Source organism: Notamacropus eugenii, chromosome 3, assembly GCF_028372415.1.
Source record: "Notamacropus eugenii isolate mMacEug1 chromosome 3, mMacEug1.pri_v2, whole genome shotgun sequence".
Lineage (NCBI taxonomy): Eukaryota > Metazoa > Chordata > Mammalia > Diprotodontia > Macropodidae > Notamacropus > Notamacropus eugenii.
Genome location: NC_092874.1, coordinates 209344807 through 209405754, shown reverse-complemented (window position 1 = coordinate 209405754; position 60948 = coordinate 209344807). Strand labels below are relative to the sequence as shown.

General features: G+C 38.3%; 1 protein-coding gene across 1 annotated transcript; it reads left to right on the top strand.

Annotated features, from left to right (window-relative positions):
• The first annotated feature begins 1178 nt into the window (after positions 1 to 1178).
• On the top strand, positions 1179 to 17981 carry LOC140533878 (ER membrane protein complex subunit 5). The gene is made up of 2 exons (XM_072654218.1): positions 1179 to 2798; positions 17561 to 17981. Exon 1 carries the CDS (start codon positions 1655 to 1657, stop codon positions 2048 to 2050), a length of 396 nt encoding a protein of 131 aa, XP_072510319.1. The 5' UTR covers positions 1179 to 1654; the 3' UTR covers positions 2051 to 2798; positions 17561 to 17981.
• Positions 17982 to 60948: the final 42967 nt, after the last annotated feature.

The following is a 60948-nucleotide window of genomic DNA, read 5'->3' as shown; positions in this document are numbered from 1 at the left end:
CCCAACCATATTTTAAAGGAAAAATATAATGGAAAGATGTGTATCTGTTTTTGGTAGAAAAGGGTGACTAGATGTCAATACCTACCTTGTCATGCATAGCCAAAGTATGTATTTTGCTCAGCTGTATTTCTTTGTTGTAGGGGGGGCAGTTCTAAATGTGTGGGTTGGTGGGTGGAACGTCCTTGGGACAGCTAGCAATGTAAAAAATAAAACATTTAACTAAAAAGTGAAATTGATCTACACTTCCCTCAAAAAAAAAAAAAAAAAAAAAGAGGAAGGCCTAGAGGGGGAGAGAAAGGAGGCAGAAAAAACTTCCAGGGGATTGCTGCAATAATCCAAGATGTTAAGGAGGGTTGTGGTGGGAATAGAATGACGCAGAAGATATTGTAGACAGTTAGCAGGGCTTGGTAACTGAATGACAAAAGGAAGTCAAAATTTTATGGGAGAATGTGAGTGAATGGTATTGCCACTGACAAATTCTGAAGTCTAAGAGGAACAGTAAATTTAGAGGGAAAGATACGAAGTAGGCAGTAAGATGTTGAATTTGAGGTTATCAGCAGGATGGCTGGATGGAGATTCGTCTCTATTTACCTCTACATTATCTATATGTATCTAATTTACATAGCTATCCGGTCTTCTCCCAGATTTCTCCCCATAGTTCTTTGCACTCTCCCTTGGCAATCTTTTATATCTATATAAAACACCGTATATCATATATACAATTATATAGAATATTAAAATACTGTATGTATATCTGGTCTCCTCCCAGATTTCTCCCATGGCCCTTTGTACAATCCCTTGACCATTTTATTCACTCCTAAGGTTTCAAAAATTATCTCCATACAGTATTGAGATTAGATTATAACTTTCATATACGCAATATTTTTAAATTTTAGACACAAATTTTAGGTAAAATTGGGAGTCATTTCGATGGAGATAATTTTTGAAACGTTGGGAGTGAATAAAATGGCCAAGCGAAAGTGAAAAGGGGCATGGAGAGAATCTCGGGAGTACTGGGAAAACAGGGCCACGGACGCTGGAGGAAACGAAGTGTGGCATTCCGGGCCAGGGCTAACGAGGCCCGGACAGCGCTGCACGAAGGCCAGATAACATTCTCCTGGCCGCCTCGCTATCTGACACAGAAGATGACGACATTAAAGCGGGGGGGGGGGGGGGGGGGGGGGAGGGGCGGGGGCGGGGCAGCCGCGGTAAGGTCGAGTCAGCACTCAGGCCCCGTGACGCACAAGCCAACGCCCTCTCCACAGGTCAGGAAGCCACGACGTCACTTTTCTTCAAACGTTACGTGCTGCAGAGGACTGCGAGGACGACGATTGGGGGAAAAAGGGAAAAAAACAGGCTACCGGGTTCTTTTTTTCCTCACGGGGTCCACAGGAACCCGCGAGAGCGCCTTCGAATCTCGTGTCCTCTCCCCCAGGCTTGCCCTTCCCCTTCCCTCTTCCTCTGCTCCCTCCTCCTTCCTGCCCTTTCCCCTCCCGCTCCTTTTATTCGCCGAGCGTCGTGACGCCATCACTGAGCGCCGTGAGCTCCACACGCCGTGGGCGCCGGAGGAGTCGCGTAGGCGCCGGGGGAGCCGCGTCGCCGTCGCAGTCACCTTCGTAGGTGCCGTAGCTGTTTCCTCCGTTCGTGGGGAATCATGGCGACTTCTCTGTGGAAGGGGCTGGTGGGACTAGGCCTCTTCGCGCTGGCCCACGCTGCCTTCTCTGCTGCGCAGCATCGTTCCTACATGCGCCTCACGGAAAAGGAGGATGAAGATCTGCCCATCGACATCGTCCTCCAAACGCTGATGGCCTTTGCGGTTACCTGCTATGGTATAGTCCATCTTGCGGGGGAATTTAAAGACATGGATGCTACTTCAGAACTGAAAAATAAGACACTTGACACATTAAGGAACCACCCGTCTTTTTATGTATTTAATCATCGCGGTAGAGTATTGTTCCGGTCTTCAGACATGGTGTATTCTTCCAACCAAGACGCTTTGTTGTCGAGATCTACAGTGAAATTACGAAAACTTGAACCTCTGCGTCGTTAAGATTATTCATGTTACCGTAACCCGGGAAACGGAGATATAACAGTGGAGTTTGGGGTATAAACCAGTTTTTAAAATATCTACAGCAGACTTTATACTATAAATATAACCAAGGACTTTGTTTGTACACTGTTAATGAAATGGCTGAATTGTGACTTGGCAATGCAGTATATAAGTTATTGCGACAATTATGCTGTGAAACGTGACTGACTTTTCATATTTTAAACACTGATTCAGTTCTTTCAGTTAAAAAAAGCTCATTTTAAAAAGTCAGACACTTGAAAAATTTCATCGAAGAACAATGGAGTGTTTTGTAGCAATTTATTTCCTTTGGTTTGCTTACACGACAATTTTAGGGATTTTTTTTTCGTATGTGTGGAAATACTGTGTGGACTACTGAATTTTGCTTCAGAAGAGTGGAAAAAGCTGTTGGTCGTCAGTTTTTTAGTGTTAAATGTGCTGTAACTGCTTAACTGCAATGGTCCTTTGAGACCAAAATGGTGGCTCTTCGGATTTTTTTCCCCTGACTCTTCAAAAGGGATTACACTTAAAGTTCCTTTCAGTTTTATCCGTGACTTTCTTCTCCCTACTCTCACTTCCAAGCTGCACCTCCATCCATCGAAGATAACTGTCATGTTATTCTCTAACCTCTCTGGAACTATATTCAAATATGCTATTTTACTGGGCACTTTTGTGGCAGAGATTATTCACCCTAACAGAAATTTATCTAACAAGTGCAAGTTGCTTAAAGGTACTTGTGTAACTTTCTTTCTCTGTAAAAAATTTTCACTAATTGTTTATGTAATATGTGTAATAACTGACCATACTTCCTTAAAGATACCATCATTTAATTAAACTTCCTTTTTCATAGTTCAGCTAGTCAATTTTCCCCTGTTCTGAATTAATTTTAAACATTAAAATATATTATTAGTTTGTAATTTCCTAAGCCAGTGGGTTAGAACCATAGTCAGACTCATTGTATGAAGAGTTCCTCTATTCATTTTAAAAAGAATTGGAACAAGTTAGTTCCAGGGATTTGGAACTAATATTTGTACTTAAATGATATTTAAAGTAAAATCTAATAATGGTATTGCACAACTTATGATAGGAGGCTGATGGATTTTTCATCTTCATTTTACATATTTGAAGATGAATTTAACTTGATTTCTATTTTATATTATAAAGTAATTGTTCTCTTTTCTTAAAACAGTTGTTAAGTGTTAAGTTGTTAAGAAACTTTGCACAAATCTCTTTACCAAAATATTTTTTCACTATGTCTTATAGGTCCAAATGAAGTTATAGATGGAAGGTTTGCTTTGTTTTAGGATAAGGTCATCATTTGATTCTTGACAGTGTTTCTTTAGATTTAAAAGTGACACCAGTTACAAAATTGCTTTTGTTTTGACACCAGCTTTTCAAATGGGACAATATCATTGAAAGTTTTCTGCTGGCACAATACTAACTCTGCTTTTCTGATATGAATCAAACCAGCTGGAACTCAATTATAATGCCAATGAAATGCATTTAAATGTGTACTATGAGGCTGAAATGTAATCAAAACAGTGTGGAAAACAGGTTTTTCAGACTGGGTACTTGAGTGCTACTTTTTGACTGAATAGAAGAGTTACTACTTCCCTTTGCCTTGGGTCTCAAAGATTCCAGTTTTTGTTTTAATTCTATGTGTAGTGAGAAATGAGTAAGAAATAACATCTTAGGGACCCATTATTGCAGTGAAAAATAAGTGATTGTCAGTAACTTTTAATAGTGGGTCTAGTTTAGATGAGATTGTTCAAATTATTTTGAATAGTTTCTTTTGCCACCCAAGTGATGCCCGGCCTCTTAATACATTTTGGGCATTCTGTGTAATGGGTGTTTTGTGTGCACTTAGATTTATTGAAGTTTTTAGGAAAGAGCTTGTCATAGGCAAACAGTTGTGCTTGAAGCTATGTAATATGCTCCACTGGGTGCTGGTTTAAACTTCTAAATAGTTTTGATTTCAATCAACAATCATTTATTAAATGCCTACTATGTATCCAACAGAGTTAGAAACTTGAGATACAAATACAAAGATTGAAGTAATCTTTTCTCAAGGGACTTATATTTTATCAGGGGAGACAGAACTTAGAAATAGAAGCATATGTAGAATAAATACAAGATAGGGAGGGCACTAACAGAGAGAATGAGGAAAATCTTTTTGTAGAAGGTAATGCTTGAGTTAAATCTTGAATGAAGTAAGGGATTCTCTGAGCTGGAAGTAAGGAAGGAGTACATTCTAGGTGTAGGAGACATCCTATGCCAAGTCACGGAGATTAGAGATGAAGTGTATGGGAGAAAGCAAGAAGGCCAGTTTGAGTAGACCATACACAGAGAATTTAAAGGGCAGTAATATATAATGATACTATATTTGAGGCCAAGTTATAAAAGATTTTAAAAGTCAAATGAGGTTTTTAAAAACAATTTTATTTTATTTTCTGTTCCACATTCTGTCCCTCTTACCTCCACCTCCCTTATCCATTGAGAAAGTAAGAAAAAACAAAACCAGTTACGATGTGATAATTTTAGCCATGTCCAAAAAAAAGAAAAAAAAAGCATCATTGTCTTCAAACTGTCTGTATCCACCACTTCTCTTTCTTTGGGTGATTGTTTTATCATGAGTCCACTGGAACTGTGATTGGTTTCATTGTATTTATCAGAGTCTAAATCTTTCAGTGTTGTTTTTCTTTGTAAACAATAGAATTTATATTTGATTCTAGTATCAGTAGGGAGCCATTGAAGTTTATTGGGCAAGGAAATTATACGGTCAGATATGCTTTAGGAAAATAGCTTTGACAGCTCTATAGAGGATGGATTGGCGTTTGGGTGAAGCTTGAGGCAAGGAGATCTAGCAGGCAAGAAGTGATGATAACTAAGGTTATGTGACTAGTGAAAAAGGGATAGATGTGAACGATGTCGATGGAGAAATGGAAAAATTTGGTGAATGATTGAATATATAGAATGAACACGTGAGGGCGATACTAAAGTGGTGAATCTTGATCACTAGAAGGATGTCAGGTACCCTCCATAGAAATAAGGAAGTTCAGAATGAAGTTTTCTGGGAAAACAATTCTGTTTTGGACATACTGAGTTTGAGATGCCTGTGGGACATCTAGTTTGAAAAAGCAATAGGTGTTGGTTATGCGTGGAATTGGCGATTGTGAAAGAGGCTAGATATATAGATCTTGGAGTCATCTGTCAATGGGAGTTCACTAAGAGATAGTGTATTTAAAAGAAGAGAGCCCAAGACAGGACCTTGATGTGTACCTACATACCTATAGAGCCCATATCATGACCTCTAACTGTAGGTATGGATGAATGATGATGAGCAAAGGAGACTAAGGAGAACCAAGAAGTAAACAGTGTCATGAAAGGAGAGAGGATAATCAACAGGGTTAAAACCTACACAAAGATGAGAATTAAGAAAAGGCCAATAGGTTTGGCAATAAAGAGATTATTCCTAGCTTTGAAATAATAAGATCAGAAGCCAGATTGAAAAGGTTTGAGAAGGGACTAAAAGAAGTAGAAGCAAGAGGTATTGATAGCTTTTTCTAGGACTTTGGCTGAGAAAGGGAAAAGAAGATCCTATAGAAAATTGGATTTAGAGCTGGAATGGGACTTTATATGCCATCTAGTCCAGCTCCCTCATTTTACAGATGAAGAAACTGAGGCACAGAGAAATTAAATGACTTGCTCAGGGTCACACAGCTATTAAGTGTCTGGGGCAGGATTTGAATAGGTCTTCTTGACCCAAAGTTCAGAGGTCTATTCATTATTCCATGCTTCCTCTATAGGAGCTTGAAGAGATGTCAGGGCCTAGTTAAGGTTTTTTTAAGGCAATAGGGAAGGAAATGATAGATAGGGACAGCCTCAAAATTAGATAAGAGGAGAAAGGGAAGGGAAGAACCATTTATTTAGTGCCTACCATAGACCAGACAGTTTTTATAAATAGTGTCTCATCTGATCCTCATAACAGACCTGGGAGGTAGGTGCTATTATCCCCATTTTACACTTGAGAAAACTGAGGCAAACAGTTTAAGTAACTTGTCCAACGACGCGTAGCTATTAAGTGTCTGAGCCAAGATTTCACTTAGGTCTTCTTGATTTCAGTCCCAGCACTCTGCACCCTACACACTACTGTTTGCTGAAGAAAATAGGAGGAAATTGATCAAGGGCACATATAGAAGAATTGGCTTTGTCAAAGAAAAAAGCCACCTCTCCATCAGAGACTGGACTAGGATAAAAGACTGTAGTAAAGAATAAAAGAAGGAGGGATAAGGGATTTTGAGATGAAGAGAAGATGAATAGGGAGCTTACAGAGAATGGTTTCTATTTTCTTAGTAAAGTATGAGATACAACTGAGATGACAGAAGGGTGGAATTAATGGAAGGGGAAGGTTTGGAAATTTTGAAAAGACAAAAGTTCTGAACCGTTATCCTTTGTAAAGGATAGGCTTTTTTAGATTAAGCGTTATTTAGATTAATTAAGAGTCATTGGTGACTTTTATAAGACTTGTTTCAGTTAGCCCTAGGGAGAGAAAAGGGGTGGTAAACATCAAATATAGAATACTTTTTTGTTGTAGATATTGGATATAGACCACTTTTTCAGGAAGCATGGGCATAAGAGGAGAAAAATGAGATGGTAACTGGATGAAGTAGAAAATTTAGAAGTATGACTGTGCTTTTTAGTCTTGGGGAGACGCCTTATTGTATTTGTAGGCATAAGGGAAGGAACCCAGTTGGTAAGAGAAATTGAGTAAGTATGATACAGTGTCGTGAGGTTCCAGAGGAAACATGAGGGGAATGATATCAAGAACAAAGGTAGAAAGATTATTTTTGTTGTACATTAAGGCTCTTTGAGATGAGTGAAGAAGAGAATAAATAACGATAAGGCATCAAACTTAGTGGATACAGAGGACTTGATGTGGAAGACCTATTTTTGAATTCTGTTGACATGTATTAGCTGTTTGACCCTTGACAAGCCAGTCAACCTCTGTTTCCTTCTCAGTGAAATGAGAATGACAGGCAGTGTGATAGTGGATAAAGACCTGGGATCAGATCCTGTTTTTTATACTTACTGGTTGTGTGACTTCAGGCAAATCCCATTTAAACTCTCAAGTGTCCTAAGCAACTTGGTAAGACTATAAGATTTAGAGCAGGTTCCAGTCTGCACTGGTAGAGGGAATTCTTCACCAGAAGCTACCTACACCTATGAAATCACAAGTCCAGTCCAAAAAAAAAAATTAATATAACAGAACTGGCAAAAAAATAATGGTGATAGTAATGAGTAAAACATACTTTGCTAACTTTGAACTGCTGCATTTATTAGTTATTATTATAAGAGTTGAGGCCATTCAGTAGCCTCCATCTTATTGGTGAAGTAATAGTCTATAACTGTCTACTATGTGCCAAGCACTGTTGTAAGTGAAGATGATGGAAAGAAAGCCAAAAAAAAACCCTCATACATTCTCTCTCTCTCCCTCCCTCTCCCTGTCTCCCTGTCTCTCTGTCTCTCCCTGCCCCCGCCTTAGTTCCTTCTCCCACGGAGCTCACAGTGTAGTGACAGAGATGACGTGGAAAAAAATATGCTCGAATAACATCTATATGGCCTTTCCTGAGATAATGAATACAGAAAAGTTACATTAAGGTGGATTGGGAAAGCCTTCATATAGAATGTGGAGTTTTAGGTGGAACTTGAAGGAACCTTGGGAATCCAGGAGGCAGAAATGAGGAATGAAAGAATTCTACACATTGGAGGCAGCCAGTAAAAATGCCCAAAATGGGGAGATGGATTGCTTTGTTCAAAAAACAGCAAAGAGACCAGTGCCACAGGGTTACCGTGAATATGGGGAAGAACAAGGTGTAAGAAGGCTGGAAAGGTAGAAGAGGAGGTTGTTAAGGGCCTTGAATGCCAGAGGATATTATATTTGATCCTGGAGGTGATAAGAAGCTACTGGAATTTATTGAATAGGCATTGTGTGTGTGTGTGTGTGTGTGTGTATGTATGTGTGTGAGAGAGAGACAGACAGACATGGTCAGATATGTGCTTTAGGAAAACCAATTTGACAGCTGAGTAGATTGTCTGGAGTGGGAGAAACCTGAGTCAGGGAGGCTGACGCAGCAGGCTGTTGTAATAGTCCAGGTATGAGGTGAGAAGAGCCTACACCAGGGTGGTCACAGTGTCAGAGGAGAGAAGGGACCATATAGGAAAGATGAAAGTAGACTTGGCAATTGATTGGCTATAGAAGAGGTAAAAAATGAATAGTTCAGGAGGATAACACCTAAGTTGTGAGCCTAGGTGACTTGAAGAATGGTGGTGCTCTTGACAGTAATAGGAAAATTTTAAGGACGGTAGGGCTTGAGGGGGGAAGATAATGAATTCAGTTTTGGACATGTTGAGTTGAAGATGTGCATGGGACAACCAATTTGAGATGTATGGCAGGCAGTTGAAATTTTGAGGCTGGAGGTCAGAAAGGAGGTTAGGACTAGGAGTCATCATCATAGGGATGATAATTTTGAATCCATGGGAGCTGATGAGTTTACTACATTAAATAGTATAGCGGGAGAAGAGAAAAGGGCCCAGCACAAAGCCTTGGTGAGCACCCATGGTTAATGGCCATGGCCTGGATGAAGATCCAGTTATGAAAACCTAGAGAGAAGAGAGTATTTGAGAAGAAGGTCATAGGGTCATTGACCATGCTAGAGACTTCAAAGAGATCAAGAAGTATCAAGAAAAAGCTATTAATAGACTGTAATCTGCTGCTGTAAATAGGTTTGTTTGGTAGTGGAGTAGTTGGCCAGAGTGGAATATAATTTGTGAGCTTGATGAGAAAGGAAAGTTTGGAACAGAAATTGTGGGGACATGAGTTAATAGAATGATTAACTATGGTTAAGGCTATGGTTATGCACTATAATTGTGGATAAAATGGGCTTTGTATTTTGATTTTCTTCTATAATGCTTAGCAACTTTAGAGCAGAAGTGGAGAGAAGAGATGGTGGAAATTGCTCAGAGTTGAAGATTCAAAATCTTAGGGAAAAGCAGAAAGTTTTTGTTTCTAAGGTAGTGGGTGACTAGTGAAACATTAAAGTGGCAGGTGATGGCTTATAGCTTTGTGAAGCCAAGTGAAGCCGTAGTGGTAGATAAAGACTGGAGAATGGGAAAGACTTAGGGCACTAGAGATCACTATAAATATGACTAGGTTTATTGAGAGTTAAGGAGTGAGAAGGTGAAGAATAGGGGGTTATGTTTGGAGAGTAAAATGACAGAGTTCAGAATTTTGAAAGTGGTGCAGTACTGTGATGAGTTATAGTACACTGCTGTATTGCTAAAGTGAAAGTGGAGAGAAAGTTGTTGGAATTGATAAAGTTGAGTAATTAAGAGGTGATAGACTATCATGCGGTAGTCAACATTGATATTGTAGTTCCTGAGGATGGGTGGAGGGGAAAAAAGCTATGAAGTAGGTGCTTAAGTTGTTGAGGAATCTGGGATAATTATAGGCCATTAGATGACAACAAAGTTGAGTAAAGGGTGTTTTCATTGAATTGCATGGACTTTGAAGAATAAAATATTATTGAGGTATTGTGATAGAAAAATAACCTGAGGACCCTGGTTGGGAAAACAAGTATCTCTGCATGCCCTGCAGGCCCTTTAATTCTGTGAAAGCTTGAGAAGGATTGGCCTTCCAAGGAGAGGGTTGCAAGGGCACACTTGTATGCATTCATGGGACAGCTACCTTTCAGTTTAAATAAGGAGGTAAAAGAGGGTTGGAGGTAGTTTTGGAATGTAATGTTTATATTAAATATAAAGATGCTCAGTTTCCCTTTTGAGCCTTTTCAAAAGATTCTTTAATATCTTTTTGTAGGCTCGTAGACTTAGAGCTAGAAGGGATCTAAAAAATCATCCCTTCCAACCCTTCCTTTATAGATGAGGAACTGAGGCCTGATGAGGCCTTGTAAGCTTAGAAGTGGTAAGTGGTAAGAGCAAGGCTTCTACTTCAATGTACCATGCTGGTCCTTATTGACACTACTTTGAGAGGTAGTGTGGTACAGTGGAAAGATCATTTACTTAGGAGTTAGAAGATCTTGGTTTCAATTTCAGGTCTGACATAACTGGATGATTTTGGGCAAGTCATTTAAGTTATCTGGACATCAGTTTCCGCATCTGTAAAATGTGAGGATTGGGTTTTATGGGCCTTTAAGGTCCCTGCCATCTCTAAATATATGAGTCTTGATGTGAGATCTTGAATCAATACCTTGTACCTCTCCTTCCCACCTCTGCTTTTCTTTCTTAAGGTCTGACTCCTAGATCAAAAGAAAGTTAGGAAACCTTGAGAACATTGTATGTTGTGTATGCAGCAGACTATGATTTTTTTTTGGAGGGGGGTCTTCAAACTGAGGTCTTAGCTCACTTGTGCCCCCTTCATATTTTAAGCTACCCTCAGTCTTAATAGCATCAGAAAATATGATGAGAACTGCTCTTTGTAGCTCTCCAGAATTTGTTCCCCTTGCTTTTAGTGTGGTAGCTAAGCAGGGACTCCTGTTCTGTGACCTTCTGGCTCCATCATTTTTGGTCACTTCACCTCCAGAAGACTGGCTAAGGCTTAGAAAAGCCTGATCTACTTTCCTGAAGCCTCAGTGAGAAATAACTCTTCCCTTTTTGTTTTGTTCAAGTGCATCCAATGCTTTGTGAGCCCATTTGAGGTTTTCTTGGCAAAGATATTGGAGTGTTTTGCCATTTCCTTCTCCAGCTTATTTTACAGATGATAAACTGAGGCAAACAGGGTTAAGTGATTTGCATAGGGTCACACAGCTAGTAAGTGTCTGAGGCTGGATTTGAACACTCTCAAAGATGAGGCTTCCTGACTTCAAGCCCAGCACTCTATCTACTGCACTACCTGGCAGCCCAAAGCTCTTCTCTACCTACGTCTGACAGCTGTCTCTTCTCTCTCTCCCTCCAGTTTAAGATTTTAATATTTTCTTTACTTTGTCTTGGAGGTCTGCATGTTCTTCATCTAAAAACTTCTTACTTTCTCTCTTTGCTTGTACATCTCTTCCCCTAAAGCAGATTCTATAGGTCAACTCTGCCAGCCACTCCATCCCTTAGTAATCTAGTTTCTGTTTATGTATACCATTGTAGACTTTGGCCAGTTTTCCTGATTATGCCAGATTCTTCCAAATTGGGGTCTCCTTACTTCATGGCTACTTTCCCCAGACTAACTTGCTTTCTGTCATCATGAAATTCTGCTCCTAGGTGTACCCATCCGTAATTCCCCATTGTTGGACCAAGCTAGACTGACATATTTAAAGGCCATTTGAAGTTGGGAAACTTTTGCTTAGTCATAGCTAGGGATAGAATTGCTTCTCTGAGTCACAATGCATTTGCCCAAATTGGGCCTTCTTGTTCAGGGAAGGGTATGTGTTTGTGAATCTCAGAAACTACATGTTATATTAGTTTCAAATAAAAATTAATGGATGTATCAACATGTTCCCATGTCCGCTTCTTCCCCCTCAAAAGCTGAGCAATGCTGTTTTACTGAGATACACATTTTACCACACCTCCAAATGTGTGTGTGTATGTGTGTAAATAATAATAATAGCAAATATTCATATGACACTTCTGGGTTTGCAAAGTGCTTCATGTAGCAACATAGGGAATATGGGTATTATTAGTATCCCTATTTTATAGATTAAAAAAGTTGAGGCAGAGAGAGAATGTGACTTTACTTTGGTAGGTAGTAAATACCTGAGGCAGAATTTGAAATGAGGTCTACTTCAGATCCACCACTCTAAGCAATATGATATGAATGTAAAGGTGTGTATGGGATTGGTGGTTTGGTATTAAGAAATGAAAGTGGCCAGAGGCATATACTAGTCAGAATTGTCACACTTATCAATATTTCATGAACAGTTTTTCAAGAAAAGAGTCTTAAGGTTCTTGCCATGGTGAACATTGATCAACATCATGAGAAATGAATCTATGTAATTTTAGTACATAGGAACCCTGAAATTGACAGCTGTTTCAGTCATTTTAGAATCAGATACCTGTGAGCAGTCAAACCATAGACTTGTTATCACAGTAAATGATTGCCAGGCCTAGATGCCTGAGGGCTACCTGAGTCTTACCTTACCTCTATCGGAGGTCTTCGGCTGGCCAAACTGGATGCTCGTATGAGAGAAAGGACGTTCCAGAGTTGAACAAGGGTTGAGCTTTATTTCAGGGTCTGGTTACAAGTGCAGGGGAATTCTTCCTTAGGAGGGAGCGAAGAATCTCCCAAGGAGGCAAAGATCTTACAATAAGAGATTGGAAGTAGAAGTATAAGTGGGGAGAGAGGGGGAGGGGAGAGAAGAAAGAGGAAAAGCGGAGCCTTGTGTCCTCACACGTGGCCCCTCCGCCCAAGAGAACTTTCAGGCTTTCCTGACCCTACTTAAGCCCTCCCGTCGCGTGGTTTGCACATCAATACCGAGCCTGTTAGGTAACTAGGTGTGCCCAGATCCGGGACAATCTCAAGGGCGGGGAGAGCTCTCTCCCATCACGTTTCTCACGGGAAGAGGCGGAAATACACGAGATAGCTCGGTTCACCTTGATTCCTAGTCGTTTCCTGGGGGGCCTCGTGAGAACTCTAAGATTTAGAAGTTCCCACCTGTACCCGCCCGAGACTGTCCACATGGAATTGAGCTTCCATCCCCAGCAAATGATAAATTAGAAGAGATTATAAAAATGAGAAGATGCTATTTGTGATTGCAATGGTTCCATTCTGAATATTTTAAAAATCTGTTGTTGCTGAAAATAGGAATTAGAAAAAAGTAAAGAAATTTACATTATTTCATAGATGCATTTAACTTATGCAGAATGCTTGTTACAAGTTGGTCAAGAGGACCCAGAAACTATATTACATGGCAAATATTTGTTGTGTTATTGTTGTTGTGTTTGTCCTTCGTTCTCAAAGAGGATCATGCATCAAGATGATAACATGACTTGCAGATGACTTTGATTTGAATGAGGGAGGGCTGGCTGTTCAAGGTCACCAACCTCGCTTTCTTCTCCTGAGCCATCCAGATCCAGTGGCCTGATATTCATCAAGATGGCCTGAGATGGCCCAGGATGCATTGTGAGGCCCTGGCCCTTTCAGGCTAAGGTCCTATAGCATTCTCACTTTGAGTGAGATACACCCATTCAATGAATAATAGACTTCTTTAAGTAGTTGATCAAGGGATGACCCCTTTAATAAAAAAAAAAAAATTCAAACTAAAGCTGAAAGAAAAGATAGAGGGAGTGGTTCAGAAAAAACCTGAGGATACCTATATGAACCTATGCAGAGTGAAATGAGCAGAACCAGGAGATCATCGTACACAATGGCAGCAATAGTGTAACAATGGCAGCAATAGTGTAACAATGGCAAATATTTAATCTCTTGTAAAGCACAAGTATGTAGCAACTAAGATTTAGAGTACAAAAGTATTATTACTGTATAGATTCTTCTGTAAAACATTGCAGAGAAAAGAAAAAGAAGCCTATAAAGAGCTTAGCATGAGATTTAGCTAATTAATTTATATTGAGAACATTTATAAATGAAACTAGGACAACAGCCACATAAAATGAAACGTATCAGTGTTTATATGGTGCTGTTTTCATCAGTGACCTTTGATCTGAACACTTCATTATCTGGTATACTATGCAAGAACATGGCAGTGGTGTTCAAGAAGATAAAGAATGGCTGGATCTGATGAAATAGAAGCAAGAAGAAATAAATGTGGGAGGTGCTACAATTTTAAAGACATTTAGGAATATATTTTCAAGATATCTCAGAGAGGAATATTTCAAAAGAGTAAAAATAGTATACGTTCACCCCTTTGTCCAAAACAACTTTCCAAAATAATAACGCTACCGGTCTATATTCTTACTTTCTCATCTCTATAAAATCTTTATGTGTGTGTGACCTGTGCAAATACTGAGTTTTTCTTTGATGAAAACAAACAAGGAACATATGGGCTTTTGAAAATTATTTTCTTTTAACACCCATTCCTATTAAAAACATTGGAGAACATAGGAATAAGGGAACTTCCCACAAAATAATAAGCAGTATCTACCTAAAACCTTCTGCAAGCATTATATGCACTGGTGATAAGCTAGGTGCATCTCCAGTAAGATCAGGGGTGAAACAAGGATGTCCATTATCACCACTATTATTCAATATGGTGCTAGAAATGTTAGCTATAGCAATTAGACAAGATAAAGAAATTGAAGGAATTAGAATAAGCAAAGAAGAAGGTAAGTTATCACTCTTTGCAGATGATATGATGATATACTTAGAAAATCCCAGAGGTTCAAGTAAAAAACTACTTGAAATAATAAACAACTTTGGCAAAGTTGCAGGTTACAAAATAAACCCACACAAGTCTTCTGCATTTCTACATATTAGTAACAAAGCCCAACAGCAAGAGATAGAAAGAAAAATCCCATTTAAAGCTAGGGTCGACACTAAAATATTTGGGAGTTTACCTGCCAAAATAAACCCAGGGACTATATGAACACAACTACAACACACTTTTCACACAAATAAAGTCAGATCTAAGTAAGTGGAAAAACATCAGTTTCTTGTGTTTAGGCCTAACCAATATAATAAAAATGACAATTCTACCTAAATTAAATTACTTGTTTAATGCTATACCAATTAAAGTATTAGATAATTATTTTCTAGAGCTGGAAAAAAATAGTATCAAAATTCATCTGGAAGAACAAAAGGTCCAGAATATCAAGGGGACTAATGAAAAGAAGTGCTAGGGAAGGTGGCCCTGCACTGCCAGATCTCAAATTGTATTATAAAACAGCAGTTATCAAAACCACTTGGTACTGGCTAAGAAACAGAGGAGTGGACAAGTGGAATAGGCTAGGTACTCAAGACACAGTAGACAGTATAGCAACCTCCTGTTTGATAAACCCAATGACCCTAGCTTCTGAGATAAGAACTCACTGTTCGACAAAAATTGCTGGGGAAACTGGATAAAAGTGTGGCGGAAACTGGATAAAAGTGTGGCGGAAACTAGGTGTAGACCAATGCCTGACACCGTACACAAGAATAAAATCCAAATGGATACATGAGCAAGGAATAGTGTATTTATCAGATTTATGGAGAAGGGAAGAATTTTTGACTAAAAAAGAGATAGTATTATGAAGTGCAAGATGGATAATTTTGATTATATTAAACTGAAAAGTTTTTGCACAGCCAGACCCAATGCAACCAAAATTCGGAGGGATGTGGAAAACTGGAAAAGAATTTTTACAGCTAATGTTGGTGAGAAAGGCCTCATTTCTAGAATATATAGAGAACTGAGTCAAATGTCCAAAAATACAAGTCATTCCCCAATTGATAAATGGTCAAAGGATATGAACAGGCAATTTTCAGAGGAAGAAATTAAAGATATCTGTAGTCATATGAAAAAATGCTCTAAATCACTTGATTAGAGAGATGCAAATCAAAACAACTTTGAGGTACCACATCACACTTATCAGATTGGCAAACATGACAGAACAGGAAGATGATAAATGTTGGCGAGGATGTGGCAGAGTTGGAACACTAATACACTGTTGGTGGAGCTATGAGCTGATCCAACCATTCTGGAGAGCAATTTGGAACTATGCCCAAAGGGCTACAAAAATGTGCATACCCTTTGACCCAGCAATACTGCTTCTAGGACTGTATCCCCAAGACATCATAAAAATGGGGAAGGGTCCCACATGTACAAAAATATTTATAGCCGCACTCTGTGGTGGCCAAAAACTGGAAATCAAGGGGATGCCCATCCATTGGGGAATGGCTGAATAAATTATGGTATATGAATGTAATGGAATACTATTGTGCTATAAGAAATGATGAACAGGATGACTTCAGAGAGGCCTGGAAAGACTTATATGATCTGATGCTGAGTGAAAGGAGCAGAACTAGGAGAACTTTATGCACAGCATCGACCACAGTTTGCGAGAGTTTTTTTCTGGTAGATTTGGAACGTCATTGCAATGCAAGGACTTAAAAAAAATTCCCAATGGTCTTCTAAGGCAAAATGCCTTCCACATCCAGAGAAAGAACTGTGGAATTCAATCATAGAATGTAGCAGATCATTTTTGTTTGTGTGTGTGTGTATTGCATTTTGGTTTGTTAGATGATTGCTCCCACTCATTTTAATTCTTCAACACAGCATGACTATAGTGAAAACATATTTAATAGGAATGTATGTGTAGAACCTATACAAAATTGTATGCCATCTCAGGGAGGGAGTGGGGAGGGAGGGGAAAATAATAATCCTAAGTTATATGATAGTTATTGTAGAACACTGAAAATAAATAAAATTAATTTAAAAAATTATTTTCTTTACAGCAGATCACAACTTTCAACATTTTAGCTGAGTTTTATACTTTCTTTGGTTGATTTAAAAAAGGTCAAAATATTTGAATTAGCAAAACATTATATTCACAAATGTACTTTTTAAGTCTGGTATATTCCATATATTAAAATTATTTTAATGTTAGATTCTCTACTGGATCCTCTGTTATTACCATTGTGGAGATAGCTTTTTATAGTGTTCCTCTGAGTATTGATATCAAGTGAGGCATAAAACAGAGACATACTCACTGAGAGATGCCCTGTAGTATATTGATTAGAAGGTTAGTCTTGGAGTCAGGATGACTTCAGTTCTAGACTTACTAGCTGTGTGATGGTAGGGTCAGTCACTTAACTTTGGCCCTACACAGCCCTCTTAATCTATAAGTTATAAAGGAATTGCTGACTTGCATCATTGAAAGATGTTTGCAAACCATGAATTCTCTACTAATTAAATCACAGAACCAGATAAAAAAAAATTTTTTTTTTAACATGGTCACACAAGTGTTTACCAAATGTAATGGAGGATGTCCTGTTCATGGTAGAAATAGAATAAAGTTTCCCTATTGATGTCAAGGTTCTCCAGATACTCCCATTTCTAGATGAAGACCCAGAGTAGTGCAAAGCATCCTCAGTGAAATTTATAATAATTTGAAAAATATTCTAAACATCAACACGGCCAAAACAAGTAGATGAAAAGTAAGAATAATAGGGATCTTTGCATAGAGGGCAGGAATACTGGGAAAAAGACTTCTAGCTCCATGTTCCCCTTTTAGTATAATTGTCTCCTTGACACTTACGAAAGCTTCAATGCAATTTACATGACCTGGGTGTTAGCTGTTAAGGCATGATGGGGGTTGAAAAGAATATACTCATCCTACCTCATCTAGGAATGAAGGCTTGGGAACCTTTTGTTGGGGAGAGGGTATGAATGAAGAAAGATAAAAGCCTAGAGAGTCACCTGTGATCCTTTTGTTCATCAGTCGGATGTGAGGAATTAAGGCTTGACTAAAATGTGTTGATTGGTCCTTGAATGCTATTGGTACAGGTAATCTCACAAAAGAGTAACACTATTTCCTTTCTCCCTTTCTCCCTCCACACTTTAGAATAAGCAACTGAAGCAGAAAATGACAGCCCCAACAGACAACAGATGGCAGCAGCAGCTTGGCAGAGAAGAAGGCACTGATCCACATGACAGTTGTGCAGAAGGGATGGAGCAGCTGCTGATGTGGAATGGAATGGCAGCAGCATGGGGGACTCTGGGAGCATACTAAGGAGACTTTGAGATATGGAACTGAGAAGCAGAAGTGCAGCTATTTGCTGGGAGACAGAACCAGGAGATGTGTTCTAGCTATAATGCAAGCTTCCTCATCTTGGAGTTCCATTTGTATTCCCTTCCCCACTAGAGTGGAAATCTGAGATAGTGTACCTTTGTGTGTATGAAGGGTGGGACTGAGATTGACTCTACTACTTTATTTTCCCTTATTTTCTTTGCTTTTCTTTTCCAATTAAATGGTTTGCTATTTAGTTTAATGTTCCTGTCTGGTCTGTTGGTAGAGAATATATTTGTGGAATTTTTTTCTCAAGATCCTTACAAGTATGAGTTTATAAATTGTATTGGATTGAACTAAAGATATTACAGGGATTCAGTGGTTTTTTTTTTCCTTGATTTTTTGAAGACTAGGCTAACTGATGTGTACATTTGTACATTAGCAGACATGCAACAATAAATTACATTGCTTAAGTTGTTTGTACTAGAAGCATTAAGCATTCATTTTTTTCTTTCAATGTCAAGTTATAATTTGGCAGCATTTTTGTCATAGGTTGAGGTGTATTAGCAATCCAGGCACCTTGATTTAAGGAATCAGTGTATAGTTGTGTTAAAGTACGTTGCATGAGGTGTTGAACTGTCATTGCTTACTCTACTGAAGTGACAATGACACCATGACTATCTACTTACTAGAAAGCTTGTTTCAGTGGTGACACTTGACCCTCATTCATGATGGTTGATTTGGGGGGTGGCCAGGAACTTTGGTAATGAGGATATTGGAAAAAACCTTGTCTCCCATTAGAATATAAGCTCCTTGAAGGCAGAGACTTTTTATTTTTTCTTTGTACTCCTAGTTACTTAGTATAGTGCCTGACACATAGTAATAGTACTTGGGTGAAACATATAAGAAAGAAGATGGCATAGTTATTATTGTACTTTGTGAACTCCCTGGAGCTGTGGTGCATGTCCAGATCTCCAACGAGACAACGACAAAGACGAACGTGGAAATCAGTTATTAAATCCTTCACTGCTTACTAAGAGTTGATGACTTTTCTTAAATCTCTCATGATGAGAGAAAGACGGATTGAGGCTGATGTAAAAGCCTGCTGAGGAGAGGGACTCTCATGATCTGCCAGTGCCCTAGGGACATCAATCTTTTCTTTGGCAGTAGTTGATCATCAAAATGTTCAGAAAGTAGGACAGGTATCTTTCAAGTAATTCAGTTAAATGGTGTCTGGTAAAGAGAAGCCCATTCTGATTACTTGGAGAGGAAATCTTCAATGCATATCTAAAACTCACTTGACACAGAGAAATGTAGGTGATCGTTAGCCTGTGGTGATTCACTCAGTATTATGTGTGAATTGAAGATATAATGGAAGATGTAATTCCCTCCAGCCACTTACTGTTTGTGGACACTAATAGCCCATATGATGCTGTTTGTAGCAAAAGGCCTCTGATTTTTTGGTTAGGTTGAGGAAACTGGTACAGGGATTCATGGTCAAGTGTTTAGTGCTTGTGGGAACACTGACCATATTCAGCTAACTTTAACTTATGCCTTAAGAAATGCCTTCCCCTCTAAGATTATCTTCTATCTACTCTGTAGATACCTTGTATTTACTTAATTATATACCTGTTGTGTCTCCCATTAGAATGTAAACTCCTTGAAGGCAGAGACTTTTTATTTTTTCTTTGTACTCCTAGTACTTAGTATAGTGCCTGACACTTAGTAATAGCTTAATAAATGCTTGTTGATTGATTGGTGATGAATTAAGTGCTCCAGGGTACTATATGCGACATCATGTTCTTTTTGTTTCTGAAAAAGCGTGAGTAGTAGAAACATACCCCCACCTTCAGCTACTCAGAACTGATTCATTCAATTTGGGAAGTAGAGAAAGCATATGACCAAGAGAGGTTTCTGAGAAAACAAAAAATGGCCCTACAGGACCCCAAGCAAGTGGTCCATTGATACCAAAGTGCAGGTTAACCTCCAGATGTAGTATGAACATCACTTGCTGTTTACTAAACCACTGTTTAATTATTCTTTTCAGAGGACAAGGAGGTTTGATTTTAGAGGTTGATATATCCCAGTTCAGGAACAGCAACAACAGTGAAAGAAGCAGAATTGTGCTTTGCTGCAACTAGACAAAATAAGTGCACATATGCTGTGGAAATAAGAGAGTGCACCATAAGTCTTCTAGAAACTAAGGTCCCCTGGACCAGCATTTGGAAATTGAGATAATATTAGAAGTAAGGACCAGTGAAAAGACAAGTATGGATATTAGAGATGTTGTGGCAGTAAGATCAGTAAAACTTGGCAAATGATTTGTTATGGGGGAGGAAAGGATGAAGGAAAGGAAAAATTCCTGGATGAGGGTCTTATGTTAAGATGACCACACGAACGATTATAGCCAGCCTACTTCCCTTAACAAACTTCAACAAACATTTGAAAGGCCACTAGAAGAAAAACAAGACCAATAAAACTAAAGGGAAAATCCAATAAGCCCTTCTATTCAGCCTAGGACCACACAAAATTCTGAGTGGGGGGTTTCCAGGGGTGTTTGGAGCCATTCAAACTCTGGTAAGCTGGCTTGAAGCCAATTGCATATTGACCAGGGCTAACTTGAGCTGCAATGGGAGAATAGTCAGCCCTTGGTAGGTCAGTGTAAAGGATGAGGGTTCTGGACAATGAGTGTACCTGGTATTCCTTTCAGAGATCTGAAGCCAGCACTCTTGTCAGAGTCAGAGATGAAACAAAATTCCTCTTTAAAAAACCAATATTTTCTAAGCTTTTTACCTTCTCTGACAGCCTCTCTTCTCCAGTGGGCACTGAGAAGAAGCTTCTCAGTTATGGCTTTCCCATTGTAGGTGAGATGATAGACATGAAGTTGAGGTCATAAATAATAGAATGAATGGAAGTAACTATGAAGGGAGGATGTATGATATCAAAGTGTTTCAGAATGACATGGATACAGCCTAGTAAAATAATTGGAGACAAGGAGCTTAGCTCAGTACAGTATTTATCCTGTCCTCTTTGGACTTTCAAGCTATTAACCATCCTATTAGACAGGGTGGTTATTTGACAGGTGCCTAGTTACTGGAGCTGTGATATTTTATAAGTATTTTTAAAAAAATTAATAGAAATTTGTTTTCTGTTCCTCCCCTCCCAACCCCATTGGAAAAAGAAAAAAAAATCCTTCTAAGAAATGCATGTAGTCAAGCAGAACAAATTTTATCATTGGCTGTATCCAAAAAAATATGTCTCATTCTGTACTGTTGAGTCTTATCACCTTTCTGTTAGGAGGTAGCTAGCATACTTTTATCATTAGACCCCTGGAAGCATAGATGGTCATTGCATTCATTTATCAGAGCTCTTAAGACTTTTAAAGTTGTTTGTTTTTTTTCCCCAGTGTTCTTGCTATTGTATGTTGTTTTCTTGATTCTAATAGTTTCATCCTTCATCAGTTTATACACAAAATTGTTCATTTTTACAATACTAGTGTTATAGTATAAATTATTCTATTTCTGCATACTTTGCATCACTTCATATAAGTTTTTCCATTTCTTTTTGAAATAATTTATTTCCTCATTTCTTTTAGTAGTTTATTCCATCATATTCTTTCATTTTCTTTTTTAAAGTTTATTTATTTTTAATTTTTAACATTCATTTCCACAAGATTTTGAATTCCATATTTTCTCATCCCCTCTCCCCACTCTGAGATGGCATGGATTCTGATTACCCCTTCTCCAGTATGCCCTCCCTTTTATCATCTCTCCCCCCGCCCCCTTATTCTCCTCCTCTTTATTTTCTTGAAGGGTGTGATAGATTTTCATACTCTTTTGCCTGTATATCTTATTTCCCAGTTGCATGTAAAAACAATTTTAACATTTGTTTTTAAAAGTTTGAGTTCCAAATTTTTTCCCTTCTTCCCTCCCCACCCACTCTCATTGAGAAGACAAGCAATTCAATTAAGTTATACATGTGTAGTTATGCAAAACACTTCCATAGTAGTCATGTTGTGAAAGACTAACTCTGTTTCCCTCCATCCTTTCCCACCCCCTAATTATTCTATTTTCTCCTTTGACCCTGTCCCTTTTCAAAAGTGTTTGCTTCTGACTATCTCCTCCCCAACCCCCGCATCTGTTCTCCCTTCTATCATCACCCGCTCTTATTTCCTTCCCCCTGCTTTCCTGTAGGGTGAGATACCCAATTGAGTATGTATGTTATTTCTTCCTTAAGTCAAATATGATGAGATTAAGGTTTACTCATTCCTTTTCACCTCCCCCCTCTGCCCCTCCATTATGAAACCTTTTTCTTGCCTCTTTCGTGTGAGATAATTTACCCCATTCTATCTCTCCCTTTTTCCTCCCAATATATTCCTCTCTCACCCTTTAATTGTATTTTTAAATATCATCCCTTCATATTCAACTCACCCTGTGCCCTCTGTCTGTTTGTATGTATGTCTATATCTATCTATCTATCTATCTATCTATCTATCTATCTATCTATCTATCTATCTATCTATCTATCTATCTACCTACCTACCTACCTACCTATCTATGTACCTATCTATCTACCTACCTATCTATCTACCTATCTAGCTATTTCCTCCAAATACTCTAATATTGAAAAAGGTCTCATGAGTTACAAATATCATTTACAAATTAAAAACAGTTTAACTTTTATAAGTCTCTTATGATTTCTCTTTCCTGTTTACCTTTTCCCTTTACCTGTTTACCTTCTCTTGATTCTTATATTTGAAAGTCAAATTTTCTATTTAGCTTTGGGCTTTCATCAGGAATGCTCAAAAGTCCTCTATTTCATTGAAAGATCATTTTTTTCCCCTGAAGGATTATACTCAGTTTTGCTGGGTGGGTGATTCTTGGTTTTAATCCTAGCTCCTCTGACCTCTGGAATATCATATTCCAAGCCCTTTGATTCCTTAATGTAGGAGCTGCTAGAGCTTGTGTATTTCCACAATACTTGTATTGTTTCTTTCTGACTGCTTGCAATATTTTTCCCTTGATTTGGGAACTCTGGAATTTGGCCATAATATTCCTAGGAGTTTTCCTTTAAGGATCTCTTTCCTGAGGTGATAAGTGGATTCTTTCAATTTCCATTTTCCCCTCTGGTTCTAGAATATCAAGGTAGTTTTCCTTGATAATTTCTTGAAAGATTCCACTTTTTTGATCATGGCTTTCAGGTAGTTCAATCATTTTAAAATTATCTCTCCCGGATTTGCTTTCCAGATCAGTGGTTTTTCCAATGGGATAGTTCACATTGTCTTCTATTTTTTCATTATTTTTGGTTCTGTTTTATAATTTCTTGATTTCTCATAAAGTCATTAGCTTCTATTTGGTTCATTCTAATTTTTAAGGATTTATTTTCTTCAGTGAGCTTTTGGACCTTCTTTTCCATTTGGTCAATTCTGTTTTTTAAGGCATTCTTTTCCTCATTGGCTTTTTGACTTCTTTTGCTCTTTGGGTTAGTCTATTTTTTAAGGTGTTATTTTCTTCAATTTTTTGGGGGTTGTTTGGTTGTTTGGGTTGTGGCTGTTGCCACAATTTTCATGATTTTCTTGCATCACTCCCATTTGTCTTCCCAATTTTTCCTCTACTTCTCTTACTTGATTTTCAAAATCCTTTTTGAGCTCTTCTGTGGCCTGAGAACAATTCATATTCATTTTGGCAGCTTTTGATGTAGGAGTGTTGACTCTGCTGTCCTCCTTTGGTTATATGTTTTGTTCTTCCTTGTCACTAAAGTAAGATTCTTTTGCAATGTTTATTCATCTTCCCAGCCAAACACTTGACTGTGTAACTCTTTGTCAACATAGGACTCTGTTTCCAGTGGGGATGAGGGTGAATATGGGTATACTGTCCCAGCTTCAGGAATTTTGCATCAGCTGCTTGATTCCCCACAGTCTGTGGGCTGAGAGCTCCAGAAGCAGCAGTTGCTGCTGCTCCTGCTGGTTATGCTGCCACCACCCCCACCTCCCTGGGCCTGCGACCAGACCTGACCAGACCATGTGCTTCCCTTTCACCCAGGTCCCACAGAGTTTTTCCCACTGACCTTTTTGGGGTTTGAGGGTTGAGAAGTCTGGAAACTGCCACAGCTGCCAATGATTTAGTCCCCTGAGGTCTGCTCCAGCCATCTGTGCTGGTGTGGCCCATGTTGAGCTGTGCTCTGCTCTCTACCCAGTATGACAGACCATTCCTGTTGGCTTTCCAGGTTGTGTTAGACTGGGGATTTGTTTCACCTTGTCATTTTGTGAGTTCTGAAGCTCCAGAATTTGTTTAGAGTAATTTTTTACAGGTATTTGGAGGGCTTTGGGGGAGAGCTCTGGGAAGTCCCTGCTTTTGCTTTGCCATCTTGACTCCAACCTCCATCATATTCTTGTAGCACAATTTGTTCAGCCATTCCCCAATTGATGGGCTTTCCTTTAGTTTGCAGATTCACAACTACAAAAAGATCTGCTATAAATATTTTTGTACAGATGAGATCTTTTCCTCTTTCTTTGATCTCTTTGGGGTATATAGGTCAATAGTGATCTAACTGGGTCAGCAGGCATATAGGTCAATAGCGATCTAACTGGGTCAGCGGGCAAGTGCTATTTAACTTTTTGTATATGATTCCAAATTGTTTTCCAGAAAGGTTGGACCTGTTCACATCTCTACCAGTAGTGCATTAATGTACCTCTTTTCCTGAGTCCCTCCAATATTTTTTCCAGTCATTTTATTAATTTTTATGGTCACTTTTGCCAATCTGATGTGCAGTTCCATAAGTATAAGGAACTATGCTGAGGAAATTCCCTCAACCAATGGAAGTAGGTACCTGCTCTGCAACTTATACTCCTAGGAGTTGTCCAAAATACAGAGAGTTGACTTGACCAACATTACACAGTGTATATTAAAGGCAGGACTTGACCCCAAGTCTTCCTAGTTCCAAAGCTATCTACCAGGCCATTCTGTCTCACTGATAGTCCTATTAAATTTTGAAAATTATTGTTTGGTTTAAACACTGAGTGGTGCCATACCAATTTTGTCCACAAGACATTAGAAATGCACACATGGATGGATAAAGAAATTAATCTACCAATGGCATTTTATGGTTAGTGCAGGGAGTAGGTAGCGATAGAAAGTCTTAAAAGTCTGTTTCAGGCCATATGAAGGGCCAAGGAAGCAACAGAACTTCCAGGCTCTGATTCTGTTCCTAGGACCAAGCAAGAGGTTGGCAGCAGAAAGTTATCCTTCAGGTTCTTATTGCCTTACCTTACAGGCAAGTCAAAGACCCAAGGAGGGTCGAGTCCCAAGGCTCTGCTTCCTCAACAACAGAGAGAAGAGACAGCTTCCAATGGGTATTAGCCAAATAAAGTTATAGCATCTAGGTATTCTATAAAAGTATAGAATCCAAGGGGTTCTCCCAGAGACTTTCAGAGTAATAGGAGATGGTTATTATGCAAGAAGAGAAAGACAGGCCAAGATTAGCACCCATATTGGGCCACCAGGAAATAGAGAAGTTAGTTCAGAGGTAGTTCAGCCATCCCTTCTATAAATACAGTGGCAGCAGTATTCAAACTGAATAAATGATGGGATCAATCAGGGCCTCCCCACTGACTCCCAGAATTCATAAGAGGGTAGAGCCTTACCCTGGGAAAAAAGTGTTAGTTTGGGAAATAAGGCTGTAAATATGAGTGAACATAAAACTCCAAATGCAATGAAGATCTATGGGTTGAGAAACCCAAGAAATAAATATGGAAAAAGTAACTCATAATAATTACCAGTGGAACCTCAGGAAAAAAAAATGTCTAAGTGACCAGGACACCAAGAATATGTGGAAGAAACCAAACAAGATTAAAATGAAATGATAGCTCATGAAGAAATTTTTAGAAGGAAAATAATTAGGAGGTAGAAAACATGATACAAAGTGGACTCTGTGATGCATAGTACCAAACAAATAGAGGTCAATGATTTTGCAAGACAAGAAATAGTAGAACAAAGACCAAAGGCTGAAACAATAGAAAAACATGTAAAGTATCCACTATTAGAAAAAAAAAGACATTAAACCAAAAACAACTTATCTGGTAAAAAGGAAAGATTAAAAATCATCAAACTCCCTGAAAACCATGACCAAACAAAAACTCAGCAATTCATATTTCAAGAAATTGTAAAAGAAAATTATCTAGATCTGTTAGAATGAGGTAAAAATAGAATTCATTCATCATATCAAAAGAATTCCTTCATCACCCCCTGAAGGGAACCCCAAGCGGAAAATACCAAATGATATTTATAGCCAAAATCTTGAACTTCCATCTCAAAGAAAAATTAACACAAGTAGCCAGAAAGAAAGAGTTCAAGCTTCAAGGAACCATAGTCAGGAAAAATAGAACTCAGTACTATTCTCCCCAAAGTCACTATATTGTGCACTGCATATCCTTTGATAAAGCAATAACACAAGCATATACCTTAAAGAAGTCAAAGAGGGGAAGATTCATATGGACAAAAATTTTTATAGCAGTATTTATTTTAGCCAAGAACTAGAAACAAAGTGGGTGTTCCTCAATTTCGGAAATGGCTGAAGAAATTGTTACATAAATGTAATAGAATATTCATGTACTAAATGACTAAAGGGACAGATTCAGAGCAACTTGGGAAGACTTGCATGAACTGGTTCTTACCAAAGTGAGTAGAACCAGGAGAACAATTTATAAAAGTTAAATAAAAAATGTATTAATCACTTACATGCTGTAAATGCTAAGTGTGTAGCTTACCTGTGTATGCTAAGTGAGGAGAATATAAATACAAGCAGGAAGGATAGTTCCTGGTCTCAAGGTGTGTTGCCAAAGAAGACCATGCCATCAGAGAAATGATGATGTGACTTTCATTTGACTTTGCTTTGAGTGAGGGAGGGCTGTGCAGGTCACCAATCTCACTTCTCCAGAGTCATCTGAATGCAGTAACCAGATATTCATCAGGATGACTGGAGATGACCCAGGATGAGGCAACTGGGGTTAAGTGACTTGCCCAAGGTCACACAGCTAGTGAGTATCAAGTGTCTGAGGTGAAATTTGAACTCAGGTGAAATGGACGGACTGAGACAGGCACAGGCATGAGTCAATTGAGAATTTGGGAGCGTCTTTATTAGCTGGCGGCTGTCCTCCGAAGAGGCAGCCCTGAACAAAGGTGTGTGTGCCTTTTAAGCATCTTAGCACCTCCTGGTATAGCCTTGTGGTTCCAATAGCACACATTTTTCACAGAGCAGTTTTGACAGGGGTTCCTAGGTACTGCTAGGCAAGGGGGCACAACAGAGAGGGGGGCCCAAGCAGCTGCTAGGCAAAGGGGTACAACAGAGATGGGGGCCCAGGTGGCTGCTAGGCAAAGGGGTACAACAGAGATGGGGGTCCAGGTGGCTGCTAGGCAAAGGGGTACAACAGAGAGGGGGGCCCAGGTGTCTGCTGGGCAAAGGGGTACAACAGAGATGGGGGCCCAGGTGGCTGCTAGGCAAAGGGGTACAACAGAGAGGGGGGCCCAGGCAGCTGCTAGGCAAAGGGGTACAACAGAAAGTGTAGCCACTAACAATAAGTGGCTACTAGGCCCAACCCTGCCTAGAAACTCAACAGACATTTCTCAACCCAGGGGCTCTGGGGGGAGGGGAAATAATGTCCACTTCACAGGTAGTCCTAACTCCTGCACTGGTGCTCTATCCACTGTGGCACCACCTGCCCCTGGTCTCAAAGAGGAGTCTGATGAAGACAGTACATAAAAGGAAGCTGGAAAGAAGAGTGGGAGAAATCAGGAGTGCAGCATGGAGAGGAATGAAACATGGGTAGACTGAGTATCCTCCTCAAAATAGAGGTTCTCAAATGAACAAGTTAATCCAAGGGAGTGGGTAAAGAGGGAAAGGATACTTTCAATGTATGAAATCCAGTGCTGGAGTGAGCTTCCGGGGGGAAGAGATTTCTCTGACATTGTAGAAAAAATCAAGGAGGACGGGAGTACAACCTGGAGATGAAGGCAGTGACTTTCATTGTAAAGAAAAACAACTTTGAAAGACTTAAGGATTCTGATCAATGCAGTAATTGGTCATGACTCCAGAACACTGACAATGTTTTGAAAGCAAGAAGGTAATACTACAGATGCAGAATGAGACAAATAATTTTGTGTGTGAAGTATGATTTTGTGTTGTTCATCTATTTAATATGTAAAATTATTTTGTTTAACTGCTCATTTTGGGAAGGAAAGGCTTTCCTTTTTTGAGGTAAGAGTTGTGGGAGTGAATGAGGAAAAAGAAAGGGAAGGGAACTGATAAAGTGATTGTGATGCCAGAAAAAAGAAGAGTGTCTATGAAATATGTGAAAAATACATAGGAGAAAGAATAAAGAAGGGTTCATAGACAAATATGACAATGTTGATACTACCATGTTAAATTTAAATTTTTTACTTTTAAAATAACAAAGCTATATATAATAGACATTTACAATTTCATCTGTAAGTCTTTTTCTTTCTTTCTTTACAGTATAACCAGGTTTTGATGTTTGTCTAATTCATAATATATTTTTTAAGAGTATAGGGTAGGATATAGTAGGGTAAAGGAAACTGGCTCTGAATTAATAGAATCAAGAGAATAGTAAACACAAAGCTGCAGGTTATATACATTAGTTCTTTTGACCCTTTACCTTCTACGGTCCCTCAAGTCTGGAATGTTCTCCTTCCCCACTGTACTTCCTGGCTTCCCTAACTTCCTTCAAGATAGCTTGAATCCCAGCTTCTACAGGAGGCCTTTTCTAGTCCCCTCCTAGTTCTTTGCTTTATAGGTTACCTTCAATTTACACTATAAGAGTGCCAGGCCTAGGATGCATATGTGTGAATGCGTGTATGCATGCATGCACACACACACACACACAGATGGAGAAGGGGTAGGGGTGGATTGAAGGATAGAGGTGGAGTGGGCAGCTAGGTGTCATGAAGACCTGAGTTCAAATTTGACCTCAGATATTTACTGTGTGACCCTGAGCAAGTCGCTTAACCCTGTTTGTCTAAGTTTCTTTGTGTGTAAAATGAGCTAGAGAAAGAAATAGTAAACCACTCCAGTGTCTTTGTCAAGAAGATCCTAAATGGGGTTATGAAGGGTCAGTTATGACTGAAACTACTCAAAAACAGCAACATAAACGCATAAATGTATATATACGTTTATATACACATCTGATATGTATATATGTCTATGTGTGTATGCATACATATGTGTAAAATGTCCCCTGTTGGAATGTGAACTCCTTGAAGACAGAAGCCATGTTTTTGCCTTTTTCTTTCCAAAGGACTTAACAGTACCTTTCACACAGTAAGTGTTTAAGAAAAGCTTATTGATTTACTGTAGTCATACCACCCAAAAGGAGTCATGATAGCAACATCAGCATTTATTGATAAATCATAAATGTGTATTCATTGTTTACTATTAAGCACCTACTATGTACGAGACACGATGTTATGGGCTGGAAATAAGAAAGATTAAAAACATGCCACTGTCTCTGCCCTTAAGGAACTTACATTGTGTTGGATTTAAGCTTGAGTTCGTGACAAACTTTGGAAAAGGAGGAGCATTTAAGCACCATTTTGTTACTTACTGGTAAATGTGCTAAAGGAGAAAGGGAAGGCAGGAGAGAGAATTCACAGGTAGCTATCTATCTTGGGGCTTCCCCACTGCTGCAGAGGCACCAGCCTTAAGGGGAACTGGCTCAGTCTTCTCTAGCATTGTGAGAATTACAGCAATTGTATGGTTGGTTTGCTTCCTGTTCCTTGTACATCATATCATAACCCATGTTGTGAGGAGACATAGTGATCCGATTATAGACTGTAATCCAATAATACTTAATCAAGTGTATCCTAGTATATCGTTAAGGAGATATATGCAGCTGCTATGAATATATTTTTTAAGGATCAGATAGCATAGTATAACAAGCACTCTTCACACCAGACTAAGATCAGCCTAACATTTATTCTGCACACAAGGACAATATAGAGCAGTATTAAAGAAATATAGAATAAAGATAAATCTTAACACATTAATAGACATATTTACATATGTCACCAAACTGGGGAAGCAGCAACATCTGGGTTCAGATGCTAGGGGATCCCTTGATAAGAGCTCCCAGAGTCTTGGCCTGGGAAACAAAATGCCTTGTGAAGCATGCTTCCTGTTAGTGAAATCCCAGGGAAAAATATCAATTTCCCAGAATATATCCAGTCTCAAGCCAAGAAAAAATTGGTACGGCATGTTTTAGCAACTGATAGGCTAAGCATCATAGCCTACGTGCCAGAACCCATGTGACTGGGCACCTGACTGGCTTAGAGCCAGAAGGCACCAAAGCCTATGTGATTCAATACCTGATAGGCTCTGTGCCAGGGCACTACGACTCAGCACAGAATGTGTTGCTGCTGTGGACTGGGACAGAGTTCAAAGCAGTAAGACATCGTGATTGAGAAAGCAAAATGTCAGTGTTCTAAAGGACACAGGATCGATTCAGTCAGGTATACTCTTACCTTTAGGACCATGACACCTGTTCCAAGAAGAAAGGAAAACATAAGTTAATAGGCCTATAAATGTACAGGGAACATCTTTATATTTTTTTAATCCTTCAACCAGCCATAGGGGAACTTTCTTCAAGTAATGACAGAGGACAAACCAAGAGGAAACCATATTTGATATGATAACTCAGATGTTGGAGGTCATGGTGATCAACTTGGCCAATTGTAAATTCAAAAGTAGGACCACTTGAATCATTCTGGTCCTGAGCTAAGTGCTGGGGATACAAATACTATTAAAAACAAAGATAGTCTCTGCCCTTAAAGAGCTTATAATCTAAAAGACAATATACAATAGGAAGCTGAAAAGTGGAAGATATGGGGGAAGAATTTATGGCCATATCCAAATAAGTTCAAAACCTAGTAAAATTGGGGAGAAAACTGTGCTAAGCTCCTTGAAATAGAGGCCCTGAAGACCATGGCCTTGCCCTCCAGTGCGAGGGTCCAGAGATGGGCAGAGGATACTGGTGAGTTGTGACTACTAGGCAGATTGAGTTTTGCCTGATGAGTTTCTTGGGGAAAGAAGGCATGATGGAGAGATCCAAAGAAGTCCAAAAGCAGTGTGAGATTGATAGTTAGCTCTCCACAAGCTCAGGAGGCTTAGTGTAAAGACCAGTACTATTCAGCTGGAGAATAGACTTATTTCTGAAACATGGACGAAAACAAGAAAACAGGACTTAGCACAGTATCTGGCAACATAATAATGTTTATTGGGCAATGAACTGGTTACTAATATAGCCAGATGAAATTTATCGATGAATTATATGTAATATATGCTTTGTAAGCCACTGAAGTTTTAATACATATGGGGCTGTAGGCAATATTAGGCATATACTTCTGATATATCCTTCTCTGACTTGTACTTTTGCTGTAAGTAGCAGTACTTTTAATTATTCTATAGAATTCTGTTATGTATGATGTATGAATGTATCTTGTGAATGTCATGCTTGCTTTGTAAGTGAGTCTTTGCTAACTGTGTGGCCATGGAAATGTTAATATCTAGTACACCCTGGCTTCTCTCAAGAGATTTTTCAGGTACTTAATATTTTTACTGAGGGGAGGATGTAAGGAGTGCCCCAATGAGATTTCAACAAATAGTGAAGGTCTCCAGGAGCAAAAGGACATAAATATTGAAGAGTGAAGGGAAAATTATTCACAAGCAAAATAGACATCCCCCACCCTTGAAAGGGTCTGAGGCTTAAATAGCTCAACTGTGTTCGAAGAAGCAGGAGAGACAATGAATTTTGCTACAGGGCACAGACTTCATACATATCTTGGTCTCTTTCCACTTGTCTGCATGTGATTTCCAAAGGAATATGAGAGATGAAACTGAATTGATTGACTTAAAACAAGATGGAGAGCTTTACTGAATCAGGAAGAACTGTCAGACAGGAGAGGTTAGAACCCTCCCATCGTTAGGTGACAAAAAAATCTCACAGCTGAGTAAAAGGGAAAAGACTTCTGACATCCTAGGCTCTTAGCCCTAGATCTTCTAGGTCATTGCCTAGATGAAAGAGCCTTAGAGCATTCCAACTGATTCCAAATGAAGAAAGTGAAGTGCTACTCAGTCAAGCCAGTGACTGAAGGTAGAAAAAAAACTGCAGCTGCCCATCAAATTGTGAGCCCTGGGAGTCTATCAGATTAATTCCTGTGGCAGAGATGCCATTCCTTGAAGAGAGCCTGATGGTCAAACAACCTTTCTAGCCTTGCCTGGGCCTGAAGCCCAACAGCAGAGCAATCAGCCTGTCACTATCAGCAGATATAGCCTACACAATCCCATATAGCTGCCCATTGTCTAGTTAAAGTATGAATTTCCTGGTACTGTGGGGTAACTTCTGTCAAGTGGTGGATCAACCTTCTTAGCCTGGTCCAGGAGCAGCCTAGTTCAGTGAGGAAATAATATAGCTGCCCAGTGATCTCAAGCAGCAGACTGTCCTTCAAGGAGTAAGCAGAGTTGAACAATTTGTTCATCATTGATATCATACCTTCCAATGAACATCATTTTGACCTGATGAGAGGCCCTGTAATTTGTGAGTTGCCTTGGCCATATATACTCTCTGTGCTCATTGCGTACTACCATTATATGTACAATTTTTCATTTTTCTTCTTTATAATATATATGTATATATGCACATATATATATATGCATACACACATATTGGTTGGAGAGTGTATCCTTAGTGCTGTGGTGTTGTTATTATTTTTATTGCTATACCATTTGAGTAAATGCTTTTATTAAGGAACTGAGTCAACTGGCAGATTAATAAGAGGAAGCACACTGGTAGGGGTTTGCCAACTATAAGATTACCCCTAGAATCTTGAAACTAATAGTAGCCACCCCTCGGTGGATTCAGTCAGCCAGGACCATTAAAAGTTGGGTTGGTGAACTTAGAATGGTGTATTACATAAGCAAAAACTTTGCCTTCTGATTAGCTGGATGAGCTCACATCCTTATCTGTTCTTTGCTTTATCCTTTTCATTTAGATCTCATTTATCTACTATAAAATCCTGTTGCTCGTAAGAAATGCTAATTTGTGTGTATGTTTTATTTAAGGCTTACAAACAGAGGAGAAAGCTTTACTTATGTTAGAGAGATCAGGGAGAAATGATGTGGGGGTTTGGGCTATTAGGACAAAGTAGGAGAACAGTACAAACTTCATACAGAAAATTTTTTTGTTTGTTAGTTTTTGTGAGGCTGTTGGGGTCAAGTGACTTACCTAGGGTCATGAAGCTAGTAAATGTTAAGTGTCTGAAGCTGAACTTGAACTCAGGTCCTCTTGACTCCATAGTTGGTGTTGTATCCACTGACACAGAAATTTGAGATTCAAATACTCCTAGAAATAAATCACAAACTAGTTACAGTAGCAAGCAGTAAGAGAGTAAGGCATGAGTAAATTTGCATTCGATTTTTGACTGAGGGTCACCATTTTTAGTTGGCTAGGTTTGAAAGGTAAGGCATTCTTCTGAGGATAAAGGGAGCTGAAATAAAGTCAAGCCTAGCTAGGAGAGGGAGTTTAGGAAAAAGGAGACAGGAAATTCCTTTCTCTCTCCCTCTCCCCATCCTCTTTCTACCTTATTGACAGTTCAGCCTGGTTTACTTCGGAGCATGACCCATGAGGGAATTTTGAACTAGCTGATCTCTGTGGTCTCTTCCAGTTTTAAATCCTGTGATTCATCATCTCTTTAACTCTCAATTTCCTAATCTATAAGATAGAAGAATTGGATAATAAATAAATGCTAGCTATTATTACTAGTTATTAATATAACCTTTGAAATCCCTCTCAGTCTCTAATCTGTATTTGTATTTATTTCCTTAGTCAATGGCTCTTCTGATGTTAGGGAAATCTAGGAGTGGGCAAGAATCAGACTATTACCAGTGGACAGAGCTTATTAAGCATTCTAGTAGCATGTCTTGGGAAGCAGTTTAAATGTTTAGCCACTTGGGGGCAGACATCAACCAGTCTGGGGGTGTACTTCTCAGGGATCTGGCCTAGAACTTCAGAATTTCTCTCTCTACTGACTAATATATGCCTTCCCACCATAGCTCCAACTGAAAGAGACTTGATGGGGGTCTTGCCAAGCTCCTTAGCCAAGTTACTCTAAGTACTGGGTGGTGCTTACATGGATAGTCCCCTTTTCTCCACAATATTGACAAGTTGCACACTTTTCCAGCCTGTATGATTAGGAAGGAATTTTGTATCAATGAGCCAAACTTTGTCATTTGGATCTAGAGCTTCCTTCAGCTTTGCTGCCTTATCTTTAGCCAAACAGCTCTGTTAGCATGACCCTCCTGTTATGCCTCTCTTTAATTTGGCTTATCGGCCTCTTGGAACTTTGAGTGTTCCTTGGTGAACTTAAACAAATAGTTATCCAGATAATACTGGAGATTGTCCATGTAAACTTTATCTTTCATTTGATTGCATGTTTACTGCTGTGCATGTTAATTATTGAATCTTTGAATATGCTTATTTATTATTTCGCTATTATATTTTATTATATTCTATTATGTTCACCCTACAGCAATATATCTATTATTCCACTTATTTTTATTTGTAGGAGTGCTATTACTTACTATCATTCTGTAAATAGTTAAAAACCTGTTGATTATGTTATTGTTAGGGCTAGCTAATTTTGTTCTGCTAGGCATGAATTGCTTTACTATGATTATTTATGTCTTGTAGGAATATACATGAATTTTAGAATTTTGAATGTCATTATATCTTGCATGTAATTTAGGCATACTGTCACTGAAGTACTATCAGGTAATGTCTTAGATGGTTCCATATCAACTGTATATATTATTAACACACATTTGTTTTTTATTGTTTTCAGTGGTAAAATAGGCAAGTTATCTGGGATGTGAGGAAAACATCTTGGCTTTAAAGTGTTTATATTTGTTCTCCTGTTGTCTATCTACCCAAGCTGATTTTTGCAAGGAACTATTAAAAAACTTTTGGCTCAGGAAAGGAATATAATTCCATTTCTGCCCTAGGTGGGTTGAGTTGTTCCCTGAAGTCCAGTAAATCTGCATGCTGTGTATAGAAAGGGAGACATGACTCTTGATTGGCTGAGAGACCTCTGAACCTGTGGTCCTGTATATAGCATGCATGGAGGAAATCTGACTAGAGGAAAAAAAGATAGAAGGACTTTGAAGAAGAGGGCACAAATATTTGAATGGGCAATAGGAGACCCTGGAGCTCTAGACATGTAGGAAAAGCTGACCCCTTATTATCTCCTTTGATTGCTAACGTCTGCATCCTTGAAACTAAGAGCAGATTTCCCTGGTAAGAGCATTCTTGTATTGGTTGGGTTTAAGGTTTTACCTTACAATCTCGTCTAAGTGACCCTTTATTGTGCATACGTTGTGTAACTTCCCTGATTTCTGCTTTACTGTTTGCTCTGACTAATATGATTACTTGCTGTCTGTGACTATCTTTTGTTTGTAACCAGCATTTTATGGGAATGAGTTAAGATGTCTGAGAAATAGAAGTTGCCCTTCCCTTTAGAACAAACAGAAAAAGTGACTTTTATATCGAACCCCTAAACATTTAAATTAAACCCCTAGACTAGAAATATCTGATGTGTTGTAGATAGAAATGTGTCCAAGAGGAGTATTGGACACAGAGGAATGAAGGAATAGTCACCTAGTCATGCATATCCTGGATCCTACCTTTCCCCTCCCTTGTAGGGCTATTAGCAGTTAAATCATGATACTCCTATTCTCCACAGAGATGAAAATCATTGTCTTACCAGAGATAGAGTGATCCTACCTGGATCATATCTATCTAAATAAATATATATGTGCTACACAAGGGCCAGATGTATGATGTTAGATGATTATCCAAATAATATGAGCAACAATAATAGAAATAATAATGAAACACAAATTCCAGTGTTGACTCTAGACTCAACAATAATCAGTCACCAAGTATTTATTAAACATATGCTACATGCTGGGCACTATGTGAAGTGCTAGTGATACAGAGAAAGGCAAAAAATAGTTCCTGCTTTCAAGGAACTCACAGTCTAATGGGGGAGAAAACATGCAAATAGCTTGTACAAAATTTTAAAAAGATATGTAAAAGAAAAATTGGAAATAATAGAGGGAAATCATTGAAGTTAAGGAGGACTGGGAAAATCTTGCAAAAGATGAAATTTTAGCTGAGACTTGAAGGAATCTAGAGAAGCCAGGAGACAAAGATGAGGGAGGAGATGGTTGCAAGCATGGGAGACAGTCTGAAAGTTCTGGGAGTTGGGAGACAGTGTCTTATGTGAGAAACAGCAAGGTAGAAAATGTCAGTAAATCAAAAAGTATGTTGAGGGGAATAAGATTGGTAAGGTAGGGAGGAGCCAGGTCATGAAGGATTTTTACAGTCAAAGAGAGGATTTTCTGTTTGATTCTGGAGGTAATAGGGAACCACTGGAACTGATTGAATAGGAGGATGGCTTGCTCAGATTTGTTCTATAGGAGGATCAATTTGACATCTGAGTGGTGGATGGACTAGAGCAGGGAGAGACTTGAGACAGGGAGATCAAGCAGCAGGCTGTTGCAACAGTCCAGGCTTGAGTTAATGAGACCTTGCACCAGGGTGTTTGGAGGGTAGAGTAGAGAAGGAGTATGCAGTTATATCTGAACTATATTTAAAAAAAGATGAAAAGAACAAAATGAAAAGAAAAACAATAGAGAGGAAGTGAAAATGGGAAAATAGAAAAGGGGTAAATCTTGGATTCGGGAAGACCTGGGTTCAAGTTGCTACATTAAAAATGCACATTAGTGACCCCATTTTGCTTTTGTCCAACATTTTATGAAGTTGTTTCAACTCCAAGTAAATTACCTGATTTAGGTTTCACAAGAGCTTGACTGTCAATGTCACTTGACTTAAAGAATGTCACAAGAATGTCCATCTTCCTCTCACCTCAGTGTCTCCTGACACCCTCCTCCACCAAAGAGAAATCAGATGTCTCACTCCCTATAATCCTAATGTTTCCTTTTTTTTTTCTACTCTCTTCAAGTAATGTATTAACTAGGAGACCAAGCTTCTGGTCTTTGGCTAGCAAGAGTCTTGGATCTGGTTTATTTTGCAGCTGCATGCATAGCCAAAGAAAACATTGCCTGTATGTAATTATTCCACCTCTTTATTCCACCATAACAAAGTCCTGCCTTAGACACAAGCTAGCAGTGTGTCTATAGGCAAGTCTTTTAATCCCTCAGTGTTCTAGGCAAGGTTAAAACAATTTTCTGGGAATTTTTACACCATGACTTCCCCATGCTGATGGGGAAGTTGTGTCTTTACTAAAAAAAAAAAAAAAGGTGAGCATTTGTATTATTTTATTTTAAGTTTTTGTAAAGCAAAAGTGAAATAGTTACTATTATTATCTCCATAAAATAGTCAATAAATCTCTGAGGAAAGATTTCAACTCAGGGTTTTTTTGCTCCATCCAGTAAACCATGCTGTTATGGCACTAATCATAACATAAAATTTCAAAATGTTTAACATTCATATCAATGTTAATAATAGCATTTTATTTTTGGATGGCTTTATAATTTATAAATTTTTTCCAAGCGCATCATTTCAAGGCACAGAAATAGGACTAAGTCTGGCTTGGTTTTGGAACAGTGAGCAGACCAGTCTGCTAACTGAAGGGTACATGTTGAAGATTCATGGGAAATCAGACTATAGAAGTCAACCTAGGAATGATTTCATTAAGAAGCTGGGAAACTAAGCCAACCCTTAGAACTCAGTGCCTAAGCCTTAGAAGGAACTTCGTTTTTATGATCTCATCTAATCCTCATAGCAACCCTGTGAGAGAGGAGAAAAAGTTGGAAGGGATCTTGGAAATGATCTTGCGCAAGTCCCACATTTTACAGATAAGGAAAATGAGACTCAGAAAAACTAACTTCATAGTATTTAGAGTTGGATGGGTCCTAAGAGGTCATTTAGTGATTCATCTAAGGTCACACGGGTAATAAGGTTCTTCCCTGCTTCTGTATCCAGTGCATGACAACAAATTGCCTCTGAGGTAAATGTCATTTATAGATGAAGAAACAGAATCCTTGGTTAAGCCACTTAACCAAGGCCACACAGACTCTATGGTAGAGCTTGGACTGTAGCCCAAATCTTTTGAGACAAACCTTTTTGCCTCATATTGTGCTAGCCCTTCATAGACCTCATCTTTTACTTTAACTGTCATTAATTGTTAGAACACTAATGCATTGTTGGTGGAGTTGTGAACTGATCCAACCATTCTGGAGAGCATTTTGGAACTATGTCCAAAGGACTATAAAACTGCGCATACCCTTTGATCTAACACTACCACTACTAGGTCTGTATCCCAAAGAGATCATCAAAAAAGGAAAAGGACCCACATGTACAAAAATATTTATAGCAAATCTTTTTGTCATGGTCAAGAATTGGAAATTGAGGGAATACCCATCTATTGAGGAATAGGTGAACAAGTTGCAGCATATGAATGTAATGAAAGAAGTGATGAACAGGCTGATTTCAGAAAAACCTGGAAAGACTTACATGAATTTATACTGAGTGAAGTGAGCAGAACTAGAACATTTTATATAGCAATAGCAACATTGTGAGATGATTAATTATGATAGACTCAGCCCTTCTCATCAATACAATGTTCCAAGACAATTCCAAAAGACTCTTAATGGGAAAATTCTAACCACATCCAGAGAAAGAACTATGGAGTCTGGATGCAGATTCAATCATACTATTTTTACTTTTTTGTTGCTTTTTGCTTTTTCTTTCTCATGGTTTTCCTCTTTTGTTTTGATTCTTTCACAACATTATCAATGTGGAAATATATTTAACATCATTGTACATGTATAACCCATATCAGACCGCTTGATGTCTTGGGGAGGGAGAGAAGGAGGGAGAAAAATTTGGAACTCAAAATTTTACAGAAATGAATGTTGAAAACTATTTTTACATGTAATTGGAAAAAATAAAGGAAAATAACAAGTACAGAATATTCCCATGAGAGCAGAGATGCACTGGTAAATGTTTGAAAATTGACTCTGAAAAAAATATGCAAAACATGTTATTAAAAAAAATCTTTCATTAATTGTAATAATTTGGAACTTCCCCCCCTTTCCCTCCTCTCCTTTGTTTCTCTGTAGTAGCGGTAGTTCTCAGTGAAGAGTTCTCTTTAAATTGATATCAAATGGTGCAAAATAAAGTAAGTAGAACCAAAAAAACAATATACACAATGGCTACAATGTAAATGGAAAGAACAACTGAACACTTAGTAAATATAATAACCAAGTTTGAGCCTAGAGAAGAGTTGAGAAAATGTTGCTTTTTCCCTTCTTTGCAGAAGTGGAGAACTATGGCCATAACCTATTACATATACTGTTGGACGTGGTTGATGTTTTAGTTGGTTTTGTCAACTTTTCTTCCTTTCTTTTTGAATCTTTGCTACAAAAGATAGTTTGCATAGAAGGTGAAAGGTCAGAGAAAATGAAGGCTATGTAAAAACCCAAGATATCAATAAGAATAAGGTTGGAAAAAGAAAGTAATCATGAAGACATGAAATATCAAGTATACTTTCTTCATCTAAATTTTTCCATAATATTTTGTCAAAGTACAGTTTGAACCAATTTCCTGTAAAGTCCTCATCTGGTATGTCAACACCTAAATGTGTGATCAGAATTTTGCAAGGAGAAAAGGTGGGTGGACACACAGGTCCTGTTCCTGGGATTATCATTGGGTTACTATGATTTACAGGCAAGACATTTCAGTTCTCTGGCCCTCACTTCTCTCTGAAAAATGCCTGTTATAATCCTACTTCATTGGCTCCTTGAAGGAGCTCAGAGAGCTGTTTATCCATCCATCTATCCATCCATCCATCCATCCATCCACCCATCCATCCATCCATCCATCCATCCATTTGTCCATTTGTTCATTTGTCCAATAAATTACTTATTAAACACATACTAGGTTCTAGAAGTATAATCACAGAGATAACATAGACTGCTCTCAATGGCCTTAAATTTAAAAGGGGAAAATGACATGTACCCAAATAACTATGATGGAAGAATGTGATACACATATACTATCTCTTTGGGAATATCTATTAAAGGGGCCTATCTCTTCCCCACTCAAGAACAGGTACAGATATTGTCTTACTGTTTCCTATCTGCAATGAAGACATCATAAATTGCCTGTTGGGCTGGAATTTCATGAATATACTAAAGGGACAATCCCCACGCCTCAGGCCTCTGCTTTCTGCTGGTTTCAAGGTGTAAGATCAATTCTCTAAGCTCTTGAAGACAAGTGAGGAGGATGTCCTTTCTCCATCCTTGCTCTCTTTGCTTGTGAGCATATGTTCTTGAAATCAAGCCTTTCTCTCTGGAATTCAAGCAGCAAGACGTTGACTTGAGTACTACAGCAATTGTGGCTGCAGCAACAGCAACAGTGGCAAATTGGCCAAGATTTAATCCCTAAAGAGAGGACCCAGTGGAAAGAAAAGACCTACTTGACATGGATAAAGCTGTACTCAGTGGAGAGGAAATATAAAATAGCTAAAGAGAAGTCTTTTACAAAAGTCCCCAGAAAGGTTGTTTCTCAATTGATTATAATTATCCTCTGATTCTTTTTTGCTTAGCAAGTCTTTTCCCACAGAAGAATAAATTTCTTGCTCCATTCTTGAGTCCTGTTTGTACTCTGGATACCTTTTGTATTTCCTTTTCTTGCTGGGGAGGATCTCTTAGACCAGCCCCAAACAGAATTATGCCTCAGGAATCTGAGGTAGAGGTGGAATGAGCCCAGTTCCCTTATTGAGAAGACAGACAGCCCCAGCCAGGTTAGGTTGAGGACAGGGATTGGTAAAAGGTCCTCAGCCTAATGGCCTTGGCTAGCTGCTGTGCTAGAAGGGTAGAGGAAAGATCTAGGCAAAATGCTAGCAGAAATTTGAGAAGAGGTTATTCATATTAGGCTGGGAGTCAGAAAAAACATCTCGAATGAAGAGAGACCCTTCAACAGGCAAAGATAGTGGTTAAGGGTTGGGGGACGAGTGGCACAGAGAAGTCCATTCTAAGCATAGAGAACTCCATGGATAAAGGCATGTAGAGGAGAAAGATCAGGATGAGAATAAGGGAGTAGGTTATTGGAATCAATGTCTTTGGGTGTCTATCTGATATATCTTCTACCTGTCCCCTTGAACCATGGGGCTAGGAGTGTCCAAAAAGAAGAAAAGTTGCTTTTCCTTTGTCCTGAAAGGAAGGGAGAGTGGAAATATTTTGAGGAGCAAGAAATAAGCAAAGGTATGGAGATTTGTACAGAGCTCCTCCTGTGGGGTAAGTTTAAAATAAAACAAAACAATGAAAGACAGGCTAGAGGGTTGAAGGGCAACTAGTATTTGAGCAACCGACAGAGAGCAAAGGAAATAATCAATTCCTTACTCCTATACAGCCTAATATACAGCCTAAAGCTGATATTGAGAGACAGAATACCAGACTGATCTTTTTCTGTGCCCTTCTGCCTACCCCACTTCTGGGAAGTTTATTTTTCTTTAGAATTTACTTACATTTCTGTTTCTTATTGAATGTCCACTTAAAATAAATTATGATTTTTCCATAAAAGTTTTTGACTTGTATGTTTAATTATTGAGTGGGAAGCATGGGAGTGAGGGGGCAGTATTGCACAGGGTACGTAAAAGAAGAGAAGGAAACAAATAGACTCTGAGAAATATTGGGATCATCCTAAACAGGAGCTCCAAAGCAAAAATAGGAGAACCTTGTTGTTTTGTTCCCCAAAGTGGGATAAGTGCCAAATTCATTCTTCTCCTAGAGAAAAGCCTGAGCAAGCACCTGTTAGTGGTTCAAGGAGGCACTTGGTAAGTTAGGAACCAAAGAAAACTTTCCTGAAGGAAGTAGCCTATAGCAATTTAACTTTCCCATAGTTATTTCCCAGCTGCTTCATAGAGCCCATCACTGAAGGCATTGATTTGGGATGACTGTAAGGAAGGAAGAGTTTAGACAAAGGGGCTCTACCCACATTAGAGACTGTTCAAGATGGAATAGCTAGCTTTCCTTCTAATCCAAACAATTCTAACCCCAGCATAAGGAAAAGAAAACATTCAGTTTGGCAGGAACCTGGAAGTGTTGAAAATATAGGGTGGAGCTTGATTACAGAAAGTCTCAAATACCAAAATCACTGAAAAACAAATTCAGTAAGGCACTGGGATGGGCACAGAATTCTGAATAAAGGAATGATGTGAACAGAACTTTGTGTCAGGAACATTTCACAAGTAGCAGTCTCAAGAATGACCTGAAGAGAAGAGAGACTCCTGGCAGAAAGATAAGATAAGGATATTAAAATAGTCTACAGAAAAAAATGAAGACCTTAACTAGGATGATTGTAGTGGAAATTGAAAGGAGTGGACAGATGTAAGAGATTTTGTAGAGGTAGAATGAATGCCTTATTGTAAGTGCTTAATAAACAGTTTTCATTTATTTATTCATAGATTTAAAGTTGGGAAGGACCTTAAAGGCCACCCAGTTTGACCTTTTCACTTTATAAATAAAGAAACTAAGGCCTAATGAGAAGAATTATCAACATGCAGTATCATTTAATAATTGCTATTCTTCTGTAACCCATCTGATTCCCCATTTTGCTAAACCCTATTTCTCAGCCTAACTCAAAAGACAGTCTAGTCTCTTTCACTATGAACTGAAGGTGTGGTTGAATGATGAGATCACTCCTGGCCTCAAGGCATTCTCTAGCTAACCTTTTTAAAGAGGGACTCTTGCTTGAACCAGCTTGGGCTAGCCCTCCACTGGGTATGACTTTCCTGACCTTGCCTCTCCTTGTCAAAGTTAGGGGTGATTTGGTCTCTAAGGGATAGGTTAAGGAGGAGGGGGTGGGTCCTGATTGGGATGGTTCTGATTTTCTGGCCAAGATTTTTAAAGGTAGCTGAAGCCCACAAAGCAGTTAGTATTCCTTAATTGTCAGAGAGGGGCATGATCCTGAAGTCCAACCCACTTTTCCCATCCTAAGGCTTTTCAACTATGCTGACCCACCCTCCCCTTCCCTTTTGGGTTTCAAAAGGGTCTTTTTAGTGCTATCACAGTCACTGACCCAACTGAAAGCGTATGTGGGGGGAGGTAGGCAGTAGATAGTCTGACCCACTGTATTAACTGCTATATGTATCACCACTGATAAACTGTAATCTTGCCCTGGAGGAAATCAGGCTTCAGTTTACCTTATTGCCATTTTATTCCCCACACTAGAGAAGTTAAAGTTATTTGCCCATGGTGAAACAAACAGACCCCAGCATACACAGGAGGGCCTGCTGTACAGGTTCTTAGATCTGCTTTTCTAAAAGGAAAGCAACTTTTGAGGGGTCAACAATCACTTTAATCAAACACATGTATCATTCACTTAGTTCAGGGGAAAAAATCAGCACCCTGAACTTCAGAGAAAATATAAACAGAGAAATAAAGACCAATAGACAGGGTTTCCAACTGTTTGACCATAAGCAATACATACATAGTTATTAGAGAGAGAAACACCAACATCTGGATTTTCAAAGCCTAGGGGCTCCTTAGCAGTTAGCCAGAGTCTCATCTGGCCAAAAAAAAAGCATTTCTAATGAGTAAGCCCCAAAGTAAAACCTCACTTTTCCAGAGCTGGAGGGCATGACCTTCTGACACAATGCCTCAGTAGAAATTAACAAAAGGTATTGAGGCCTACTAATTGGCAGGGAACTCTTCCTTCAGCTCACCATTAACCTTGCAGTAACATCACACAAACAAAAAATAATAGAGGCAAGATTTTAGCCAAAGACCTTTCACTCAAAGCCAATGATCATTCCACTGATTTTCAGCTTTGCCAATATCAACCCATTCCTTTTCATACCCTACCTATGAAGAAAGGAATGATACATTAGGCCACTGGGTTCAAATTCAGCCTCTTCTGTAACTTTGGCCAAATAATTTAATCTTTCTTGGTGTGGTAGTCCCATTTCATATTTCATATAAATGCCCCATCTTGAAACCTTGCATTTCACCTAAGGCCGGCTCAGCATTCACTATTCTTGGCAAATAAAGTGATATTGCAAGCCATACATAACTAGCCAGGATATTCCAGTCTAAATCACATCTCAATTTTGGCTTAAGATTCCTTTCATCAGGTGCACCCCTATGCTGTGCTTATATGTAGAACCTTGTCTTTCTTCAGGACAAACTTCCAGAGATAATGGGAGGCGAGAACTATATCTAGTCACCTACAGGAGAGAAATGTCTACTCAGTGATTTGTACACTTTCATGCAGTTAAGGAAAAGCTTCTTATGCTACTTAACTTATGCTTCTGCCTGACACATTGGATGTCATGAACAGAATTAATGAGTAGTTGCTTAAAGCTTGTACAGTTAGAGGTTAAAAAAAAGCAACATAGTCAGAAGATGGATAATGAGTTCCCCATGTCATGTAAATCTCTCAGCATGACCTTATTCTATTCATGGCAGAGATAGCCATCTACACTATCCACATGAACCATCCACACAATCCACAAGACCTTAAGGGGACCCAGTGGGACTGGAAGGGAGTGCTCATACAACAAGACAGATTATTTCAAGAGGAGTGTCAAAGAATGAAGGCAAGTATATGGCCTATGTCACTAATTTTTCCTCACTGTAATTGAGGCCCTAGAGACTTAACATAATAAGACTTCATCCATCTACTGCAAACAGTCGTAGACTTTGGAATACAAAATTGTAGCCCTTCAGCTTTCCTTCCTATCACTTTCATTTACTGAAGGCAGAGGGGCCAGATAATGGACATGCTTACTGTTCAGGCTGTCCAGCACTTTACTCCTACCCCAGATTTCCTTTCACAGCACTCACAGGCTGTGGTGGTTGAAGGAATCACAGGTAAGAATTTGCTAACACTGGAAGAGAACTTTGGAAATGGGGAGGAGGTAGTCATTTCCCTGACCTCTTGGCCAGGTCTCCTGAGCATGTTACAGCCTCCTCTGTGGGATGTGCCTTTTGATCAAGGACTATGCTTTAAAGGAACTTATAAAAACAAAATAGAAAGATCAGTAGTGGGAAGATGAGGGGAGCCACATCCAGTGGTTAGTAGAAGGCTCAGCTTCCTTTAGTCAGCTCTAAGTGACTCATGAGAACTGATTGCTAAATTTTCAGTATTAGCATTTATACTTTGGAAATCATCATAAGCTTCAAATGAGGTCTTGACTTATAGTTTTATTGATTGCCTAGATGTAAGAAACTGGTGGAGGAAATGTTAACACCAGTTATTAAACCTGAAGGTGTGTTATGTACACGTTTTCAGGTGAGAGCAAATTGTTAAGCATTTACCAGCAAACCTGAAACTCATATCTCTTGCCTAAACTCACCATATTCCCATCCATAACTTGACTCTCAGGTTTCTCCAGTCAGTGAACTGAGCTGTTGCACATAGCTCTTACATTAAGAAATGTTGGGGACCAGATTGTGTTACCTTTCTGAACCCTGATGAACTGGAGTTGATTAATATAAGCCATATTCTCTTTCTCTCTTCCCCCAACCACATCCTCCCCCTTTCCTTTCTTCTACCCTGGAACACAAGTTAAAAACAAGTGGAAAGAGAAAAGTAAAATTAAATAGAGGTGCCACTTTGGGCCATGGAAAAATATATCATACTTGTTTTTCCCAGGACCTGAAAAATAACATTGCCTATTTAAGGAAATAGGCTATTGCTAGGGACATTTCAGAAATAATTTCTGTTTATTTAGTTTTGGGTATTTTTAACAGTTTGTATTTCTTTGAAGCTTTCAGATGACCATCAAAGGTATGGGTAGTCAATCAGTTCTATCTCATTGGCCAAAGATGTGTTGGAGCAGGGGGACCTGTACTGAGGCTTGGAATCCCTACTCCACTCCACACTCCTGTCTTGTTCTCAAGATGTCTGCAGGACTGAGGCCTCCATGCAAACGGGATTATCTTGCTGAAAAACAAGGCTCTGCACTTTGTTTCTCTGCTGAGTTTTCCCTGAAAGACCTCAAATCATATGACACCTTGCTTAACATTATGCACATAGACATAAACAGACATAAACACAGACACAGACACATACACTCTTTGGGTAAGGACATTTCTAGAAGTACAAAAGGATCATGAAATCTAAAGCTGTCACCCATTGGACCAAGACTCACTCTGGAATTCTGGCAGCTTCTGAATGCTGACCTCATACCCCTTTTACTTTACTTGGTGAGAAGCCTTTTGATTTCTAGGTCTTTAAGCAATTATTTTTAACCTGAGAACCAGCTTATGGCATTCCCATTCATGTACACCAAGGGGAGGAGCCTCACCATGGAACTGGACTTTCAGGGTGAAAGTATTTTGTCTCTAAATTTTGATAGCTCATTTCTGACTATTAGTGGGAAATGACTCTCTTTTCTCTCCCCTACCTCCCAATTACTCCTTCAATAGTCCACCTAATAGCTTGAGAAACTAAGCAATCCATTGCATAGCAGTGGTCTCTTTCTAGTTGGGACTGGCCTTATGGCAGAGTTTCAGGCAGTTTGGCCTTTAGTCCAGATGTGAAACTCCCTAGAGCCCTTCTAGACAATTGTTGTCAATATTGTGATGGATCCCATTGTGGCAGAACTGCTCTTCCTAATTGCTATCCCTGTCTGGGACTGCTATTGTGAATTCTTGCATAATGTAGATTTCTAATGGCCCCAGTATACCTGTATATATTCCTGGGCCTCAGTTGTCTTATTTGTATAATACTTTCTACCTTGGCCCCCACTGTCTGAAGGTCAGGTATGCTACGTTTTGCTCTTTTTCTAGCGTTGTCCAGGACCCTTAGTGGAATTTGGGATGTCTAGGCTCTCTGCCATTGGATCCAGTTCCTATTGATGATATTATCGCAAGTATAGGAATGGGGATACTATACTGCATTTAACTACCAACAGTCAGATTTGTTTTTACAAAGGAATATTTACTTCAATAAGTATAATCACAAAAATATTATTTCCCAACATGTGGGGCTTAATCCTAACCCTAATTCCCTTGTACCATTTCAGTCTCTGGGGAGGGTAAAGGTTTATAGTTTGGCTTAGTTACTATATAGTACAGTCCCAAGTTCCCAGTTCCAAGGCCAAAGCCTTCTTTGGGTTCAAGTCCTAGGTACCCTGGTTTCTAAAGGCTTCCCTCAAGGGATGGCTGCAACATCCCCCCTGGAATCCTGGCCCTGAGACTGGCATGGCTTGAACATTGAATATGGCGAGGGTTACCACCCTCACCTGAAACTGAAAAGGAAAAATAAAACAGAACAAATAGGGATTTCTCCCTCTAGACCTTTTTTTCAGAGCTGGAGTAACAGGAGAGGCATCCTCTCCTTTCAGTTCAGTTTATCACGCCCTCACTGTGGGTGAATTGTGCTTAGCATATAGTAGGTACTTACTAAATATTGACTGATTGATTGAACTGTGTGTGATCTTCACCCTCTGGACACAGCAAGAAAGAGTGCACAGAAAAGAAAGACTGCCCCGGTATGAGAGTTTTAAAGATGCAACCTATTCTGGCAGCCAAATGAAGTATGTCATATCTGATAGAGGAGCACAGAGGAGCAGTGTGCCTCCACGTTAGGTTATCTAGGTCTGCTCCAGGGGCTCCATTATTCCTATTCCCTCATGTCATATGCAATTAAGAATGTTATGTGGAAGTTGTAGAAATGTCCGGTTCCCCTATAAATACCTCAGCAAAAGAAAATCAAAGAGTAATATAAATAAATTACTCTATCTAGCCAAAAACAGAAAAAGAAAGGGAGCCAGACCCAGCAGAGGATGAGAGAGTTCCCCAGGGAAGTCAGAACAAGCCACAATAAACTTACGTTTTGAAACATGTGAGGGCTAAAAAAGAAGAAAAAATAAGAGTAAGCAAAGGAAGCATCAAACACAATAAAGAAATGCTATGGATTAAGAGAAGTGCACATGGTGATCACTGATGACAATGAAATATATTCCAATAAGAGGAGAAGATGTTACTGTCCATCTAGAATCCCTGCTGTCTTCAGGGATCACAGATAAAGTTAAGAAACAGAAAAACAAGAGTTGGGCGTGGTTTTATTCCATTTCCTTGGTTCTAAGAGAGTGTCAACCTAAATTCAAGACAAGACAGCCCATATAGCAAAATTAGGTGTTGAATAGGGGCCAGCTGAATTGAAGCACAGGGTGCCATGCAGCAAATGCTGGGATACCCCAGGAAGGATACTCTAGGAACAGGGTTATTATAGACTGCTAAGGCAGAGGGAGGGGAGTGGTGGAACAATTCTCAGAAAGGCCAAACTGCAAGTGTGAGGAGGTAGAGGCATCTCACAGTTTTACAAAGTAAGTTGTAATAAATGAAAGTCAATAAAGAAAGCTTGGGAATCCTGGGAGGGGAGAGTTTGGGACATTTACGTAATAATCAGAGACTAGCAGTGAGGATGCCTGGTTGGTCTCAGTGAATTCTTTGCTCTGGAATTGAAGACAAGGTCCATTTTGGTCAGTCACTAACTATGTTCTTCATGAGGAAAGCAAATAATAGGAAAAAAATACACTAGAGAATAAGTGAGAAAGAAGGAGCTTTCATGTGTTAGGAAGGTGCATGAAAAAGAGTATATATAGAACAGGAAGAAGGGGTGGGAGAGCAAGCATCTTATGATTTTTACTCTTGTCTGACTCAAGCAAAGTAGGATTGAACACAGAGAATTTTATGTAAAAATAAATTAAACTCAGTAAGGAAACAGTCAGAAAGGAAACAGAAAAGTTTAAGAGGGAGGGCAGATTCAGGGAGGGAACAATTACAAACAAAATAAATCTCTCCTCTGGAAAGTAGATCATGAAGGAGTGGTCAAAAAGGGAGAAAGTATAAAAACTAGGAATCAGGGTCTTGACTTGGTTAAGAGCAAGGGAAGTGGAATAAGAACAGAGTACTTCAGTTATAAAAAACTAGCGTTGATCAGTTTCCTTCTTTTCTCCCCTTCATTTTTCTTTGCTAAGAGGAGGTAGGAGAGAGAAAAGAGAAAAAAAATAGAGGAGTATGTAATGCTTATATAATATGCTTAACAGTCATAACCATGAATAAAAATGGGAAGAACTTGTTTATAAAATGGTGGAGGGTAGAACACTCTTGAATCTTAAGGACTCAGAGTTAAAATGAGGAACTGGAACAGAATAATATACTTCAGTGAAATTTTTTAAAGCAGGGTAGCAATCAAGATCTCAGACATGGTAAAAATAGACATGTTAAAGGAGATAAGCAGGGTAATTTAAAGGTATCTTATGTACCAAATGGCATAGTATTTAGCTATTTCAAAGTGAAGTTAACTGAATTACAGAGAAAAATTGATGGCAAAAGTATAGAAGCTATATAGTACAAAGGTTCTAATTCAGAAGTAGACATAACTAAGAAAAATATAAATAGAAGTTAGAAACCTGAATGAAATTATCAAAAAGTTAACTAGAATAGATCTCTGGCATTTATATAAAAAGAATAGAAAAGAAAATATGTAAATACATATTTCACAAATGGGCATTGCACCTTTACAAAAACTGATTATGTGTTAGACAATTACAATCTCTGAAATGAAAGGTAGCAAAATTTTGGGGATGTAGTCAAAACAATCTGGAGTATAAAAATTTATATCTCAAAATGCAGGAGAGAGAGAAGAGAAATGAATGAAAATCCTGAGAGACAGAGTTTCTGGGTTATTAAAAATCAACTTATTAATAAAGTTATCTGGCAACCAATAAATTGATGATCAGTGGTTTCTCTTGGTAACCAAAGATCCTAAAGAAGATCATGAAATGCCTTAAATCCCTATAAGGAGGTAGGTTAAAAGTCTTCAGCTCCTCCTGCTGAGAATATCTTGATCATGAGACTGGGAATCCTCAAGAAATGTAGGCGAGGGGAATCCATCTCTACTCTGTCAAGAGCTGGGTCATCCTAAACCCTAATGGAAGAGATCAAGGATAGGGATTCCTTTCCCTGAGGTAAAGGTTTGTCCAGACTGGATTCTGTTTATATTCTAAACAGAAATTAGGTCTCCTTATTGGGTGGGGTCCTGCTCCAAATTTATAAGCATGTTCCTTAAAAGCTAGGAGTAATCTCAATCAATGATGTCCTTCAGATTCTGACTGACCTAAACAGAATTTGGACCTGTCAGGATCTCCATTTCAAGACACCCCTTTCTTTCATTCTCCTCTTTTTACTATTAGGAGATACCTGGTTTTCCAGAGCAAAGGCCCAGCAAGCAAGCTGTGGCCTGAGCTTGGTATAACAACAATCCTTTGTGATTACCCTCTGGGTGACCCCTGCTGCAGTAAAATCAGAGAATTGTTTCACACCAGCCCCAGGTGGTCCCTGAGCTCAGACAAACAACTGCAGAAACCATGTTCCAGTCATGGAGCCCTGCTATGAGTTAAAATTTCCTCATTGTGTTTCTCAGTGCCACAGCTACAACTCACCACCTATTTCTTGTCTAGCCACTATTTATCTATTAAGGTTTAGCCTCACTATTGTGGGTCTCCTTAGTACCAGAGCAGACCCTAGCAGGCGTGTCTAGTTTTTGTCCTCCAAAAGAATAAAGAAGGCTGTTTGCCTATAACCTCTGTGAGCTCTTTGGTCATTTATTTTCAGAGTTTGACAGACCTTTACTGAAAATAGAAGGAAAAAAATCCTGTAAAAACAACTTTTCCATAAGAGAAGGGGTGAACCATTCCTACTAACTGTCAATCAACTGTCACACACAGGGTAAGCAAGCCAGTTTAGCTGAAGTAGCAAGACACCCCAAGGGAGAGACAGAAAGTAGCATAGCAAATCATTCCTACAAGCTTGGTCACTATCTCCCTTCAGGCCATGATAGGGACAGCTCAGGACTGTGAATCCAAGAGTACTCTCAGTGGAGAGTGCTATAGCCACACCTACTGAAGACCCAGATAGGAAAGTTATTGGCACTTATTAAAGTCCTTGGTTGGTATTGTCAATGGTTCAACATCAGAAATGGGTATGATTTTATCAGTGTGTGTGTTCATCCTTCATTGCCAAGGAAGACAACACCATCAGAGAAATGATGACATGACTTGCACTTGACTTTGTTTTGAGTAAGGGAGGGCTGTGCAGGTCACCAGCCTCACTTCTCCTCCAGAGCCATCTGAATCCAGTGACCAGATATTCATCAGGATGACTGGAGATGACCCAGGATGAGGCAATTGGGGTTAAGTGACTTGCCCAAGGTCACACAGCTAGTGAGTGTCAAGTGTCTGAGGTGAGATTTGAACCCAAGTCCTCCTGATTTCTGCACTGATACTCTATCCACTGCACCACTTAGCTGCTTCATGATTTTATCAGTGGAAATGACATGAAATAAGAGGCATTGTTGTACCCAAAGGACCATGGGACTTTTTCATTTGACTTGCAGTTGAAATCTTCCATGTGAGTTGTCTCCCTTTTTAGAATGTGATTTCCTTGAGAACAAGGACTGTCTTACTTTACTATGTGTTTCCCCAGAGCTTAGCAAACTTAGCACAGTGCTTTGCACATAGTAAGAGTGTGATGAATACTTTTGTAACCCTTGATTCAAAAGGCCAATTGTATAGGATTCTCCTCTTATTGGTGGAGATTGATTATTCAGTCTGCCTGTGTGAAGGTCGGGCAGAGTGACTGAGAGCTGGTGGGAAAAGAAATCTGGGTTCTATATGTTGACTTCTTCCCAGAGTCTTTCTTCATAGACCTGAAGAAAGGTTAGAATTGTATGTCTTCTCTCTCAGTGCCAGAAGCCAGAAGATCCCAGATCCCTCTTCTCTCCAACTTTTATGAGCCCCAACTCCTCATACAGCTATGACACATCAAGTAATCCTATACAATTGGCCCTTTGAGCTAAATCTATGAGAGAGTCTGTGATCTTTAACCCAAGTGTTGCACATTAATCATTCATTCAACAATCAAAAAGTCTCAGTGAAGTAAATGTACTAATTCTGTAAAATAAGATTAATAAAATTGTAAATAAAACTCCAATGTATTGATAAATAAAACTAGGAGTTATTTTTAAAAGCAGTAAAGCCATCAGTGAATCAGTCTTTAAGGAAGCCCAATTGTCGTTTTTAAAAATAAAAGAAAGAGAATTCACAAGAAATGAAGGAAAATAAACGTAATCATTAAAAACTAATTTACCCAATTATATGCCAACAAAGCTGACAGTTTAATAGTCCTCTCTGAGAATGAAGGACAAACAACAAATGAAACTGATGAATATTTACAAAAATATAAAATGTTAAAATAAGACATAAAAAATTAAAAACCCAATCTCAGAAAAAGAAATTAATTCATAAATGGCTTCTTCCTAGTCACCCAGACTCACTCTATCTCCCCTTGTCCCCACTCCTCCCCTTGTATAATCATCTCTTCTCTATATCTATTTGACACTGCCACCACCATGGTGAAGACCCTCATCACTTCAACAAATTCTGGTTGAGCTTCCTGCCTCAAGTCTCTGCTTACTAACTTAGCTCTCAAATTGATCATCCTAAAGCATAAGTCTGACCATGTTATCTCCATTCAATTAATTCCAGTGGTTCCTTATTACTTCCAGGATTAAATATAAACTTCTCTGTTTGTTAAAACCCTTCATAAAGGGTTACCTTTCCAGTTCTCTTACATGTTACTTTCCCCCAACATATTCCATGATCTAGTGATACCTTTTTTTCTTTATTGTTCCTCACATAAGACACTCCATCTCCATCTCCATCCTGGCATTTTGACTAACTGTCCTCCATACCTGAAACTGTCTTCATCCTCATCTTTTCCTCCTGGCTTCCCTGACTTCTTTCAAGTCTCAGCTAAGATTCCCTCTTGTGCAAGAACACTTTCCTTATCTCCCTTCTAGGGTCTTCCCTCTTATATTAGCTCCCATTTATCCTATATATATATATTGTTTGTAAATAATCATTTTCATGTTGTCTCCCTCATTAAACTATGAAGTCCTTGAGAGCAAGGGTTAGAATCTTTATGTTCTCAGAACTTAGCACAGTGCTGGATTCATATAGTGGGTGCTTAATAAATGTTTATTAACTTGACCAAGATAAATTAAATAGTTGAAGAGAGATTAATTGCTCATGATTTGGTAATGCTAATGTAATTAAAACTACAATGCTACCTGAATTAATTTTTTATTAATTTTTTCATTCAGTGTCATAACAAACTGCCAAAGTGTTACTTTATAGAACTAAAAAAATATTGACCCAGCAATATCCCTTCTAGGGCTGTATCCCAAACAGATCATAAAAATGGGAAAAGGTCCAACATATACAAAAATATTTATAGCAGCTCTTTTTGTGGTGGCCAAGAACTGGAAATTGAGGGAATGCCCATCATTTAGGAAATGGATGAACAACTTGTGGTATATGAATGTAATGGAAAACTATTGTGCTATAAGAAATAATGAACAGTTAGACTTCAGAAAAACATGGAAAGACTTGTATGAACTGAGGCTCAGTGAAATGAGCAAAACTGGGAGAACATTATACAGAGTAACAGTCACAGTGTGCAAGGATTGTTTCTGATAGACTAAACCTTTCACAGCAATACAAGGACATAAAATATTCCTAAAGGACTCAAGGCAAAATGAGGAAAAACTATGGAATTGGAACACAGAATGGAGCAGACTATTTTCTCTTGTGTTACGTTTTGTTTTGTTTTGGCTTTTCTCATGGTTTCTCCCATTCATTTCAATTCTTCTATGTAACATGACTAATGTGAAGATGTGTTTAATAAGAATGTATGTATAGAACCCATATAACATTGCATGCTGTCTCAGGGAGGGAGTGGAAATGGGGGGGAAATTTAAGATTTATGGAAATGATTGTTGAAAATTGAAAACAAATAAATTAATTAAATTTAAAAAAGAACTAAAAATAATAAATTAATCTTGAGGTCAAAAAGTTAATAACCTCAAGGGAAATAAAAGGGGGAAGGAAGAGAACCTGGTAATACCAGATCTCATGTTTTATTATAAAGCAGTAATCATAAAAAACTGCTGTGTTCTGCTTAAAAAATAGAAATGTTGATCAGTGAAATATACTAGGTACAGAAGATCTAGAAGCAAATGTACCAGTAGCTTAGAATTTGAGAAACCCAAGGATCTCAACTACTGAGTTAAGGAGCTACCACTATTCAATAAAAATAGTTAAGAAAATTGCAAAGCAGTCTGGCAAAATTTAGCTTTAAAACAACATTTCAAACTACATACCACAATACATTCCAAATTGACACAGGTCCTAGATAAAAAAGGTAACTCCATAAACAAATAAGAGAAGCACAGAAGCACAGGGGAAAAGTTCTTGATTCTATCTAGAAAGTCACAGGGGTAAAATTTACAATTTTGATACCTAAAATGTAAAACTTGCATAAATAAAATTAAGGCAGTTAAAATTTTAAGGGAAAAGTTAACTGGGAAAATATTTTAAGTGAACTTCTCTGATAAAGGTCTGACATCCAAGTTATATATGGAACTGATTTAAAAATAGAATGAGTTATTTTCCAATGGTCAAAGGTTATGAAAAAGGAAAGAAAAAAAAGCAAGCCATCACCAACTATAAGAAAAGATGTCCCAAATTACTAATAATAAAATGTAAATTAAAACAACTTTGAGATACCACTATATACCATATCAGATTAAAAAAGATGATCCCAAAAAGAAAATTGACAACTTGTGGAAGGTTGTAAGATGTCAGGCACACTAATACATTCTTGATTGAGTCCAGTTATTTTAGAAAGCAATTTGGAACTATATTAAAAAAATCACTAAATTGTTTATATTTTTTCTTCTGATGATTCTTCCATTAGGATTATACTACAAAGATCTTTTTTTTTTAGAGAGAGAAAGTAACCACATGGGCAAAATTATTTATAGTAACTCTTTTTTCATATCAAAGAACTGGACATTTTAATTCATTAATTTGGGAATGGCTAAGCAAATTATGGTATGTGAAAGTTATGGAATATAAATATTATTGCACCATAAGAAAAAACAATGTCTACAGTGACCACAACATTATTTAAAAAGCCAACTGAAAATCTTGGGAATTCTGATCAATGCAATACACAACCAACACTCTAAAAGACCAATGAGGAATCATAATTCCTACCTCTTTATCAAGCAGTCAGTGGATCAGAAGGGCAAGATGAGATGTATAGAATTTTTATATGGCTGATATGTGGGTCAGTTTTGCTTGATTCTACTTATTTGTTATATGTAAGGGTATTCATTTGTGCTGTGAGGAGTTTTATGGGGGGGATCAGGTTAGTAATAGTGATGCTAAACAAATGAGAAAATATGGAAAAGAGGGTCAATGAGACAATTATTAAACATACATAAGGAAGTTCAGAATGACATAGACTAACATGGAAGTATTTGAACTACAGGGTTTTAATTTATTATATGCTTTAAAAATCCAAGCAGTACATAATAATGATTCATATATACATATACAATTTTTTCCCCATCTATCAAATTTATATTTTTGAAAATTTTCAGTAAAACAAAAAAAAAACAGCAAAAGAAATTCACTCCTCTCTTATACAAAGCTTGAAAAAGAGCACCCTTTGAAAACTCCCAGAGGTGTCACTTTTATCCATGGTCAAATGGGACTGAAAACATGGAATTATTTTGTTTGTTTCCCCCACACAAGGCTGGAGTATGACTTTCAGCCATACTATGGTATCTTTCAGCAAAGTCCAAGAACTCTCTGCAGGAGGAAAGAAAAATTCTTGTATATTTTTTAGGATTGCTTTCTTCTCCTATAGTCCATCCTTGGTCCTCTTGGTATGAGCTCACCTTGAAAGAAAAACACATCTAGAAGTTGCTGCATAATAAATGAACCCTTTAGTGGATTTCACCTCCCCATTCATTTGTGCTCTCATTTCGTATTCTTATTCAGTGGAAGCCCTGGAATTGACTTCTTGTGGGCAGGAACCATTTACATGCTTTTACATTGTCTAGGACCAATCAAAATGTTTCACTTATAGTAGATGGTTAATAAATATTAGTTGAATAAGTTACTCACAAAACTTCAGAATTGAACAAAACAATCCCTGCCCTCAAGGAGTTCACATTCTATCAAGGAGGAAATAAACATGTACAAATATATAATACCCTTCTAGACTATTCCCTCAACTTTAATTTATACTCACAGTTTGGGCCTCTAGAAGGCAGTTGTTATTTTGGGTCCTAAGGAGTAATCTGTGGGTGACTATTCTTAGTTAATAAGGCTTCATCTGTGTGCTTTCCACTAACAGTGAGCCAATAGATAAATTAACTCATAGCAAAGACATTTTACTAAAATAACTTTTTAAAAACATAGCTACAAAATATCCTTTCCGTAAACACAGTGTATTCTTCCACAAATGCATACAGCAACTGTCCAAAGGGTGGACACCAATTTAGAGTACAATGGCAGAGAGAGGATTTTATGTAGGGAATCCCCACTTCTGCTTATTTCATATGGCATCAGCTTATACAAGACTTCTGATGATACTCTGAATCTATTCCTTTCATAATTTTTTTCAAATTTTTATTATTTATTTTTAGCATTCTTTTCTTTTTAAATTTTGAGTTCCAAATTATTTCCTTCCTCCCATTTCCTCCCCCACACACTGTAAACAATATATCAATCATACATGTGAAGTCATGTAAAACATATTTCCATGTTAGTCATTTTAAAAAATGCAAGAAAAATAAAATGAGAAAATAATTCTTCAATTTGTACTCAGAATTCATCAGTTCTCTCTCTGGAGGCAGATGTCATTTTTTCATCTTGAGTTCTTTGGAGTTGTTTTAGATCATTGTATTGATCAGGGTAGCCAAGTTTTTCATAGTTGATCATCATTACAATAGTGCTGTTAATGATCTCCCAGTTCTCACTTCATTTTGCATCAGTTCATGTAGGTCTTGTCATGCTTTTCTGAAACCATGGCCTCCTCATTTCCCACAGCACAACAGTATTCCATCATAATTATATACCACAGCTTGTTCAGCTATTCTCCAATTGATGGGCATCCCCTCCATTTCTGCTTTTTTAGCACCACAAAAAGAATTGCTATAATTATTTTCATATATGTGTGTGTGTGTGTGCGTGCGTGTGTGTGTGTGTGTGTGTATGTCCATTTCCTTTTCCTTAAATCTCTTTAGGATACAGACCTAATAGTGGTATTGCTGGGTCAAAGGATATGCACAGTTTTAAAGCCCTTTGGGCATAGTTCTCAATTGGTTTCCTGAATGGCTGGACTATTTCATAACTCCACCAACAGTTCATTAGTGTACTTATTTTTCCCTCATCTCCTCCAGCGTTTGTCATTTCTGATAGGTATGAAGTGGTACTTCAAAGTTGTTTTAATTTGCCTTCCTAGTCAATAGTGATTTGGACTGGGAGCATTTTTTCACATGGTTGTAGATAGCTTTGATTTCTTCTTCTGAAAACTGCCGGTATGTATGCTTTGACCATTTATTATTTTGGGAATAACTTATTTTTATAAATTTGGCTAAGTACATATTTGAGGAATGAAATTTTTATCGGGGAAACTTCCCATAAAATTTTTAAAAATATTGCTTCATTGTCTATGGTACCTTTTAGCAAAATGTAGTTTCCTTGATTGGGCAGGTAGGTGGTACAGTGGATAGAATGCTGGGCCTGAAGTCAGGAACACTCATCTTCAAAAGTTAAAATCTGGTCTTAGATATTTACTAGTTGTGTGACCCTAGGTAACTCATTTAACCCTTTTGCCTCAGTTTCTTCAATTGTAAAATTAGCTGGAGAAGCAAATGGCAAACCCTCTAGTATCTTTGCTAAGAAAACCTCAATTGGGGTCACAAAATGTCAGAAATTACTGAAAGACAACAGTTTCCCTGAATATCTTTCTAATTAGGTCTATTTTTGCTTTTGCTTCGTCTGAGATCATGATGTATATGCTGGTCTTTTTTGCTTCAGCTGAAGCACATTAACTTCTGCTCCAGTCATTAATTTTAGTTCTGGGTGTGTCTTTCTGTTTTAAGTATGTCTCTTGTAAACAATACATTTTTGGATTATGATTTCTAATTCATTCTGCTATATTTGCTTCTGTTTTATGGGTTCATCCTATTAACGTTTACAGTTATGATGACTGTTTCCTTTCATTCCATTATCTTCCTCTCTCTCTTTTTATCCTCACTCTTCTCACAAATCTATTTTGCTTCTAACCACTGCCTCCCTTAATTTGCCTTTTGTTTTATCATCCCATTTCCCTTATCCTTTTGACCTTTTATTTACCTGTTGGTTAAGTTATATTTCAATACACACCTAAGTGTGTATATAAATTCTTACTTCTTTGAACTAGTGCCAGTGAGAGTGAGGTTCAAGCATTGCCTGCCATCTGCTTCCATTTCCCCATCATGGCAAAAGCTCTTCCTTGTGTGCTTCTTTTATGTGAGAAAAATTTCCCCATTCTACTTCTTCCTTTTCTCTTGTTGCAGTGCATTGCTCTTTCTCCTCCCTTCATTTTTTTGGAGATCATTCCAACATAATTGACTCACATCCATACCCTCACTCTACATAAACTCCTTTTAATTGCCCTCATGATAAAGTTCTTAGGAGTTGCATATATCATGTTCTTATACAGGAATGTAAAGTGTTTAACTTTCTTAAGTCTCTTATATTTACTTTTTCACATTTGCCTTTTTATGCTTCTCTTGAATCTTCTGTTTCAATGTCAGATTTTCTATTCAACTCAGGTCTTTTCATCAGGAATGTTTGAAAATCTTCTTTTTCATTAAATATCCCCACACAGCTTTGTTGGGTGGGTGATTCTTGGTTTGTAATCTGAGCTTCTTTGCCTTCTGGAATATCATATTCCAAGCCCTCCTTTCTTTTTATGTGGAAGCTGCTAAATCTTGTATGATCCTGCCTGTGGCTTCATGAATTGTTACTTTCTGGCTGCTTGATGTATTTTCTAACTGACTTTGGAGTTCCAGAATTTGTCTATAATAATCCTGGGAGTTTTCATTTTGGGATCTCCTGAAAGGAGGTGTTTGGTGGATTCTTCAGTTTTTTTTTTTTTACCCTCTGGATCTAAGCTATTAGGGTAATTTTTCTTGATAATTTCTTGAAATATGATGTCTAGGCTCATTCTTTGATCATGACTTTCAAATAGTTCAATAACTCTTAAATTATCTATTATTGTGTTGTTTCAGTTGTGTTTGATTCTTTGTGACCTCCTGGGGATTTCTTGTTAAAAATACAGGAGTGGGTAGCCATTTTCTTCTCCAGCTCATTTTACCAATGAGGCAATTGAGGCAAACGGGGTTAAGTGACTTGTCCAGGGTCACACAGATAACAAATGTCTGAGGCCAGATTTGAACCCAAGAAAATGAGTCCTCCTGACTCTAGGCCCAATGTTCTATCTGCTGAGTCACCTAGCTGCCCCGTAAATGATCTCTTCTTGGTCTATTTTACAGATCAGTTGTTTTTCTGATGAGATATTTAACATTTTTTTTCTATTTTTTCACATTTTTGACTTTGTTTTTTTGTTTCTTGATGTCTCAGGGAGTCATTAGCTTCCACTTGCCTAGTTCTAATCTTTAAGGAATTATTTCTTTCAGTGAGATTTTGTACTTCCTTTTTCATTTGGTCAGTTTTACTTTTTTTTTTTTTGCTTTCAAGAAAATGTTTTAATAACCTTATTTTTTCTTTGATATCCATATTCTTCTAGCTGCCTGAGGCTTTAGGGGAACTGATTTGTGTGAAATTGACTGAGATACATGACCAACAAAAAAGATAGTATTGTACTTGAAATTATGAATGCAGGGAAGTGAATGTCAGGGAACTATCTTAATTTCAGGTACAGAGTCCTTTTGACAGGCAGATTCAAATATCATAAAAGGAAACAAATGACATGACTATGCCTGTCTTCACCTTGGGCACCACTGTATCTAAAAAGCATTATTACTGTATTAATAGAATTTCTTTTACTCTTCAGTAATAAAAGACTTTTAAAAATGTGTTTAGGTAACCTAAAAAAAGTGATTTATTTTCTATTGAGTGTTTTTAGTAATTGATAGAAACTAGGACTATAAAAGTTCATAATTTGAGAGTATGTGCTCCATCTTGAGACCATTTTATCCAAAAAGAAGAACCATAGTCTCCTCGTTTTTTGCTTCCCAAGTTTCCCCTAATGAGAGACTGTGTTGAAATAATGATGCTACTCTGGTTGGATGAGAGTATCGCTGTCTCAGTGAGGATAATGGTTGGTAAACTAATCCAAGTTCCCCCTCCAAGATAATTTCCATCTCTACTACTTATAAGTCAGGGGAATAAGTGACTTTACTAACTGTGTGACTCTGCTAAATTTGTGCTTTATCCTTTTCCCACTGGGGATGTGGTGGATAATTAGTAATAATTGAGAAAACAATCTGAGTTATGTGATTTATTAGCAAAACAGACATAATAAATGGATCAATGGACTCCCTAATCAGTCAAAGACATTGAATACAAAGTGAGACAGACTTTTATGTATTAAAAACAATAAAATAAGACCAATTAATTAAAAAAACAATAAAGGGTTACAAGATTAGGTAATCAGAATTCTAATTGGAGACAAGATTAGAGACCTTCCAGATTTGGAAGGGGAGAGTGAACAGGCACAATTTGCTGAAATCAGAAAAAGAGGTGGCCCACTCCCTTGAGTGAAAGGACCATGGAAACAATAACTGATCAGCCAGTGTGGGCTAATTTTCACATAAGATATATAGTTTGTTTGAGATGTGTAACTGTGAGAAAACTCCTTGCATTAGTCTTGGGATCTAACTGGGTTTCTGGTTAGCATAACCTAGGTCCTTCATTAAGGGTTTCTAAGCAACAAACACAGGTGGTCCAGCTTCCCAAACATATTGGTATATGTTCAAATAATGCAACAAAGTTTTCTCACAGAAACATAATTGAATAGAAAGGGAACTGACCTAGATCCAAAATTGAATCATAAGGTGAAGTCAGCATGGGCTACTCAATTCCCACAGGGAGAAGGCATCTAAAACATGTATAGGAGTGTGGGGGTGGGGAGGGGGAAGTTGTTGGTTTGTTTTTTGTCCATATAGGTTATGTGTTGTGTGCTCACATGGA

Coding starts and splice junctions, on each gene's coding strand:
- LOC140533878 (XM_072654218.1), top strand. CDS start 1,655: ATGGCGACTTCTCTGTGGAAGGGGCTGGTGGGACTAGGCCTCTTCGCG.